Raw genomic sequence first — 60,000 nt, 5'->3', positions numbered from 1 at the left:
TAGAGCACAGATCATGAAGATGACTCTGGATTGATCAGTTGGCTGGTAGAGTGGCTGGACAAGTGAGATGCGAGACAGAGTGAGAGTAAGGGTTAGGGTGGTGGCTGCATGTTGAGTTGCAAATTGGGATGAAAAGCATAAGCCCAAACCATCCCAGATCATGGTTTCAAAGGCGACTAGGCGTCCAAGCGAGAGCTGGGTGTGCCAGGACACCTAGGTGGCACCTAGGCGACAAGGCGCCACTGTTCCCCAAGGCGAGCTGGGTACGCCTGGACGTCTGGTGACGCCTTTGAAATGGGGTCCCAGATGCAGCCCATGTTCTTAGCTGCCCAGCAATTCCATTCTGTTTCTGGCCATCCACCCTCTAGTCATCCGATTAACCGTGATTAGTCGATGAATAACCAGGCGACAAGAAAACTAATCGGGCTAATCGAGTCGTGGCCCCTAGGCGAGTTCAGGATATCAATTAGGACGACTATTGGCGATTAATCGGATGACTTCGAGACCTGACGCAGCCAACCGCCTAACCCCAGATCCGCTCGAGCGGTCCTAGCTGGGGAACCACAGGGCGCAGCGCAGAGGGCGGTCGATAAATCCGCACGAGGGGAGAGGAGGAGGCAGGTGTACGGGGCTGAGACTGACCTTCGAGGGCGTGGTCCTCCGCGCCGATGGCGGCGTCGCCGCAGACGTCGCAGACGACGCGGCCGCGGATCTCCCCTGTCCAAGCCTCAGCCGCCGCGAGCAGGATGCCAAGGGCGATGCCGAGGCGCAGGAGGAGCGGCCACCGGCGAGGGTCCGCCGCGGCCATGGTTGGTAAAGGGGTAGGTATATGAAATGAAACAAGCTGTGCTGTGGACTCTCTCTGCCTGTTGGGGTTCTGGCCTTCTGGGTTCTTTTGCCTTGCCTAGCTTTACCTGGCAAGAATGTCTGCTTGGTTGTTGGCAAAGGCTTGCCTCGCCTCACCTGGCTGACCCGGCTCGCTTCTGCGGGCGAGCCAATTTGAAGCCGAATCTTGTCAGCACGGTCCACGAAACGCTCAGACAAGATTACCAAACGCAATGCCTTTTTTGGTATCCTCGTCCAGCAAGGCACAATAGTGCGCAACAAGGGTTGTTTTAGGACCTTGCTTTGCTTAGCAAGCTAGCTTGTTTGGGCAAAGCTTTTCCTTGCCGAACCATGCAAGCCGATTCTGCTCTCCCGCGTTGGCGGCGAGCGGCCGGTGTGTGCACGGAAAAAAGATGCCGTGTTGACGGGTGTGCACGGAAAAAAGAACCAAGCAGCCCATTTGGTGGTTTTGCCTTGCATCGCCACAGGAGCCCATTTAGCTCTCCCACCGGAACAAATTATTAGGATGCATTTGGTTTTCTCACGTACCCACATCGCCTTGTCTAATTCGACAAGGCTAGCCTTTGCTAGGAATGGAGAACAGTTCTGACTCGCCCTTGCTAGCAATAAAAACTTTTTAAGCATAAATCAAGAGAATAGATAAACAAATCAAACAGTGTACTCGGATCCAAACATGTCTACTCTCTCTGTCCCAAAATAAATCGAGAGAATATTTTTTATATATATATTTGATCAAAATTTAGAATGATAGCTCCACATGTTTCATAACCTTATAGTTTTGAAAACAGTGTACATCCAGTTTCGTTCTAATAAAAGATATCTCCTCCATCATTAAATGCTTCTATAAAACCTCAATTGGAGGCGGATTCAACAAAACTAGTTCGAAGCTGTAAATATTGATACACCATTTTGTAAACTTGATCAAAATTAAAGAAGTTACACTTGGGAACAAAATGAGAGTGTGTTTGGTTGAGCTGTGGCCGTGGGAAAAAGCTGTTGTGGGCTGTGAGCTGTGGGAAAGCTGCTGTGGGCTATGAGCTATAGAAAAGCTAAAAGCTGTTTGATTAAACAAGTATAAAATATACCTTCTATCTTTATCTCTCTTGAAACAACTATGGAAGAGCTTTTTATTCCACCAATTTCGAAAAGCAGAAAGCCAAAAGCCAAAAGCAGGGTCAAACCAGCTTTCAAAAATGTACTACAGAAAAACAGCTGCTTCTGAAAAAGCAGCCTCTTTCGTTGAGCTTTTGACTTTTAGGACCAAAAGCCAAAGCCAAAAGCCCAACCAAACGGACCCTGAAACAAGATATCTTTTAAAACAAAACGGTGCCTTCCTGTCTTGTTGTCAGTGTTGGCTCAGCTAGATGAACAAAATTTCAAAATTTACATCCTTTCCATTTCAAAATTTACATCCATTCCATTTCAAAATTTGTATAGCAGCAGTGTGAGCTGTCGGTGTCTTGCCCTTGGCTTATATACATAGATGGATGTACCCCTCGACAAGCACTGTCCACCTTCAGATTCAGTTATGCAGTAGTAACAAGAATTTCTAAATTGTCAGCCAGATGAACCAAATACGTAATGGAATCCATAATGTCCAGGAGCCGATTTAATACCACAAGGCGTGCTAGGGAAAACGGAAACATTATGAAACAAATTATAGCTCAAGTCCATTAGCCCCCAACTAAAAGGATTGAATTGTTTGTGATCACTCTCCTTCAAACTGTCAGCAGTTAGCATGACAGTTTGAAGCTAGACCAGAAAAGGTTTCTACAATCTGCAACTACCCATGGCAACAGAAGCTCATATAATTAGTAAAACTTCCAACGATACAACACAGGGTTAGTAAGACAGGAAAGAGCCCTTGTCATGCACGCTTTATTCCTTCTACCGTTGCCCAAGACCATGAGTATTAGAATGGTCCCTGAATATGGAAGCCCTCAGAAGTCAGAAGATAACAGTAGTTTCAGCAACATTGCAGAAAATTCTGATTGAGATCCCTGGGTGGTGAAACTTTTCATTCTTCTGCCATTGCATCTCTCCCACGAGTTAGGACACCAATCGATTCCCATTCCAATGCACAAACAACATCCTGCGAAAATCCATAACAGTATTAACATAACATATTGACATTACCTATAAATAACAAAAACTGTTACCCCTCAAAAAATAACAAAAACTGTTCACTTGACCAGGTGAAGTCAAGGACTTACAGAGGGGTTCTGAGGATCTATGTCAAAGGAGTTGATAGCACAAGCTTCAGCAAGCAATTCAAAAGGTCTCTCATCTGCTAATCGAAAAAAGGCACGTTAAGTAAAGATGGGTGAACACTAAACACCGACAACCCGAACGCTACATGTACATCTCACTTACCTTGTTCGACAACTGCAAGGATCCCATCCTCTGAACACATCATCACTGGCAATATTCTTGCCGATGCAGACGAGATGATATCAGAAGACTGAGTGTAAGTGTCAAAAAGAACCTCCCACACCTCACTTTCACACGCAGGCTCCGCTGTTCCATTAAGGCCTACACCAGAGAGTGGTATCGGCTGCTGCGGCCACCGCAGATCCCAGGCAAATATGGTCCCTGATGACCCTCCCACCTGCAAACATTCAGAAATGAGCCATGCTGCAGATATGACTCACGTAATCACACCCATAAAACTCATTTCAACTATGTGCTCAACAGGGGTGGACTAAAATTGGAACAGTAAGGGTCTGCGCACTAGCAATAACATGAGCTTTGTGCTCCTCACTGTCACCAATGCAGTGACCTGCATCCATACAATCCAAGCTCCCAGTGGACTATGTTAGCTAGAGTCCTCTAGGCCCAGTATGCCTCACTGCTCAGGCTCACTTATTAGGTATCCACGGGTGCAAGAGCATACACTAGAGGGCATGGACACTAGTACATTAACCAACTCATCTCAATTTAACTAAATATTTAGATGAATTTGGATATTTCATATCATAGGGCAAAATAATTCTATAAAACAGCAAATCAGTTTCAGAAAAAAGAGGTAAGCCAACATAAACCTCTGGTTCTTGATTGCATGAAAAAGCTGCTCTGTTAAACATTTTACATTTGAAAAATGTAGAAAGTGAAACTGCTTCGACAAATATAACCTAATGCCTTCAAGGTGTATATAGATCATAGTTCTGTATTTTCCATTTTAATACTTTGGATTATACACAAGGTAAGCTTCTTCTTAACATGGAGATCATTACAAAGGTATTAATTACCATTAGCTCTGAGGCTGAAGTCAGAAAATACCACCACTGGCCGAACCGCCGAAGTCAGAAAATAACACAACTGAAACTGACAAACAAGGTGCTGTTGATTCTTTTCCATTTGTCTAAACTTCACTTGCAAGATTTCTCTAGTGCATTGATCTAGGTTACCTCTTATTGAAAAATCAAGACCTGTTTGGGATATATATGAATTTTCAAAGGAATTTTGGGGAAAAAAGATTGAACGCTGCTTGATATAGTTGACACTTGACATCTTATTTCCCGAATGAATTCCATATTTCAAATGGAAGCTTATTGGTGTACATTAATTTGCTCAACCATCAACAACCTAAATCAGTTCATCACTTAGTTACATGGTACTTGGGACGATTTGTTATCCTGGAGGTTAGATCCTCAATCTATTCAGATGAAACATAACACTTAACTAAAATAATTTATTTATTCAAAGTAAACTTGCATTTGATACCACATATTGATCTTACCACACAGATATGCTTTCTTGACGGATGAATGTCAATAGAATGCACCATTCCAGTAACTATGCCACGACCCCTGTATTTGCAAGTTCACCCATTGTCAGCAAGATAGCAGCGCTTGGCATAACAGATACAATGAAAAACACATGACACCAAGAATGTTTGGAGTTCGCTATTTTCTATTTTATCTCATCTGTTAGCAGCATAGTTGACAGCTTACTTTAAAGAGGGCAGTTACAGGAGGCCACCAGAGCTGGGATTTTCAATTGATATACGAAAACTACTTCGATCTTGTAGAATACATGGTTCAGCCACCAGTTGAAAACAAATTTAAATCTATAAATTTCACCTCAATGGCTCAATGTAAACTTTCTGTGTATGTACCATAAATCTGTAATACATGACACGAGTTTTGGAGAATAAGCATGTTTTTGGTACACCAGATTTTCTTTTAACCATAATTCACAGATGTCATCAAGATCTTACAAATGTACTCACATAAAAGTGTAGTGGGCGAGATTGGAATGAAACCAAGCAGCAACTACAACTATTGCACAACTACAATAAACTTAAATGGCAGTCCCATTTATCAGTTCAGAACAAAGACAGAAACAGACATGCATCAAACCATCCAGAAAGTATCTTCAATATTAACAGGTATGCACCAAACCGTACTGAAAGCATCTTTGGTAATGCACAGCCTAAACCAAAATTGATAGAGATGCACAATAAACCGAACTCTGCACCAGAGCTTATGCATAGCTAGGAACATTTATTACAAATGGTGAACATTGAGTTGGGCTTTCATAGTGGAAGATATGGATGTGAAAATATTTTGAAAGGTACTGACATAACATAACTAAAATGTTTGTGAAACATGTTAATCAAAGTAATGTGTGGATGTGCCGATATTTTGAAAGGTGCTGACATAACTAAAATGTTCGTGAAACATGTTCATCAAAGCAATGTGTGGATGTACCAATATTTTGAAAGGTGCTGACATAATGTACCAATCCACAAGAAACCATAAAAGTAATCTATTACAACTACCAGAAATCCATCGTTAACAGGAACATAAACCAGAAAGGCAATCCTAAAGATCCAGGCTTTCCTACACTCACCAGATGCCGTTACACTGCGCCACGACGGCGTCCCCTTTCCTCCTATCCCACCATTGCACACCACATCCGGCGCCCCCCGTGGCGAACTCCACCGGCGACGCCCACCTGGCGGCTTCATACCCTGACATTCCTTTCCCGTCCCACAACCTCCTCGCCACCACTCTCCCGTCCGCTGCACCGCCGACCAAATGCACTCTTCCGTCCTCCCCCGCCGTGACCCACTCCTCCCCACCGCAGTCGAGGCCCCGGACAGGGCCCACATGGAAACCCGCGCCGCCGGGGACGGACACTGCGGCGTCCGAGTCGAACGAGGAGGGGAGGAAGTGGAGCGAGCCCGAGGAGGTGGCAGCGGCGAGCGCAGCAGGGGAGCAGCGGAGTGCCGTGGCGCGGGACGGGAGCGGGAGGGAGGCGAGCGGGGAGCCAGGGTCGGAGAGGGGGAGAAGGTGGATGCTGGAGGCGGCGGGGCCGGAGGTGGGGTCGTGGACGGCAGCGGCGAGGAGGCGACCGGAAGGGGAGGTGGAGGAGGAAGGGAGCCAGCGGACGAGATCGACGGAGGAGGCGAGCGGGTGGCGGCGGAACGAGGGGGAATCCGCCATTGCTGGGGTTTGGAGGTTTTAGGGTTCGTGGGGGCGAAATGGACGGAACCCCGAACTGCAATCAGTAATTAAGATATTGCCAGGGATTAAGCAATTAAAAAATATACTCAGATGTTATATGTGATTTTGATTTTAAATAAAATAAAATTGCAACTTTATAATGCAGCTCATGTTTGAATGCATGTAGGCTCCGGTGCAGTGATTTTTTGGATTTTGGCAATTGATGAACATAAACTGTATGCATTTGACTTAGTCAAAAAGAGAAGATAAATTTCGATATTTCACTCTCAACATGCGCATCTCTCTACATTCGACATTCAGTTCATATATTTTTGAAAATTTAACTATAGGCACGTGATCTGAGGAATTTCTATTTTTTTCTCTTATTTTCTATTTTTAATATATTCTCATATATACTCAGATCACAATAAAAGACCAAAATAGCCCTGCACGTAACCTAAGAAATCAAGCGGATTGTAGCGGACACTCGCCTCGTGAGTCGCAAGTAAACCTGGTAATGGGCCAAAACCCCCAACATTACCCACACCAAACCATTTGATTAATGCACGTGCATCCAAACCGTCTCCACTCCGTTTCTCCTTTCTCCTTTCTCCTAAACCAAAACATTGGTTAAACCAAACGAACCCAATCTACGGCATGCGCGCGGATGAAGTTGTTCTTCCCACGCGTTGTTCTGCCAGGGACTCGAAGTGCAGGCTGTAGGAGTTGTTCGTCACAGCCGTAGGCATAGGCAACGGTGACTCGGCGAGGTCCTAGGCATGAAGAACGTCTTAGCGCAACCGCTAGGGGAAACCAGCCCATAACATCAAGCCACGCGGTACACGGCACGGATCGACGTGCACCGCAAGACTATATGAAGAATCCTTGACGATGAAGGATCATCTGATCGGATATGTTAAGATGTCGTATTTCTCGTAAATACCCACTCCGTTCCAAAATAAGTGATGTTTTGAGTTTGTCCCAAGTCAAACTTTTTAAAATTTAACCAAATTTACAAAAAAAACTACTAATACTTACGATACCTAATAAATATTGTTAGATTTATTATGAAATATATTTATATATTCTACCTATTTGGTATCATAAATATTGATATTATTTTCTATAAATTTGGTCAAACTTAAAATGGTTTGACTTATAACAAACCCAAAATATCACTTATTTTGGGACAGAGGAAGTAGATATTATGTAATCATCAGGATTAGATTCAACCGACCTGTAACTCTACCCCCATGCAATATAAGACGGGTAGAGACCCCTCTATTTCATCTCATCATAATATACAATCCACCAAAGACACATAACATAGGGTATTACGTTGACTTGGGATGGTCTGAATCTATCTAAATCGCTGTCTCCGCGCCTATGTTACCATTTAGTTCGTCTCTCGTGCACCTCTATTAATTCATCTACTATCGTGAGTATATCCCTCTGTAGACTGTCAACCATATTTCGTCGATAGTGACTACCAGGTAAAGAGTGTACGTGCTGATCCCATAACAAACCAGATGGCGCATCTCAAAACCAACGTCATCCATGGCACCTGGCTTCCGGCGGCAGCATCCTTCGGCATCGGGATCTAATTTTGCATGTACTGCATTCCGACGATCAAGCGGCGGCCGGCGATAAATCAACATAAGCTGTGTTTCCATCGAAGATGCTAATCGGCCCTGCAAGCTAACTGGAGTAATTGAAGAAGATATACGAGCATGTATACATCTGGATCTACGGAGCCGTGGGATGCGAGCTAGTAATAATGCAAGACTCCCTCGTACTCATGCACTTTCATCCAAAGCTAAGATCTCGATTGTGCTGCTGTCATCGACATCAACTCATCGGTGTCATGCGCCGATAAGCCCGTCGTCATCCCGCGCTGAACTCTTCGTCTCCGAAGGAGGCAAAGCTGCTATGCACTACTACTTCTCCCGATTAGCAACAGCAAACATGGCCACGTCTGATCTACATCACCACGCAAGCCAGCAACGAAAAATAGGGTGTACTCGATCTACATGGCAGGCTAACTAGATTGAAGCAATGCATGTATGTCAGGGGTATATGTAGGATGGACTGCCATATGGGGCTGGACTGTCGGACAGAAGCGAAGACAAGACCCAGCCAGTACAAAGGGCCAGGATGGCAAGAGGAAGTGCATCGAATATTCAGAATACAACTCATTCTTCTTCTCCTAGCTACTGTTCCTCTTCCCCAACCTCCTCTTCCTCTGCACCGGCCCCTTGCACCTCTTCCTCTCCAATTCCCCCTGCTTGCTACTCCCCTGAACTCCATTCTTTACTGTATCGGTTACCTGAGATCGTATTAGTCCACCCCGTGAATGCATTGTACTGGTGGGTTGTTAACAAATTGGTACTCAGAGCCAAATCCTGCAGCACCACGAAATCTACCACCACTACTCCATGGGTTCTCTCGACTACCAGTTGGAGTCTAAGTTCGGCGGCCTCCGACAGTCCTTCAATGAGCCAGCCTCCACCGCCATCGCTACCCACGCCGTCGCCGACGACGGTTTAGCTGTCCACCCCATACCACGACGACTCCATCGCCTCCGACCAGATCCACGTCGATGGCGGCCTCACCTCCAACGTCCCCGTCGCATTACTCGACGTCGTCCACGAGCCCGCTCCCGTGCTTGACTCTGCCTCCACCGACGAGCACAACCTCGGCCCCACGGCGGTCCAAGCCATGCTCGACGCCGCGGAGAGTCCTCACCGCCTAGCCGCCGCGCTCGACGACATCGTCGACCTCGACCGCCTCAGCCTCCTTCCAGATGTGCTCCTCCGCGACATCGTCTCTCGCCTCCCCATCAAGGATGCCGCGCGCACGGCGGTGCTTTCCCGCCGCTGGAGGCCTCTCTGCGCCTCCCCATCCGTGTCGCTAGTGCAGATGGAGGCGCAGCCCTTCTTCCTCATCGCATGCACCAAGCAGGAGCGACGCCCCATCATCCGCGGCGAGGGGATGGGTGCCAGCGGCCGCGTCTTCGTCGGCGTGAACATACAGCGGCTCTACGATGACTTCGCGCCCGACGACCCCGGCCTTCTCCACTGCGTCTGCCTCGGCCCCATCGTGTGTGTGCTCCGTGCCACCCCACTCGGTGGCTATGATGGCTCCCTCGACGATGACCCGGAGTCCGGCGTCACCCACTTCGATGCGCCGCTCGACCGAGCCGTCGGTCGTGATGGCCAGACACCCCCCGCAGCTGCCACGCTCTGCCCCATGCTGTGGGGGCTGCAGGTGGTGGGCTGCTGGCTTGGGTGATGGCTGCGAGGTCAGCGCAGGCCACATGTTCGACGATTTGCTCGGCCGGCGATAGCAGCTTCGCCGATGTCCCCATCGACGCACTCTGGGAGGAGGAGATGCTCCACTGGAGCACGACCGGCGGCCTCAGCAACGTCCTCGGCGGCCTCCCGCCAGCCATGGCCGCGAAAGGGTCCCACGGGATGACTTGGTCGACACACGTTGCTGAAGCTACTCCAACGTCATCAACGACATCTACACTTTCAGGTGCCTTAACCCCAAGCCCTGCCAGGTTGAGTTCGATATCTCTGGAGCATGCCAGCTCGGGTGCACGCCAGGTGTTCGAGGAATTGTCACTGCATGCAGACATCTTCTGCAACATCTGCATTGGCTTCGAGCTATCGAGTCGTATGTCACTGGGAGTCAATCAACACCAACCATGCCCACCAACACATGTGCAAGTTGAGTTTGGGTGTGGCAGTGCTGATGTACGCCCACTTCCCTGGCCATCTTTCACCTTGGGCAACTGCTGTTCCATGAGTCAGGCTATTTGTTGGAAACCACCATGGCCTCTTCCATCTCGACAAGGCGTCCGTATTGGAATTGGAGCAATGCTTTGTCTCTTCCCAGTAGTGGCTTGGCTTCCTCATTGGCTGTGTTTCCATTTTCTCTGGAAGCCACCATGGCAGCTCCCTGCATTAGTGATCCCAACGTATTCTGTACAGCTGAAGCGTGGTGGGCTCATACAGTTTGATTCTCATCTCTATTTCATGTGTTTGGCATCAGTTGTTGGGGAGTACTTGCAGAGATGAGACCTATCAGCTCTATGGTGCTCCTTCTGTCAATCTTCGGACATTCAGCAAACATGCTGGCTTTGGATGACCCTGTTACTTTGGTTGGCATATTAAATTGGTGCAGGTTCCCTAGATGTTTCCTACTGTTGAGCTCTATTTGGCCAGTTAAAAAGAAGCGCCAATTGCTTGGTTCGGGTGTGGTTCTGAATCTGGAGGGGTACAGTAACATGCATATGCTTACTTTCGAGCTTCGTTCTATACCCATGCAACTAATCAAGTATGCTTCTGTACACTTTCTTCCTTCTGCTCCTAATTCCATATTGGTAAGTCTGAAGTGTGGTAATCATCTCAAGCTAGAAGTATTGGTTTCAGTGTACAAATTCAATAGCAACATTATGTTATTGCATCAGTTCACCACAACTGTACAAGCACCACCAATTGGCGCCATGTGGCTGCTACTTGCAATTAATTCTCTTGCTCATGAGGAGTTCCGGTTCGGTTTTGAGATAGAAAAGATGATGGGAACTACTGTTATGGTGTTACTGCATATTTTCACTATGGAGGCATCGGGTAACCACTTGATTAGTTTCCCAGAGATTCTAATTTGGGCTTAGGAACGTTGGATCTCCATTTTCCTTGCTCAAGTTGACTTGTTCAGATTAGTGCCATGGGATCCTGGTGGTTTGCAGCTCTTGCTATCAGTGAGTATGGCTGGTTGTGCACTGATTCAACAAGAAGTACAGCGGAAGTGTGGTGGCAATTGTCGGTGTTTCTTGCTTGAAGTGACCGGACAGAACTTTCGAGTTGCAACACCATGTATCAAGTGCAAGGTCTTCTGCAGGGAATTTATATTGCTTGATATGGGCTTCTTGACTGCCAACAAGGAAGTGCAGTGCAATGTTGATTGCTTCAGCTCGACATATTCAGAAGAAGAGTTTCTGTAGTTTCTTTGGGATCCCGGTGGTTCCGAACTTCTCCATCGGCTTGGGGGCAAGCCAAATTTTAAGAAGGGGGGAATGTCAGGGGTATGTGTAGGATGGACTGCCATGTGGGGCCGGGCTGTCAGACAGAAGCGAAGGCAAAGCCAAACCAGTACAAAGGGCTAGGATGGCAAGAGAAAGGACATCGAATATTCAGAATACAACTCATTCTCTCTTCTCCTAGCTACTGTTCCTCTTTCCCAACCTCCTCTTCCTCTCCGATTCCCCCTGCTTGCTACTCCCGTGAACTCCATTCCTTACTGTATCGGTTACCTGAGATGGTATTAGTCCACCCCGTGAATGCGTTGTACCGGTGGGTTGTTAACAATGTATATACACGTATGTCATCCATGGAGCGATTCTACAGCAGCTGATCGGTCGGCGTCTCCGCTCGACCTCGCACAAGCTAAGTCAATTCTTTAATCTTCGATCTAGTATCCTTTATCTACATATGCACATGTTAACTTCGGCAGGAATCTGACTGCGTGTTTGTCGTCGTTTCGCTGTCGTCTCACGTTGGCGGCACGGATCTTGTTGGCTGCACGCGGCGGCCGGCAAGGACTTGATGTCCCACGATGACGTTCTCCAGCAACGCGACCCGACGTCACAAGGCGACCCCAGTGCTCGACGCCCCGGTACCATGATGGCCCAAGTCATCTCGGGACTTCTGCCAAAAATCGCCACCACCCTGCAAGATCGGCTAAAAGGCGAGAATAGACCCTGCGACTTCAACTGAATCGACACACGCCTGACGCCGGAGCACCACGACAACGATGTGCATCGGCGGCAACACAAGCAAGCAAGGAGTTTCGTGTAGCGACATGCAAGCCAAACCAGGTTTCCTGCATGTATACCAACGGTAACAACGAGGACGATCAAGAACTACTCGGCAGCTACTCGGATCGAAGAACCTACCGGGGAGCAGTTCCGACCGAACGGCTGCGTCACATCGCAACAATGACCGCTGCGACCAACGGCGCAACGATGACTGCGTCGCCACGACGACAGTCAAAAAGCTCAAGAGCCAGACAATTTCGTCAACGCTGACCAGATAACGTCATACGCTGCCGACCAGACTAAAAATAAGTACCTTTTCTATATCTAAGTTTTCATCATATTTCTCCAATTATTATTTCTCCGATTATTCTCGATGTTTAATATCTTTAAGATATTTCGATCGTTCTCCATGCGTAATGTCTTTAAGACACTCCATTTTTTCTCCATGTATACCATCTCAAAGATGACATACGACTTCGCCTTACAACTCGCCCAACCACCACGTTTTCGCTTGTGTTTTCCAGAGACGGCCCTGTCCCCGACTTTTTCCTACACGTGCACGAGCTCCAGCACTCTGCGTTATGGGTGATCAGCAGCGGCTTCTCGGTGACGCTTATTTTCCTACACGTGCACGGCCTCTAGCACTCTACGTTATGGACTACAGGCTAGTCGGGGCTAGGGGCTCAATGACGAACTAATTGCTCGTGCACCGTTTATATTAAATATAAACACTTTATACAACAACAGACATAATGTTTTATCAAGTGCTGATTTTCTTCGGAGTTCATATATTTCATTTTTACATCATGTACTGTCCATTGTCCATATTTTTATTACAGGGGCCCTGTTCGGTTGCCGAGCTTATTTTTTACGCTCGGGAACTGGATCAGTCGAGAAGGACAAGAGGATCATTGTCCGGGAGGTTGCACCACCTGGCACTCGGACTTCACCGCCGATCAATTGGTCGGACCGTTGGGCACAAGGACTCCGTCGCCGACCAGTTGATTGAACTGTTCGGCGCTCGCTTTCTGCTCGGCGCTCACTTCGCCGCCAACCAGTTGGTCAGATTGCTCCTCGTTGCTTGGGCTTCATTGTCAGCAACGATGGGGCTCGGCAGCTGAGCTGGGACTCCTTGGTTTTCGGATTCTTCGTGTAAGATTAACCAGCTAAGTTGGAGATTAATCGGTATTTGGATTTCTCGTGCAAGAGTCACCAGCTAAGCTAGGGACTCCCTTGAGAATGTGCTATCAAGTTGCTCCATACTGTTCGGATCAGGGTACTAATCCTGGGCAATACGTCGAGGGCCTTAGATAAGTACATTATAGAGGGCTACGGTAGAAGTCAAGTACTAAGCACTGTTTCGTCGATATTTTTGGAATTATCAAAAGTATTTTTTCTCTTTGATCCTGACACAAGATTTATTCTTATTCTTTTAGTAGTCTTGGGGACTACGTGTGTACACGTCATCTGGCGATGACTGTACTATTTTTTTTGTATATCGGTTTTGTCTTAGCTAAGCTGGGGACTGGTTTCAAGCTAAGCTCCGAACTGGTTTGTGTAACACCCCGGTGTTACGATCTTATTTAGCGCCGCGATTTAGGCCTAAGTAAAATTTTCGTAACGAGTTTCTCGGAATTTTTAATTTAAACCGTATTCGACGCGATACGCGAATCCTGTGTGACTTAGTTTCGCGGACTCAAGGAAACGCTCAAGTTAAATCACGCCGTGCGTAGAAATAACTAGAAATGTTGAACGACAATTCTGTCCGACCGATAGCAAACGGTTCATTCTATTAGATTAAGCATGGAAAGCAACTTTTATAAATAAAGCAAAATTCATTAATAAATAGAATGATGTACATATACATATATATATATATACACACGTTACTACAATAATTCTAAATCAAAGAATGTGTAGCAGTGGTGCTAGTGCAGCTGTAAACGTCCGTCCTCTCTGTATTACTGTGCTAGTTGACCCGCTCCTCTGCTTGCTTTTCTTTTCTTCACTGCAACCCTGTCTGCCCCTGTCTCTGTCTTGTCTGACTGCCTCTGCTCCTCGTGTTCGCCACCCAGTGCAGCAACCAGGAGCGAGCCCCACAATTCCTGTCCACTGCCCTGCATAGGTGACGTTTCCATTTTTTTAGAGCACCAGCAGCCAGCGCACACCGTCCTTGCCTCTGCCATGCCCACGTCCTGCTGCTCCCTCTCCCGCACTTGTTCTTCTTGTGCACGCCAAGGTTGAGTTGCAGCGCCGCTGCGCAACGAAGTCGTCGTGCCGCGTCTTCTGCCCATCTCGCGCGAGCGCATCCCACGGAGCCGCAACGCCTCACCGGTACCCGCTGGTCGTAGCCCCATGCCACCAGCGGCTACCTCGGCCGCTTCAACTCCTCGGACTCCGCCGTAGCCAGGAACGGGTCTGCGTCCACCGCCATCGCGCCGAGCACCACGACCGCCTCCCTTCGCGCCTGCTGTGCCATTACCGGTGTCCCAACTCCGCTCGCCCTCCCCGCAGCGCCCTCTGGGTCCACGCCGTCCGATGCCGTCCCTTCCTCGCTCGAGCGCACGTGACCCGGTCGAGCCGCAACCGCCGCGCCCTGCCACGCTGGACCGCTCCACCACCGCAACGTCGCGGCTCCTTCCGTCTTCCCGTGAGTCGGCGCTCCCTTCTCTTCCTCCTCGCGCGCGCTCCTCGGTCGTGCATCGCCAGCTGATTCGCGGCGCCTCCTCCGCAGACGCCGCGTCACGCAGTGCAAGGACGCCGTGCGCCACCTCTGGTGTAGCGAGGCCGCTGCCATGCCGCGGTTCCTGCTCGGGGAACCACCGCCGCCGTTGTCTTCGGACTATCCGTGTGCGTGGCGGGTGCCCCGCCGGTCCCGCCCGGCCGTGCTGCTCCCGTCCTCGGGTGCGGTCGGGGCCACTGATGCCCGCACGCCGCCCTGCGAAATCTCTGCCGCCGGCGAGCTACTCATTTGGCCGGCGCTCTGTTTTCCCTATCGATGCTCTGCTCTGGAGCCTCCCTCCTGTGCCGGCCTGTGTTTCGCTGGTGGATCAGTAGCCCACTGCGCTGGATCGGACTTCCGATTTACTAGGCCGCGTGCGTCACCCGCCCATCCGGGCTGCTCGGCGCCTGCCTGGGCCGCCAGTCCGGCAAGCTGGGCCGCTGGCCACGCGCCGCCTGGGCCTCGGGCCTGCTCGCACGACTGGCCTGCTTCCGTGCGTCCGCTGGGCCGCTCGCGCCAGCGCACACGCCATGGGCCGAACCGCTGCTGGGACGGCCACCGCGCCTGGGCCGCGTGTGCGCGGACCACTGTCTTGGGCCGCTAGGCCAAGTAGGTGATTGCTGGCCTCTTTATTTTTCTTAAGCAATTTCTAAATTTGCTTATAAGGCAAAACTGTAAAATCAATATAAATCTGTGTAGTGATCCAAAATTTATGAAACCAGTTTTGTTAGTCTTCTAAAATCATACTCTACCTGTTAGTATATTTTGTTCACATAGTTTGGTAATATTTTTGGGAGCTATATAATTAATCTAAGATACTTAATATTGTAAAATATAATCTTGTAGGAATTCTCGTGATAAATTGGTAATAGTATTGGATCTTAAATCTTTACAGTAGGGTCCTAGCAATATTAGGTACTCATTGTAAATTTTGTAGCTCCGAAATAATTAGTTTGCTAGGTAGCTAATGATGCTTTATTTCGAATAAGGATTAATCGATGGAATAAAATAAAAAAACAACTTGGGTTTATATAACTAAAATAATTGTTGGGAAATAATGTTTTATCCGACAACGTGTATATGTAGCCTAAGTACGGTCGTTGTTAGAACTAGCCGTTAACTCGAGTGGCGTACGTCGTATTTTACGAGTCATGATTGTAGTTGATTAATTACATCTTTGCATTGCATCGCATGCATATCATATAGGTACGATGATAGATCAACCGATCGATTGAAGGATGATTGGGAATTCAAAGATGGTGTAATGATATTCTCTCCAGGAGATGATACAATGGGCTTTCTATTCGGATGATGGTGGATGACCTGAAGATGCAGATACTAACTTTTTAATATATCTTACCCAGGCAAGCCCCGGTGCATAACCCCTACTTTTCTGTAGTTTAAATTATATATGTGCATTAAGTTTTAAGGAGTTGAATGAAACCCACTTGCATATATATCTTTATCCTATGAGTCTTACTAGTATGATAGGATCGTGTAGAATGCTATGCTACAGGACTTCGGTAGAAGTCAAGTGATTGCCTGTCACTCGCTAGAGATAGGAAATATATTACTGTATTATTATCACTTGGAAAACATAAATGGTGGAAAGGAAAGTGGTGACCGGGCAGGGATGTGGTTTGGGTATTGGTGGGTGTAAAAAGTTGTGTCACCGTGGATGCGGGTCATAGCTTGGTTACACCGTTGTTCCCTGTCTGGTCGATTAAGGACCGTTCGTTGCATAAGGCTCTAGGCAGGTCACAGACTTATTATCCTAAGCACATACTTGTGTATGGGTGCTTGGAAGACTTGTTGCTCTCTTGTCGTGGATCTGGCTCTTTCCGGACCGACTGTTAGGGTTTTATTTTGGTGGAGGAGGTCCTTGCACCGCACTGAGTTTGGGACTCAAGGGCGGGGGCTTAGAGTCCCAGTTTCGACGGGGACCTAGACACTCAGGATAAGAGAGTGATGGGTTGGTCCTGCTCGTGCCTAGGGTACAAGTGGGACATGTGTTTTCGGGGTACCCAGCTGGGGGCATTGATTCGCGAATCACTGGGCGATCCGATACGGCTTGTCTGCGATTTAGCATCGTAGTAAGAACTGAAAGATGAAAGATAGAATGGAAGAGGAACTCTGATTGCTTACCACCTGTTTGAAAGTAGCATAGGTGCTTACATAGAATGGTTAGTTAATGAACCAATGTGGCTATTAATAAAAATCGAATATGAGGACGCACGCTTAGTAATGCTTCCTGCAAATGCAATAAACCCACAAGCCAGATAGTCTTCCCTATCCTTGGAGTCTTTTCTTTTCTCCTGTCGGGTAAGTCTTGCTGAGTACAATTGAATACTCAGAGTTTTATTCCCCCTGTTACAGATGACAGGTGGATGCTAGAGCTGACCTTTGTGAGTGGATACCTCCTGGTGGGCTCAACAAGGATTCCTTTACGCTACGATCGTAGTGTTATTTATAACTCTCACCAAATGTTTTTATAAATGAAAGTTTTATAATCTGTTGTCATAGTTTACATATCAATACTTTATCATGTCATAATTAGATATTTATTTCCGATGTAACTCTGTTCACGTATTTATATTCCACTATTCAATTAAATTATTCGTAACTCTAATAATATGATCGTATTCCATTGTTATAATAATAACTATTATACTCTGATGTTGTATTAAAAGTGATGTATGAAATGGTTAAGAATGATGTAAGCTTTATTCTCTCATTTATGATCCTGATGGCAAAAATGTGGATTTTCGGGTTCTCCCCTAGGGTGTGCCCGACGGAACCGAGTAATTTAGTGTTCTCCTTTGGGTGCTTATTGTCTAATGGAAGACAAGCACTCCTGAGAGGCATTAGATTAGACGGTTCTGTCACAGGTGGTATTAGAGCGTAAATGAGGAAATAAAGCTTCTAAAACTTTTTCTAAACTAAAATTTGACAACTTATTCTTGCAAAAAGTTAGGACGTTTGTATGTGAAGTTATATAAGTAGCCCTATTATTATGGTTATGTATCCAGGATAGATGGCACTCTGCTGACTTAGATAGACTTAATCAATTTTTCTGTAGGTACACTGACTCGAGCATAGTCCGATAGTATCGACTAGCTACAGGAAGAGAACGATGTGCCAAAAATCTAAGGACGGTTGCTCTATATGTTGGCAACAGTGAAAGGACGTATAGGACATACATTCATGCATATCCTGTTTATGCATTGTAGTGCTGTATTGCTTATATGCCATCCATAGGTGTCACGCGTGTCGTATTGTGCACGATTGACTCGTTCATGTTCCAGAGTTAGGTCTGTACTGTGGCTTCATGCTCCACGTTCGCCCGTGGTTCATGTCGGTCATGACCCATGTCTCCCCATATCCCTTTTCTACGCTCTTGTCGGACCCTTGCCCTATAGTCGTACTAGTCAGTAATGGCATCGCACGTCGCTCGCCTTGAACGCGTGGAATTTGGTCGATTCATCGTAGTGATCTTGCGCGGGAACCTTGGTGAACCACGCCAGGACCACTGAGCGCTCCACCTTTATAAGCAGAGCCTGACTTAGCCATTGGTACCACCCCTCGGTGCACTTTAGCTCGTTTGGCTTTTCCTTTGAGCCAGCTTTTCGCTCAGCTTTCCTTGCAACCACCGCTAGAGATGGCAGGAGCCTGGGTTAGTACCTATTGCCTGAACGTTGAGGGTTTTCCTAGAATCTTGCATGCCGCCCTGCAAAAGCTCGGAGTCAGAGATCGCCCCGAGTATGAGGGCCGTGAGTATGAGGAGAATGGCACCGAGCGGTGTGAGGTTACTGTCTACATCGGGAAGAGTGAGGAGTTCCCCGACCTCACTGAAGCCTAGAGTGCGACCGCAACCGGGTTTTATTTTGTCGACACCTACTAGGTTGTGGCCCGCAAAGCCTTGCGGTACCTCTGCTAGATCTATGAGGAGCCCATTGCCCGTACCCCCATGCGGTTCTTTCCTCCTTTGGACAAGAATCGGCGGGCATGGAGGGCTCGCATGGAGGCTTTGCAAGGGCAGGATACGTAAGAGGACAGTCCCACTATGGTGCACTTGACCACGTACCTGCTCACTCTGGATGAGCAGTACGACCGTCAAGCCTTGGAACTAGGGGCATGCCTTCGGTGCGCCGAGGAAGCCGGGATCTTCAATCGGATGCTCCAGGTGCAGCTCGCCGAAGCGCATGCCAGCGCTGTAGCTGCTGAGAGCCAAGAGGCTACCATGGAGGAAGCTCTGAAGGAGGCTGAAGATTGGCATGTCCATCAGCTACAGGTGGCCTATCTTGTCACCAGGGCTGAGCGGAGGACGTTGGCTGCTGAAAGGTAGGATGTCCCGATCTTGGAAGGGATCCCTATCCACCCGCCTGAAAAGAAGGAGAACCGGTGATGCAGCACCACTAGCACCTCCCCCATCGGAAGTATTAGAAGTAGAGCCCTTGATTCCTCTCACTCAGCCATTGCCACGAGAAGATGTAGATTAGTTGCCTTGGGATGCTATAACCGTAGTAGTAGTGTTTTTCGTTGCTGTCCTCCGGTATTGTGTTCGTCCGTAGTTGTTGAGATCATCCGCCAGTAGGGAAGGTGAATGATGTGTCGTGCATGGGAGCTTGAATGTCTATACGTTGTACCCGTATAAGATCGTTGGAACATGCATTTTGTTATTTTGCTGTGTTTATTATGTTTATTTATTTTAAGTCTCGTTAGACGTGCTTAAGGTTTTCAAGGGCGATGTTAAGTGTTTTACAAGAGAGGTTGCCATTCAGATATCAGCAAACCAGTCGTGATTGGAGAACATTGGACACTGTATCGACTAACTGTGGATGTCCCAACAGAACATTTGAATCCCTTTAAAACAAATCCACCGTTGGATTTGAATTTGTTGTCCCTTGTTGTGAAGGGAACCTTTGTTGTTTGAATTTTTCCTTGCAATACTCCCCTTATTCGGTGGTCTATGACCCCACCGCCTTCGTGGCGTGTAAGCTGGTAGTAGTTGCCTGGTTAAAAGCTTATGGTGCCACGACGAAACTGAGGACTCCCTATGGAACAACTGCCACATGTGACGCTACTCGGCAGGCGCTGGTATCGAGGTTTTTGACCAAGTACCTTTACCAAGTTACACCGCCGTACCGTTTTGTTTTAAAATTTTTCTCCTTAGAAATATTTAGATGTTCAAACGGGAAATCCACAACGGGTTGATGCAGAAGTGTTCTCTCATGGTAAACAAGAGGTAGTTTTGGAGGAAGAAGGTATGACATGGTCTCAGTCTACACGAAAGACGGATGTGGTCGAGTAAAGGGAAGAAAAAGAAGAGTAGTAAAGGAAAGTTAGCAGTGGATAGTCGGGAGTAATTGTAAAGACTGAGTGGATGTCATGTCCTAAGCCCTGTTTTTAGTTGACCGCGCTACGCATGCAGGCTCATTTCGCTACGTGCCCTACAAACGCTGTTTGTATCGGGTCCTTAGCTCTCCGTTTTCGCGTGGTCGCGGCATCGTGCTGCACTCACCGTCCTTGTGCACTGTGCACTTTTCCTTTTCCTGGCGTCCGGTCGGCTCCCTACCCTGCACCGTCGTTCCCCGTACTGGACCCCCCCCATTTCCCCTTCCCTTTCTTTCTTCTTTTGGTGGCACGACCGCCCGCACGCCTATCTCATCGAGCGGACCCCCTCTCCTCCCTTTATTTCCCCCTCCACAGCTCGCGCAGGAAGCGCACCATATCCCCGACCTTATCTCCACAGCATGCACCGTCTGTGTATTCCATCCCCGCCGCACCCACTTCCTGTGTGTTGCTTCCCATCTCCGTTCACCTATATAAGATACCCTTGGTCCTTGCTCTTCTTCTTCATCCCCATTCCTCTCGCTTTCACAATAGAGCTATGAAATCCAGTCGACGTTGTGAAGCTAGGTTCGTCTATCCGAGGTGATGGTGTGATCTGAGAAGAAGAAAGGATCCGGTTCGTCGAGGAAGTTCAAGTTCTCTTGGTTAGTTTGGTCTTAGGGTTCGTGATGTTTTACTTCTCAGTCGACTGTTTCTGGATCTGTTGGACCTACACCATGTTTTGGATACTCATTATCCTGTTGTTTCTCCATTGCCCTCATCTATCTCGACTTCTGGAGTAGGTCTCGGTTGTATCGGTTGCTCTTAACCATGTATCCCTAGATCCCCGTGTGGTTTAGTTCAAAGTCGTGTAATCTTTCGTGTAATCCCTTATCTTCGAACGTAATCGCATGTTTCCCCTTTTTTGATTCTAGCTTCGAATCTCGGGACGAGATTCTTTTTAAGGGGGGTTGGTTGTAACACCCCAGTGTTACGATCTTATTTAGCGCCGCGATTTAGGCCTAAGTAAAATTTTCGTAACGAGTTTCTCGGAATTTTTTAATTTAAAACGTATTCGACGCGATACGCGAATCCTGTGTGACTTAGTTTCGCGGACTTAAGTAAATGCTCAAGTTAAATCACGCTGTGGGTAGAAATAACTAGGAATGTTGAACGACAATTCTGCCTGACCGATAGCAAATGGTTCATTCTATTAGATTAAGCATGAAAAGCAACTTTTATAAATAAAACAAAATCCATTAATAAATAGAATGATGTACATATACATATATATATATATATATACACGTTACTACAATAATTCTAAATCAAAGAATTGTAGCAGCGGCGCTACTGTAGCTGTAAACGTCCGTCCGCTCTGCATTACTGTGCTAGTTGACCTGCTCCCCTGCTTGTTTTTCTTTTCTTCGCTACAACCCTGTCTGCTCCTGTCTCTGTCTTGTCTGACTGCCTCTGCTCCTCGTATTCACCACCCAGTGCAGCAACCAGGAGCGAGCCCCACATTTCCTATCCACTATCCTGCATAGGTGACGTTTCTATTTTTTAGAGCACCGGCAGCCAGCGCACACCGCCCTTGCCTCTGCCATGCCCACATCCTGCTGCTCCCTCTCCCACACTTGTTCTTCTTGTGCACGCCAAGGTTGAGTTGCAGCGCCGCTACGCAACGAAGTCGTCGTGCCACGTCTTCTGCCCATCTCGCGCGAGCGCATCACACGGAGCCGCAGCGCCTCACCGGTACCCGCTAGCCGTAGCCCCACACCACCAACGGCTACCTCGGCCGCATCAACTCCTCAGACTCCGCCGTAGCCAGGAACGGGTCTGCGTCCACAGTCATCGCGTCGAGCACCACGACCGCCTCCCTTCAAGCCTACTGTGCCATTGCCGGCGTCCCAACTCCGCTCGCCCTCCCCGCAGCGCCCTCTGGGTCCACGCCGTCCAGTGCCGTCCCTTCCTCGCACGAGCGCACGTGACTTGGCCAAGCCGCAACAGCCGCGCCCTGCCACGCTGGACCGCTCCACCACCGCAACGCCGCGGCTCCTTCCATCTTCCCACGGGCGCTCCCTTCTCTTCCTCCTCGCGCGCGCTCCTCGGCCGCGCATCGCCAGCTGATTCATCGTGCCTCCTCCGCAGACACCGCGTCACGCAGAGCGGGACGTCGTGCGCCACCTCCGGTGCAGTGAGGCTACTGCCATGTCGTGGTTCCTGCTCGGGGAACCACCGCTGCCGTTGTCTTCGGACTGTTCGTGTGCGTGGCGGGTGCCCCGTCGGTCCCGCCCAGCCGTGCTGCTCCCGTCCTCGGGTGCGGCCGGGGCCGCTGATGCCCGCGCGCCGCCCTGCGAAATCATTGCCGCCGTTGAGCTGCTCATTTGGCCGGCGCTCTGTTTTCCCTACTGATGCTCTGCTCTAGAGACTCCCTCCTATGTCGGCCTATGTTTCGCTCGTGGATCAGTAGCCCACCGTGCTGGACCGGACTTCCGATTTATTGGGCCACGCGCGTCACCCGCCCGTCCAGGTGTCTTGGTGCCCGCCTGGGCCGCCAGTCCGGCTAGCTAGGCCGCTGGCCGCACGTCGCCTGGGCCTCGGGCCTGCTCGCACGACTGGCCTGCTTCCGTGCGTCCGCTGGGCCACTCGCGCCAGCACGCGCCGTGGGCCGAACCGCTGCTGGGACGGCCACCGCGCTTGGGCCGCGTGTGTGCGGACCACTGTCTTGGGCCGCTGGGCCGAGTAGGTGATTGCTGGCCTCTTTATTTTTCTTAAGCAATTTCTAAATTTGCTTATAAGGCAAAACTTTAAAATCAATATAAATTTGTGTAGTGATCCAAAATTTATGAAACCAGTTTTGTTAGTCTCCTAAAATCATGCTCTACCTATTAGTATATTTTGTTCACATAGTTTGGTAATATTTTTGGGAGCTATATAATTAATCTAAGATACTTAATATTGTAAAATATAAACTTGTAGGAATTCCCGTGATAAATTGGAAATAGTATTGGATCTTAAATCTTTACAGTAGGGTCCTAGCAATATTAGATACTCACTGTAAATTTTGTAGCTCTGAAATAATTACTTTGCTAGGTAGCTAATGATGCTTTATTTTGAATAAGGATTAATCGATGGAATAAAATAAAGAAACAACTTAGGTTTATATAACTAAAATAATTGTTGGGAAATAATGTCTTATCCGACAACGTGTATATGTAGCCTAAGTACGGTCGTCGTTAGAACTAGCTGTTAACTCGAGTGGCGTACGTCGTATTTTATGAGTCACGATTGCAGTTGATTAATTACATCTTTGCATTGCATCGCATGCATATCATACAGGTACGATGATGGATCAACCGATCGATTGAAGGATGATTGGGAATCCGAAGATGGTGTAATGGTATTCTATATAGGAGATGATACAATGAGCTTTCTATTCGGATGATGGTGGATGACCTAAAGATGCATATACTAACTTTTTAATATATCTTACCCAGGCAAGCCCCGGTGCATAACCCCTACTTTTCTGCAGTTTAAATTATATATGCGCATTAAGTTTTAAGGAGTTGAATGAAACCCACTTGTATATATATATATCTTTATCTTATGAGTCTTACTAGTATGACAGGATCGTGTAGAATGCTATGCTACAGGACTCCGGTAGAAGTCGAGTGATTGCCTGTCACTCGTGAGAGATAGAAAATATATTATTGTATTATTATCACTTAGAAAACATAAATGGTGGAAAGGAAAGTGGTGACCGGACAGGGATGTGGTTTGGGTATTGGTGGGTGTAAAAAGTTGTGTCGCCGCGGATGCGGGTCATAGCTTGGTTACACCGTTGTTCCCTGTCTGGTCGATTAAGGACCGTTCGTTGCATAAGACTCTAGGCAGGTCACAGACTTATTATTCCGAGCACATACTTGTGTATGGGCGCTTGAAAGACTTGTTGCTCTCTTGTCGTGGATCCGGCTCTTTTCCGGACCGACTGTTAAGGTTTTATTTTGGTGGAGGAGGTCTTTGCACCGCACTAAGTCCGGACTCAGGGGTGGGGGCTTGGAGTCCCAGTTTGGACGGAGACCTGGACACCCTGGACAGGAGAGTGATGGGTTGGTCCTGCTCGTGCCTAGGGTACAAGTGGGACGTGTGTTTTTGGGGTACCCAGCTGGGGGCATTGATTTACGAATCGCTGGGCGATCCGGTACGGCTTGTCTGCGGTTTAGCATTATAGTAAGAACTGAAAGATGAAAGATGGAATGGAAAGAGGAACTCTAATTGCTTATCACCTGCTTGAAAGTAGCACAGGTGGTTACATAGAATGGTTAGTTAATGAACCAATGCGGCTATTAATAAAAATCGAATATGAGGATGCACGCTTAGTAATGCTTTCTGCAAATGCAATAAACCCACAAGCCAGATAGCCTTGCATATCCTTGGAGTCTTTTCTTTTCTCTTGTCGGGTAAGTCTTGCTGAGTACAATTGAGTACTCAGGGTTCTATTCCCCCTGTTGCAGGTGACAGGTGGATGCTAGAGCTGACCTTTATGTGTGGATACCTCCAGGTGGGCTCAGCGAGGATTTCTTTACGCTGCGATCGTAGTGTTATTTATAACTCTCACCAAGTGTTTTTATAAATGAAAGTTTTATAATCTGTTATCATAGTTTACATATCAATACTTTATCATGTCATAATTAGATATTTATTTCCGCTGTAACTCTGTTCACATGTTTATATTCCGCTGTTCAATTAAATTATTAGTAACTCTAATAATATGATCATATTCCACTGTTATAATAATAACTATTATACTCTGATGTTGTATTAAAAGTGGTGTAAGAAATGGTTAAGAATGATGTAAGCTTTATTCTCTTATTTGTGATCCTGATGGCAAAAATGTAGATTTTCGGGTTCTCCCCTGGGGTGTGCCCGACGGAACCGAGTAATTTAGTGTTCTCCTTTAGGTGCTTAGCGTTTAATGGAAGACAAGCACTCCTGGGAGACATTAGATTATACGATTCTGCCACAGTTTGGCATCTAGAATTCACTATTTTTGACCCTAGCACCACGTGAATATTTCACCTACTATCAGGCTCGGGGACTACGTGGGCAAACTTCACCTTACGGTGAATGTGATTATTTCTAGAACCTAGTGCTTTCCTAAACGACTAAGTCGTGGATGATAATCATCCAAGCTCTTCATTCGGCTCTAAGAGTCTCTTTTTCCTAAGGCATGGGTGATCACCATCCAACTTCGCAGTGACTTAAGTCAGGGATGCTAAGCATCTAATTTCGCACACAAGGGACTAAGTTCTTCCGCACTGACTAAGCCAGGGATGCTAAGCATCCAAATTTGCCGCATGAAACCTAAGTGGGCACACTTCACCTAAGGTGAAGAGTTTTTAAATTTTAAACTTGAGCTCCTTACATCCTTCTTCTGGTAAACCTCAGCTTTGAGTAAGTCCGAGGTCAGCTGACCAGTTAAACTAGTCGGACGCTCGATTTAACGGCTCGACTTCCAGTTAAACTGGTCGGACGCCTGCTCTCGATGATCGGCTACAAGTTGAACTGCTCGGATAAGTTCAAGACGGCGTTGCTCAGCGGATACAAGGCGCTCAGGGTCTACCTATGGGTGTATAACTCCGGATACCCACAGGGCTGTACATGGACCGTGCTGCTAGGGGAAGCCCAACCCACAAGATCAAGCCGCGTGGTGCACGACACAGGTCGCGCGTGCACCGCAAGACTATATGAAGAATCCTTGACGACGAAGGATGATCTGATCGGATATGCTAAGATGTCGCATTCCTTATAAATAGATATCATGTAACCGATCAGGATTAGATTCAACCGACTTGTAACTCTACTTCCGTGCTATATAAGGCAGGTAGGGACCCCCCTTGATTTCATCTCATTATAATATACAATCCATCAAAGACATATGACGTAGGGTATTACGTCGACTTGACGATCTAAACCTGTCTAAATCGTTGTCTCTGTGCCCGTGTCACTATTTTAGATCGAAGGTATTCCCCGGCTTTATTGAAAGCTTATCGAACACCAAAGATGGGTTCCAGTTTTACAGCCGAGCACACAGAGTTTCTTCTAGATCTCTTAAGAACACAGCGCCCGGAACCAAACTCGACTAAAGAAGCTAGATAAAAGGTGATTACATCCATCTTAGCAAAGACCACTAGCTAAAACTCAGCTAACACTGCTTCTACACTGCGCGTGCCGTCAGCAAGCTGATAACTTCATCATCCGCCTTGTTCTTCAGCTTCGGTTTGAGCAGTGGGCGCCAGGATTTGACCAAAGTCAGCGTCTCGAAGATGAGCGTGGTCGGCGAGGTCATCACCTTGTTATTGAACACCACATCGTTCCTTGTCTTTCAAATGATCCACATAGCACCTGCGCAGGTATTAAAAAGATATTAATACCATATCTCGTGCATCTGTGTCACTATCTAGTTCGTATCTCGCGTACCTCTACCGATTCATCTGCTATCGTGGGCATACCCCTCGGTAAACTGTCGACCACAGTGACGCACCAGATAAAAGATGTGTGTGCTGATTCTAAGACCAACGTCATCCGTGGCGACCTGGCTTCCGGCGGCAGCATCCTTCGGTTGGCTGAACCACGCTGTACGAGATGAGTTTATCAGTTGTTTGGTTGGTTGTACAAACCGTCTATGCTTACCTTTGCACGAGTCCATGGTAGAGTTACCACCCAACATCTTCAACGATTTCTGTTCTCTTTTTCATCTAAGCAAGCAAGTTCTTGAACGATTTCTGTTCTCTTCTTCGCCTAAGCAAGCAAGTAGCTCAAGCTCTCGTGCATACCAAGTTGCCAACTAATGCCGGGAAGAAACAAATTAAATTTGCGAGCAGCGAACGGCCTAGAGATCCAGCTACTTCATGACGGGTCGCTCGCCCCCAAAAGAGTAGCCACCAGGAGTCCGCCTCCACCGCTGCCGCGGGCCACTCTCACTGAAATCCGGCTAGTCCGCCTCCGCCGCTGCCGTCGGCCGCTCTCACTGAAATCCGATGCAGCTACTAGCGCACAGCTCGACGCCCTCGGTGGCGCCACGAGGAGGAGGTAGAATAATCTGCCATGGGCGAGGGCCTTCACAAGGAGGAGGAGGAGACGGAGTAGGCTGCTGCGTAGGAGGCTGAGTAGTCGGAGTCAACGTGCGTGCGTCCGCCATGGCCAACGCGCGTGTGGAGGAGGAAAGGACTCGACTCATAAGCGATAGTTACGAGCGGTCACCGAAAACTTCACGCGTCGCACCGCTCGAGCCTGGCCGAGGAGAAACGGATCGCGTTTTCGTTTCTGGAGAGCCAGGCTTCAACAATGTTTTTGCGTGCCACGGGCCAGGCCCAACGCCACACCCAGGCAACCAAACAATCTAAAGCTGCACCCCACGGGCCAGGCTTGGCCAAGTAACTAAAAGCGTGTTTCGCTGATACGATCGTATATGATCGTGGATTATTACTGCTGACTGGTTTGGTGTGAGAGAAAAATACTGTTCTGGCTAGAAATTTACGATTGTTTACGACCAAACGAACAGACTGTTTGGTTGCTTTCTTTCACTGTTCACTATGCTATAACCAACAATTGTACTCATGTTATTATAAAAAAAACAATTGTACTCCCAAATGTCTGGCTACAAACTCTAAAAAGTCTGGCCATAACATGCCACCAAGGAGGTCAACCGTTTGTCCACTGATAAACATGTACAACGAGATTGGTCACAGCAACAATTCTAGCATCCCCTGCATTTTCGGAAAGCAACACATGCAGTACTGAGGTATTATCAGAGAAGAAATGAATTGTTGGACGATTCTCCAGACCCAAATTTTGGTACTATTTGGTTCAGACTCGTAGAATGCCGTGAGAGCTCTCCAGCACATTTTTTTCTCTACATAATAAAGACCCAAACATTTAACGTGTTTAGTTTAATAGACAAGGGGCCGATTATATCTAAAACAACTATCACCGACTACCTAGCACAATCAGACTAACACAAGTACACAACTACCATCAGCAGTACAGTACAAAAGAAGTTACCAGTATACGAGTTTATGAAAAATATCTTATCTTACAATGAACATGGCTAACTTGAAAAAAAGGTCATGTATTAAATAATATATAATACAGAGATGCATCCTTGTCAAGTTACATGTAACAAAGTACGATCAGAAATACACATGGATAGAAAAGCACAAAGTCAAGCAATAATTAGCAAACACACAAGTTAGCTTCAAATTAGCAACGCAATCAACATTTTGTAACCATTGCACACACAAATAACACGTATGAATCCTTCTAACAAGGTACTCCTCTGTTCCAAACTGTAAATCATTCTAACTTTTTTTTAGAAACATAGCTTTTGTAACGCACCTAACGTATTAAGTGGCACATTACGTCACCAAAATTTTATACCACCTTCCTTCTAAGTAAGCAAAGGAAGAACCAAAAGAAAAGGCACTCAAATATACAAGTATATAAAAACACATGAAATCAAATTAATGATGGGGGTGTTTCTACGCAGGAAGACGATGGGCAAGCAAAGATGACAAATCAAAAGGGCCTTACTGTGGTCTTTTGTCCAATGATTCCAAAGTAGTTGCCAACTGTTTTACCAATGTCTCAAATGCTTCACAATGTCAAATTGTCAATAAAAACCGCAGATGAGTCAGCACACCATCACCAGTAGTAGAACAAATAAACAGCAACAAATACACACACAAAAATGAAGATAACTGAAGTGGAAATAAATCAAAATAGAGCACATGGACCAAGGTGAAAAAGAAAACTGAGTCAATAAGCATAGGATGAGTGGATGGGTCAACAGAAATACTATTACCTTTACCTCACAACTTACATAATTATGGGCACAAATTTCAATGGCTCAATTACAATAGTCGATGGCAAGTATTTTTTACAAAATATTAAGCAAATAATTTCGGAGAAGTGACACTACACTACACACTGATAAAAACAGAGAAAAGGGACACATTATAGGAAAAATATATCACTGTAGACAAAAAGGGATGCAAACAGATGCTTGATTTCCCTTCATCTCATCTCATGCATTTTTTTTTTAACTTTTTCTTTCATCATTTCTACAGAACATCTGTTCCCATAAGATACAGAATCTAGCTAGCTACTTTCATTTATACAAGAAATTACAGTTTTCAGTTCAAGCATTCGCCTCAAAATTGGCTTGACAAAGTTAACAACACGAGAGGCAGGGGAAAAAATAGCCCCACAGCTTATCAAAAGCCAATCTCATGGGCGATGATGCAACCAAAGAAAAAAAAAGAGTATTTCCCTTGCCCTCCACACAAATCAATGAACAGCCCATATTCTTCTTTAGTCGAGGATAGTACAAACAATATCTCGGGAAGAGTCAGATATCCTAGCAGCCTCGGCAATCCTGAGAGCCATGACGGATTTGTATGCAGCCAGCTCTGCGTTTGTCATGAGAGACTGGGCTCTGTTGCGCAGTTGAATAGCTGTTTCTACAGCCTGCTTTGCCGCACGTTCAGCTTGGGCAACTCTCTGCAAAGCTGCCTCCTCTTCAGCATTGTCTGTCAACCATAATGCACAAACAAATGAAATAAGATTATTCTACCTCAGTAGAACCATAGTGATGTGATAAATACTAGACTGGCCACCACTTCAGCAATCTAAAGTCGGTAGACGTATCATATTTAGGGCACATATCTTATTGCTTAAATTTTACTGACAAGTGCATAACAAGTTGGCCCGAGAAGGAAGTCCATGACAAGGTCTTAATGCTATGGATTTCAAATGTCAAACAAAGGAGAAAAAAGTTGTTTACTTTGTAGTCCGAACAAGTTCCACATTATCAGATTTAAATGTATTGCTCAGTAGGGTTTGTTATGCAGTAGTAATTACCTAGCAATAAAGCTTCAGGCTTTCCACGACCGGCTTGGCTTTTTTGTCTCTTGAAAGATCTCTTTCGCTTCATGGCAGACTTTTGTGATAGATGTCCTCGTCTTATGGGTGCGCCCTAAGATTGAAACAGTGTATCGATTAGATAATACAATGAATGAAAGCTTGACAAAAAGAAAAACAACAGGACATAGCTGTAAAATGAATTAAGCTTTGGTAATAGGTACTCCCTCCGTCCCTGAATAAATAGATTCCTAGAGTTGTCTTCAGTCAAACTTTTTAAACTTTGACCGAATTTCTTGAAAAAAAACAGAGTTATGGTATCAAATTAGTATAATTAGATTTACCATAGAATATATTTTCATAAGGTGCTCATTCTATGACATAGATGTTGTTACTCTTTTCTATAAAGTTAGTCAAACTTAAAAAAGTTTGACTAGCACGGATTCTAGGAATTGATTTATTTGGGGATAGAGGGAGTAAGAGTAATTGGTATCAGTAGATTGTATAATCAAGGCTAGACAGAAGAAAAGGGAAACGATATAACAAAGCAGTGATGAGCTTGGAAATGGGTGTGACAAACCCCAAAATTACCTGAAACACCCTTAGCAATGGTGCACCTCTCTTGGACCTCTTACTTGTCCAATATTCATATGTAGCATGCACGTTATCATCCTTTCCTAAAGCAGGATATCTGGAAAGAAGCTCACTCAAATCATTTTTTCCTTGGGGATTGTTGTAGGCATCCTTTTCAAATATGCTTATTATCCTCTCAAAGTTTTCGTAAGTGATATGATTCCTTTGAGAGCTGTTTGGATCGGAATCTGCATGATTCAACTGAATGAGCCACTGTTCATCCTCTGAGTCCATGTCATAAAAAGAATCCCTTGAGATAGCTCGTCCAACTTCATCATCCACCATCCTGATATAGTCTGGCACAGGGCGTGAGAAAGGATCTGTAACAATCCCTTCCATGTCATCAGAAACGTTATGTACCCCAGGAATTGGGATTGTCTTCCCCAGGGAATTACGCTCACGGCCCACAACATGCAACTCTTTGAATAACAGCCAGTCCCATTTATCAGTGAACTCAAGCTTCCATGCATCATCAACTGCCCACATGTAGGCTTGAGTATGACGATTAACAACATATGACCTCATATCTGAAGGTTTAAGCGAGTACCTAGTAACACCTTGTGTCTTCACAACTATACACCACTTATTGGTATCTGATAGTTCTAGCATAACTTCAGCACCCTCTTCCCTCCAGCACCTATCAGCTTGAAGATTTAGAAGGTTTGCTTTGCTGTGAACAGAATCTATGTTCTGTCTCACCTCAGCCAAGGCCAGCTTTTCATTCATTCTCTCGACAGGGCTCTTCAAAGAAGATCTCTTTCTCCTAGTTGATCCCATGGGAGTCGAAACATCACTTTCATCCATGTTTTCAAGCAAATCAAGAGAAATTTCTAATGTTGCTTTAGGTTGGACAGGCTCCACAGGAGGTTCTTGCCTACTTGATCGCAGCTTTAATTCTGTTTGCGTGGCAGCCATGCTGTGCTTCATCCCAATTCCATTGTCAGGTAACCTAGCTATAAGACGCCGCCGATTTCGAGGATGTCTCATAGTTCTCCTCCGCCTTTGATGCTTCTTTAGCCTCAGACCATGTGCCACTAGTCCAGCAACTTGTTCAAGGGGCATGTAGTTCGGAACCACTCTGCAAGGTTCATTGCTGCCCACGTCAGTAGTGGCAAAACCACTGCTTTGAGCACCAGAATCCAAATACAAAGGAGTGTGAGGATAGATTTCTTCAGATCCCCCATCCAGCAGCCTGCTGTGCCGAATCATAGCTGGCAGATACATCGAATCAAGAGCTACGGCATATTGCAAGCTCCAAAAGTATGAAGGAAGTGCTGAGAAATCGACTGACAGCAATGGTTCAGATTTCTTGGAACCATGAAGCGCACACCACCCACAATGCGCAAGAGGCCTATGTAACAATGCAGACTGCAGGAAGAAGCACAAATGTTACACCAATTATACCAGAAACTAAAATAGGGCAGATGAAGGCTGTAGAAAGCTTACAGCACTCCGGCGCTGGAGCTTGACAAAGTGCACCCCGTGGGATGCAAACGCAGCAGCTACACCAGCAGACAAGATGAAAGTAGCAAGGTTCCGGAACTTTCCCCGCTGCCTACTGCGGCGCATCCACCACAGCATGGGTAGAAGAAGGCCAAGGAGCCGGTGAGAGCTCCCAGGGCAAGACGTATCAACAAGGATGATCAGCGTCTGAGCCCCAGAGTGAGTGGCGACACCATCTACCAGGGCCGAGAAATGGACATCCAAAAAGCCAGTTCTTGACGCAAACTCCCGGGAGGAGGAGCATGGAATCGCGGCGGCGAGGTCACAGGGGGCCTCTGGCTCTTGCGGGAGAAGGAGAGGGCTGACCTTCGATCGCTTGCCCTTCCTCCTGGTATATACTATCCCAAACCTCCTGCTGCCGTCCTCGTCCTCAGCGACGACCTCAGCGGCGGAGTTGCTCCGGCGGCGGCGTTTCCTGCTGTACACGATCCCGAAGGACTTCGTCAGAGGTGGCAATACCGGTTTGGGGCAGTCCTCCTTTTGGTGCTGCTGGCCGTGGCTGTGCCCGTGGTTGATGTCGACGTGGAAGGCTGCGGGCTCCTTGGCGTCCCAGCGGATCCGGTCGGCGGCGAGGCGCTTGCCGGAGCGGAGGACCCGGGTGGCGGGGTCGGCCTGGTCCTGGGATTGCGGAGGCTTGGGCGCCTTGGGCATGAAGACGCGAGTGGAGCGGCGGGCCCCGGCGGCCGGCATGGGCTTCACCTCCCCCGCCTCGTCGTCCTCCTCGCCTCCGTCGTCTACCCTCGCGTCCGTCTCGTCGGGCCCGGGGCTCCTCCCGGGGAGGCGGCCGCGGCGGGGATCCGATTGCGATCAGATGGGGGCGAGTACGGGAAGCTTCGGGGGCGGCTAGGGTAGGGTTACAGCGGGGCGATGGCGACGTGCGCGTGCGATTGTGATGAGACTGGGCCGGTCGTGGGCTGTCTGGGCTGTTTCTTTCGAGTTCTGGATCCCCAGAGGCCAAGCTTTACATTTGCCCGAGTACGGGTCAGGCAGGCGAGCCGCCGCCCGCCGGTTCGGTTCGGGTGTTTTTATCGACTCCACCTCCACTCCGAAAAAAAATAATATATCGACTCCACCGGGTTTTAAATTACTGTTCCTTTTTTTTTGAAAAATTATTAACATACTGTTTGTATATCAGTTTTTTAATAGGAGCACGTATTAACCTCCTGCTCTTAAGCTCTATTTGGTTGGGCTATAACTTTTGAAAAAGCTGTGGTAAGCTATGAGCTTTAAAAAAGCTGCTTTGGCTAGTGGGCTTTTAAAGAACCTCACGGCCGCTTGGTTGCACCTTTTGGAAAAACAGCGGTTAGTGGGTCTCACCTGTTAGCCGATCCCACCTGTCAGCCACAATGTATTTTTTCTGCGTGTTTCTTCTTCTTCCTCGGTTTATCGATCTGCACGGAGAGCAGAAGGTCGGCGAGAGGCAGTGCTCTGATGAACCCACATCTCCAGCAAGGGGTGGAGCTGCTCGCACGCTCGCGTGCGACGCCGCCGGCGCGAGGCCACGGTGGAGCACAACCGCCGGTAGGAAGGTCTGCGAGGGGCCACAGCCGCGCCTGCTCGAGGGGCCGGAGAGGGAGGGGCCGTGGGGGTCGCTGAAGCCGAGCGCGAGAGAGGGAGGAGTGCCGCCACCAGCCAGAGACGCTAGAAGGGACAAGAAAGAGGTGTGGTCTCACGAACGGGGAGAGGTCGGAGACGGGAAAGAAGAAAATAAATTGAACCGGTACCTTCGTAAGTAGTGGCAGGTGGGTGATTTCTTTGCCCAAAAGCAGATGAAAGCAAGAGAGGAGGTGTTGTGGGTTTTGTACTAGAGCAAAATTAGCTTTGTACCTCAATTTGTTTAGGACCTGGTGACCAGCGAGATTGCTATGTCTAATAAGTAATGAATCATGCATTTTTTTTAAATGGCTTTTGGTTTAAAGCAGTTGTGTCTTTTCACACCTTTCGTTGACTTTTGGGAAAACAATAGCATGTTAAAAAGTCCAACTAAAGACCTTAAAATAGGATCCACGTCTATTTCTTCCCATCCATCTCAGTCTTTTCATTTTCGAGCGTATGTGCTGTCTGCCGCACGCGCTGGCTGCAGACCCACGACAAGGAGCTAGATATTGGTGGCCACACAAAGAAGGCCGGAAGCGGGGGAGGGGTGCTCACGCACAAAAAAAAATCGCTCGCACGTGAACTATGAAACTATCGCAGAAGCCGTCCCACGGAGGAGGGCACGCGGGGCTCAACAACAAGGGAGATGCCCCTAATGCAACATCATCGAGGAGCATCCGTCCTTGAAGCAACGGTGCCTGAGCAAACTCAATTCACTTATTTAGGGGTGTTTGGCACGGCTCCTCCCGAGGGACTTCTGGCTCCTCCAAAACAGCTTCGACTCCTCTGTTTTTTACTTAAAAACGGTTCTTCCAGAAAAACGTTTGGCATGGCTCCTCCGAAGGAGCCAAAGCCGAAGCTGGGAAGGAGCCCTGCCAAACAGACCCTCAGTTTATGGGATACTAGTAGTTCCTCTTTGTTTGATTGTTTCCTATCCAATCCCTAAATCGAGTAATTGGCTGCTAGTTACTAAATTTGACTCATGTCTACATCATCCAATTGATTGGTGGTTCAGTTAGACAGTGATGTGTTGGAAATTAAGGAGGAGGAATAAGACAGGAATACAGACTGAGAGTTTAGAATTGCAACCTGGGTGATTTTGGTTTTGTTGCTCAGATATTGGTTACATGTGGTACTGTATGATGGCATGTTATATAGATCTGGTCATGCAGTATGTGTGGTATTAATTTGTTGTGTGTGATATTAATATCTGTTTCTATGGACTGTGGGTTGAAATGCTGTCAAATTTTTCTAAAAATGATTGAGTTTTGCATTGATTGAATTGTATAATTCTATATCGGAATTCCCAAATTGATGGTATGAAAATAGGGATAAAAACACAAATATCAAAATAAAACATGGATAAAAAACGCATGCGTAAAGTTGTCCTTTTATCCAAAAATTAACACCGTTCGGGGAACTTTAGAGTAGGGGTAAAGTCTCGCTTTATTTGAAAATCACAGGGATAAAATCACAAAGTATTTTTTAAAAAGGACAAAATCATCATTTCACTTCAAAACAGATATAGGAACGCCTAAGCCCCTTCGTATTTTAGTGTTTCATTGCTTATATCCGTGCCTTATTTATTTGAACTATCTTGATTGCACTATTTATTGGATGATTACATTGCGAGTTTTCTAACTTGATTAGACTATTTATTTATTGGATGTTTACATGTGCACATGCACATCATCGCTCCGATACCCTCAAGGCTCAACGAAGGCGACCGTGGCATGAACAGCGTCAGCCGCGGCGTCCTTGGGCTTGTTTAGATATTTATGCATTCACTTCAATCTACTTGATATAGATTGAAGTGTAATTTAGTTTAAGTTTCACTCCAATTTATACTAACATACATGAATTAAAGTGGACTGAGGGTATCCAAAATTTTAGTGGTGCGAGATAGGCTCAGCTCAGCGCGAGGCCGTGAGCCCAGCAGGTCATGGGCTCAGCACGTCTGGTCGAAAACAAAAACAATGACATTTTTTAGGCAAGAAAACAATGCAACGTTAACTGAGCAATTAACGTCGAGTGGAACACTACAAGAGGTATATATTTTGTTACCCTATAAATTTATGTAACTATACAAAAGTGAGGTTGAACCAAAACTATGTCTATATGACGAAAATCGTATCATAGATAAATTATATTTTTGGAAATCTTTTGGTGGTTACATATAAAATCATATATACAGAAATCATATTTCTGAAAATCGTAATTAATGTACTCATATATGATCGATGCAGCCGAAGACGAAGATCCTCCAACGCCTCAACTCTCAAGAACAGCAGTGGCCCAGACCATAACAAGTGTTTTTTGGCATATATAACCAAAAAAAAGAAATGTCAGCCCAACTAATACGGAGTAACACCAGCTTTAACGCTTCAAGCTCTTGGCTCTGGTTCAGCTCAGCAAACAGCTATTGTTTGCTAAGGAAATGACAATTAAATTCCGGATGATGATGCTGACAACTTGTTGCAGATACTGCATTTTTGTCAATCTCCCAACCTCCCTGATGGGAATTGTCTTGCACATGGAATGGGACTGTGATCTCTGGCCAGTTCACGAATAAACCTGGCAGAATTTTCGAAGCACAGATGCTTTGGTACACTGACTAGCCTAACGAACAGTGATTAGAGATCTGGACCTCGAATGAATCAATAAAAAATCAAATTGATAGTTTAGGGAGCTTAATGACATTAGTGAATAAGTTTAGGGACCACTGATGTGTTGTTTCCAAATTTAAAATGCTGGTGCTGGCCAATAAATATTTGATAGGTAAATCGAGACTACCGCTTCACCAGAGCTAGGGTGTGTTTGGTAGGGATTCTCCAAAAAATAGTTCTCCCAAAAAACACATCTGAGTCTCCATACGGAACAGATTTTTTCGAGAGACAGTAGAAACACTGCAAAACGATTCTGGAATTTTAGTCATCATCAGAAACATTCATCGGATTTTCTTAGAAGTTAGAACACAAGCTAGAAAAACCAGTTTCGCTTGAGAAATAGAATTAGTTTCTCTCTAGGAACGTTTATTAGAGTAGCCCAATCCCTGCCAAACACACCCCTAATGTCAGATTAACACGATTTTGAAACGTAATTAGTGTTGCAAAAGAAGAAGAATAGTAGAGAACAAATAAAACAGGGAAAACTACTATATTGTTAGGGCATTTCACCGGAAAGTTATGTTATTCAAATTTGATTTGGATCTGAAACATTCCAGCCAAATTAACACTCCCACTCCAAACGGGACTTCACTATTTTACAATTCTGCACCACATCAAATGGAGATTAGATGGCGAATATCCATTTTGCAGCCCTATCTTGTATATGCTCAACACAGCGGAACATGGCAACCCTCCAAGACTTAAGAGAAGCAGTGGCCCAGACCATAACCAGAATCCAAATGTCAGCCCAGCTAATACAGAGTAATACCAGATTAGGGCTTCAATCTCATGGGCATGGCTGTGTCCAATAAGTGCTGCTGTAGAGTTTGAACCATTTGAACATGCTATGTCCAGTGGGAAACCACATAGCCCAAAGTTGTTGCTGTAAATTGACGGGTCCACAAGCGTTTGGAGTTGAGAACCTGTTGGCATCTCACCTGACAGATGGTTGTTGGAAAGGTTTAGCAAATTAAGGGACAGCAATTCAGAGATGCTTGAAGGAATAGAGCCAGAGAGTTCATTCAAAGATAGGTCAAGGGTCTCCAAAATCACCAAGTTACCAATGTCTTTAGGAATACCGCCAGATAGATGATTTCTTGACAGGTTTAGGAACCTGAGACCCACAAACTTTGTAAACTCAGGAGGAATGTCACCAGAGAGATAGTTACTTGACAAATCAATACCTGTCATAAGTGCAATGGCTCCTTCAAAAGTATGATATTGCCTCTTCCAGTTTATGTTGATCCGCTCAGTGTATATATATATAAGACAAGATGATGTAGAATTTGGTAGCTGATTTGCAGAGGTATGTTGAATTCCAATTTTGGTTGCATCATGGATGTTAGATTGGAGAGATTTCTAGGGATGGAACCTATAAAACTGTTGCCTGATAGATCAAGCAGCTGGAGGAAAGAGAGCTGTGATAGCTGCCAAGGAATACTCCCATGGAGCATGTTTGACCGTAATATGAGCACCCTTAGCAAGGGATTGCTAAATCCTATCCATGAAGGAATTGTATCAGAAAGCTTGTTCTCACCAAGATCCAGAATCAGCAGCCTTCTGCATCGCTTAAGGAAATTTGGGAATCCTCCATTGAGACCGTTATTCGCTAGGTGCACTGATTCTAGTGATAAATTGAAGTTATTTGACATTTGGACATTCCCAGAGAAGGCATTGCTTGACAAATCAATGAACAGTAAATCCTGCATGTTCCACAAGCAGCGGGGGAGTTTGCCATATAACTTGTTGTTTGATAGGTCCAAGATTTGAAGACACGACTGTTGACAAAGCACTATAGGAAATACTCCAGTGAAGCTATTGTTTGCTAAGCTGATGGCAAGCAACTTCCTGGTATTGAGGTATGGTATTACACCAGATAACTTATTGTTGCTAATGTCGAGGAATCGGAGACTCTGGAGGGCTGAGAGGGCTTGGGGCACCTCACCCTCTAGCTGATTGGTGTCAAGATCAAGGGACTCCAGTGCCGTCAAATTGACGATTTCTAGCTGTATTTTCCCAATGAGGTTGTTGCAGAAGATTCCCAGAAGCACAAGACTTGTTAGGTTTCCTACTGAATGCGGAATCGGTCCAGTGAGGGAATTCCATGACAACATGAGACACTGCAAACTTGCTACTCTTCCAATCTCCACTGTGATTTTACCATATAAGTTGTTGCGGTGGAGAAACAAGGTCTGTAGTTTGGATGCGTTGCTGATCTCTGGAGGGATGCTTCCAGCGAGGGAATTGCTCTGTGCATAGAACGATGTGATCTCTGGCCAATTCATGAACAGATCCGGAGGAATGACCCCAGTGAGCTTGTTTCTTGACACATCGAACACTCGCATGTCACGCATGTTGGAAAGCGACCGTGGTATCGAACCGAACAATCCATTGGCGGACAGGTTGAGGTACCTCATCCTTTGCCTCATCAATGGTAGGGTGTCCGGTATCTCCCTGGACAAGCTGTTCTGCGACATGTCAAGGTACGTCAGGCTGGAGATGTTTGCTGGGATGCTGCCACTGATGTTGTTGTTGCGGAGGTCAAGCTTGGTGAGCGCCAGGAATGCAGCCAAGTCTAAGGCACTGAGCGTGCCATGGAGGCCAGCGCCGGGAAGGCTCAGCTCGGCGACACGGCCTGTAGCGTCACACATGATGCCACGCCAGGAGCACGTCGGCTTGGTAGCCAGCCATGAGAGCAAAGGGGATGATGGCTCTTCCCTGCCATTGGCCGGCAACAACGTAGATTTCCACCGGAGAAGTGAGCCTCCTCGGTACCATGGGATGTGGATGTGCAGAGCAACAGAAGAAAGAAGACTTGCAGGAACCTTGATTGATTCCTTATTTGGAGCGCCATTGCTAGATGCTGAAGGTTCTCATGCTCTTGTCCACACGAGCAATAAATGGATCTGCTCTGAGTGGATGAACCAAGACACCACCCGGACCAAGTCGACAAGTCCTAGTGGCAGAGTCAAGGCACGTGGGAGCCTTTAGTCCGGTGTTCACACAACAGCCTTCACAAGGCCCGTTTCATACTGTAGCGGCTCTGGCTCCACCCTCAATCCCCATCAACCCAAAATGAAGAGCGGCTATGGCTCCATCCTCAATCCCCATCAACCCAAAATGAAGAGCCGGTGAAGGCATTTGTTTTCTTCACCGACTCCTGCTACAATATTCACACCTCTTAAGCACAAGAATATGAACAGTGGTGAAGCCAAAGCTAGTACTCCCTCTATTCTTTTTTACATGTCATATTAGCTTCGTCCTAAGTCAAACATATCTTTGGCCATTCATTTTAAAAATTTCTTATACTTTCATAACATATGAATTATATACTATGAAATTATTTCTCATAGTGAATCTAAAAACGCAAATCGCATGTCATGAACCTATCTAATCTAAATTTTTTGAAATCAATGGTCAATGATACAAATGTTTTTTTTTGAAACAAAAGGCATGAGCTCTGCCGCTCAATTAAGCCGAAAGAATATTATGTACAAGAAGGTTAGCCGGACGAGATACCAGAAAGGCACCTGAAGGGCTAACCGCCCCACGCGACGCAGTTGAGCACAAACACGACACACTGCCATGGGTCATCGTTGCCGAGCATGGAAGCCAAGCTGCCAGCAGCTCCGACTTCCCATGGCAGGCCACCCACTAGTCACCCCCCGACGGGTCTGAAGCTAATGGCTGCCACCGGTCATCGTTGCCAAGCTCAATCACCGAAGAGCAGCTCCGACTTCCAAACGCAAACCATCGCCCCGCATCGAAACCGCGACAATAATCCAAATGTGACGCCTTCAGGAAGGGAGTGACGCCAATGGCGTCACCGTCGCACGTCCAAAGTGGACTGAGTTTTCACCATTGGAAGACATGCTAGTGGGGAAATACGACGCCCCCAACAGGGAAGCAGCGCCCAACGGTGTCGCCGTCGCCAAGGCTTTCGCCCAATAACCCTCTAGCACACTCGTCGGGTCGCGAAGCCAGACCCGTGCCAGCCTTCACCGCCATCGCCGTTGTCCCGGCGCCCCACGGAAGCCCCTTAAGAGGGGCATCGACGCGCCGGTTGCACGTAGCAGCCGCACAGCTGCATCGGCCGCCACCCCCTCCGACCGGGCCACGCAGAGCCGGACCTGACTCTGCCGCTCGCGTCACACCACCGCACGCCGAGGCCGCATTTGACCAACGTCGTCGGCTCTGGCACCTGCCGATGTCGCTGCCGTCATCACCGCCAGCGTGCCCCACCATGTCAGGCTCTGCCCCATGTCCTGGGGCAGCCGAATCCGGACGCAAGGCCCCGAATCCGGCGCCCCCTGCCGACGCCGACGCCTCCGTCTTGACCATAGCTGCAGACACCGTTCACCTTGGCCGCCAAACCGGCCGCCGCGGGCAGGCTGGCCGGCAGAGGTCGCTGCTCCGGACAGGCTGGCCGGCAGAGGTCGCTACTCCGGGCATAGCCAACCCCTGAGTAGCAGCAGCCAAGGCCATGAGGGGAGGGACGGCAGAGAAGAAAGCACCGCCCCCAACGCATGCATGGGCCCCGGCCCCGGCCACCGCCGCCGACGCCGCAACCGCCGTCGGCCGCCAAGACAGATCCGGCAGCCTGGGGTCCGGATCTGTCCGACTGGGCCCCGGACCGGCGGCCTCAGCCAGCGCCGCCGCCGCCATCAAGAGAGGAGAAGAAGACGCCCTCGCCGCCATCCCTTGGCCTGCACGGACACCAGCCGGCGCTGCAGCAGCCGCGGCAGCCACCTCGTCAACCTCCACGCCGGTCGCGCGGGGCCGGACCGCCGGCCTGCTGCAGGTGCGCCGCCAACACGAGGAGGGAGAGCCCCGCCGCCACCATCACAGCCGGCCGGGCGGCCATGCCGGCAGCCAGCTCCGGCGGCGGCACGGCGGGCGAGGAGGAGAGGGGTGTGAGGGAGGCGGCGCGGCGGGGGCCGCCCGAGTCGCCCCGTGTGGGGGAGCGACGCGGGCGTTTGTGGGGGGTCTGATACAAATGTTTGACTTAGGACAAAGCTAATATGACATGTAAAAAAAACGGACGGAGTATAAGCCATCCCAAACAGGCTCAAAATCTTGTTAGGTGGAACCACATTGCCTCTATGATAAGGTTTAAGACATGTCTAGTCCCAGTTTGATTTAACATTTCGACACCGATGGCAGCAAACCTTTCAGACATTCTGTTTTGACACAAGACACCAAAAAGTATACAGGGAACAAGCAATTTTCTCTATATAGGTAACATGCAACTGTTTTGTGATTCTAACGAAGCTCATGTAGATGAAAACATTTTATACGACCTTAATCTCCTTGAGCCAAGCTGTGTGTAGTGGGCAAGGATCTGGCTTTCCTGCTGCAAGCGCCTTCTCGGTGAGGGAGTAAAACCAACCATTCCTCCACTTGAACTGCTCCATTCAAATTAGCATATTTTAATTTAGCAGGGAATAAAACAATGTTCGGGCTTAACTTCTCAATAGATCCTCATTGGTAGGACTTGCCTCTTTCACAGCTGTAGGGAAGTGTGCCACAGCCCTGGAGTAAGCACAAAGCCGCTCCTCTATGCCTTCGTCGAATGTGAGCCCTCTCTCTGCAGCCGCAGCCGATGTTAATTCAGCTATCAGGCTCGCAACCTACCAAGATAACAGTGCAATTCAGTCTCTTGAAAAATGATCCTTGCTTCTCAGTGATAATTGGACAAAAGATAGCCAATGATTTGGACTGGTTGTAAAACATTCATGACAGAACAAACCTCAGATCGGTAATCTTTTTCCACCACACCAACAGTAGCCCCTGGATGCCGAGCACCAACAAGCATGAAAGCTGAAATCCATATCAACTTTTCTAGCATCTGCTTCTGAAAGGCTTCCTTTTCAAGCACCTGATGGGGTAGGTTGCAGCACAAATACACAATTACTACAAATGATCATAATTCAATACTTGAACATGCAAAAAAAAAGTAAGTGCAAGGACCGTTACATGAGAACATCAATAGACGTTCTAAAAAAAAAGAGAACATCAATAGACAAACATGAAAACAGTACTTTACTAATTACTAATATTTTGATTCCTATTGCAAGAAGATAATTTTGGTGATGAACCATAACTCCCTGAGCTCACTGACTTTGATGATTTTCATCATTATGGTTATTATAATGTTATTTTAATCTGGATTAGGCACAAGGAATAATAGATTGATATGGAGGATATGATGTTACACATATATAGGCAAGGATGACATAAGGTTTACAGAAGTAGAACCAATCAATGGTGACACTTGCCTCATCAAGATCAATTTATCTATCCTAGCCATATGCGCGCTAGGCCCAACAGGGGCGCACAGGCCCAGCAAGAGGAACCAGACGACAGTCCTAGAGGCTGCCGTACCCCTTTGTCTAACAGTTATGACAAGTAAATGCACAACTTTCATGATTTAAGTAATGTATTACTTGCACCTGCTATGTAATACAGTGTGCAGAAATAAGGAGGTTCCTGCAAATGTATAGGCACAGACCATGATTTTTCAAAACTTTATCTTTCGTACCCATTTTTTAGAATAAACATATTCATTTCCCTACTACTCACATCTTATAGTAGGGAGAAACCATTTTGATGCGTTGAACAAATTTTGACAGGATGAAAATAAATAATGCATAGGGAAGGGATCATGATTTATTCTAAGTTTTGTCTGACACAATTCAACGTAAGGGTCCAAACTTTTGCAAGGGCTGCCCAAACAATTCTTTTGAGTAGATATCTATCTTGTTTGCACCTTACAACAAAAAGTAATATAAAATTTGAAAATGGCCAACACAACATGGGAAATTTATGGATGAACGGAATACAGAACTTCTGAAGCAAATGCTCATAACCTCACCTTGCAGGTAAGTCCGCCGTTTTGCAGGCGGGCAGCCACTGCAGGAGCCCAGCTGCCAAATGCAGCAGTCAACCCCTCTGGGTTGGTATCAGTAATCCCATCGACTGGTGGCTCTCCAAGCTTTGATATAGCGAAGTAGGCCAAGACCTGGTTTGCGTCCACTAGACCCTTGCTCTCGAACCATGGATCCAGCATTCCATTCTGGAAGAACACCAAATCTGCTGCAATATTAGCTCACAAGTCCGAACATGCAACAACACTACACAAAAATGGTACACAATGCTGTAGTTAGCATGCATAAGATAGAACCATGGCAGATCACTTTTTGATAAAGTGACTGGAAGTGAAGCCATACTATTGATGGCAGATATTATTTACCAAACTTACATATTTCAGGAAACGAGCTTCTGTGTAATGACATCCTGAAGCTCTTCTGGAATGTTTACTATCCAAAATATTGTACTTGTGAGTGGATGCACATAGGATCTAACTGTTAGAATTTAGAAACAAAACAAATGTTACATAACTTCCCTTGAGTTTGCCAATCCATCAATGATCACTAGCTCAACTGCTAAACCTTCCATTTGTAAAATGGATCCAACCTCTTTTTTGTTACTAGATGAGGACTAGCTCAACTGCTAAACCATGACATCACACACCTGTTGTGCAGATTGTACATACAAAAAAAAATGAACTGAGTAACCAGAACAGCTTGGCTAATCCAGCTCGATTTGTTCAGTATTTCAGGCACGGTTTGCCTAAAATGCAAGCCCGATGCAAAAACACGCATAGACAGACCTGATCGCACACAAGCAGCGGCACAGAACGAACGCGGACTCCAACGAGCAAATGCTAGCGCCCACCCAAAGCACATCGGGCGGGAGAGCACAGGCAGACGAGGTGGGAGGAGTTGGAGAGCACGTACCGCGCCAGCGCGACTTGGGGGTGGCCTCGAGCACGCCGTCAAGGTCGTCGTTGCGCGTGCACACCAGTATCGGTCCGGGCGCGTCGTCGGGCACCTTCTCGCCGCGGCCCACGAGGACGTCCCCTCCTGGCGGGCCCATGGACAGCAGCGCCTGGCCTACGCGGCCGCCGCCCACCACCACGGCCGGTTGCACCGCCGTCGTCGCCATCGCCGCGGAAACCTTCGCGATCCTGCGAGCCGCCGCGGAACTAGAAGAGGAAGAGGCGGAGAGCAGGAGACAGCGGAGGGGAGGCGACGGCAGCAGCGGGGTGACGGAGACGGCGGCTTTGAGGGCCATCTCGATGGGAGTGCGAGGGGGAAGTGACGGCGTTTGGTTTTGGAGGTGGGGTGCCGTTAGCGCGGTAAACGGGAACCACCCGATTCGGGATGGGGATGCGCTTATCTTGTCGGTTTGTGGTCGACGTATGATGGGCCGTGCCGTGCTAGGCCTGTGACCTCGAATGGGCTTTCTCACGTACTACTGCCGTGGTCTGTTTTTGCTTACCTCTCTGTACTACTTGTCATTCTCTCATTTTCCTTCTCAAACTTTAAAAACGGATAGATTTAAAAAAAACGGATATCATTTTACTCATCTCATCTATGTATATCTACATAAGTAAACCTCACTAACTTTGAAGCTATGCATGTAATCTATCCATGTGTCATATTCCAATCTAGTTGCATCTTGTCTTTTTGTTGTGAGATGTTTTCAAAAACATGTTTCGAAGTAATTAGAATGCTTTGGGATTTATTTATTTTTATATTTTTCATTTTCTAGAGATAAATCTAATTTTTAGAAGCTTTTAGAGATACATTCATGGGTTCTAAATATTTTTATTTGGGGTTTGTATGTCGCAATCTATAATATTTTTCTTTGTCCTATCCCATCTATCTTTAAAGACTTTTTTCTTAGAATTTCTAGAAATTTAGAGATATTTTTTCATTGTTCAAAAATATTCTAGGATTTTTTTAAAAAAACTAAAAACAAAGATGAAAACAGTTCTAACTAGGGTACGGATGTAATTTAAATGGTTATGAAAGATGAGGGGTTAAGATGTCCAGTTTAGGATTTTGAGGAGGAAATCAAATCACACTGCAGTTGAGAGGTAAAAGTGATGTTCTTCTTTTTTATCACGGATACTTTTTTGTCTACATATTGCCTTTTAATTATCTTTGCGTCCCACATTGCTATTATCTTCTTGTCTTCTGTTTTTTTCTTTCTCTATCGCTCGATTCCTTAAATCTTTTCTTTCGTCAAAGATCATGCCATCTTTGTAGAAAAAAATGCATGTCAATTCATGTACTTTAGAAATGCCTCTTTGAGATGGGTGTCTTGGCCTCTCTCACACATAATTTCTACGTACACCACTTATGCCCAAAAAATTAACATTTATGTCTGAAAATTCAATGCTGGAGCGTGATGTTACAATGTATGGAGCTACTGCTCTTAAATCCTGATAGCGACCAGAAGCGTGTAAGGTTTGTTGTTATGAAGGTAGTAGCAATGCAAGCGACTCCTGGTGGCCTCGTGGGTGTTTCAATCTTTTGTTAGCTGGAATAGCCACTACCTCTGCAGTCTAGGAAATCACAAATATCTGTGACGACATAGAGCTTTGGAGCATTTGTGGAGGTTAGGGCTATTAGCCACGCTGGTGCTTTTGGGGCTGCTCTCATTATCCATACAAAAAATCCATTTACTAGATGGCATAGACAATGACAAGGACAAAGACGTAGTAGAAATGGCCTCTGCAATGGAAATAATGGCGTTATAGCTTTGGTAGTGTCAGTTTCCTCCATCAATAGGGTGACGAGGAAAGGGGTTGATGATGACTAACAATCCAAGTAGTATTAAACAAAAGTCCACTGATTTAATTTGAGGAACAAAGTGTATTCATCCACTGCCACCTTATTGTTTAAGCATATCCACCAGGTTCAAATCTTCATATCCATATTTTGAAATAAACATAAAAATAGATGCATCCCTTTTTTGTTACATATACCATAGACTACCACCATTATCTAAGGGGCCACCATAGGCTACCATTACTATTATCTAAGGACTCATTTGGATCTTAATATGTAATGATCCTAGCTACCAAGAGCTCCAAGCCTCCGATCGCTTCAGCTACTTTTGACTATGTTGCGGCTGCAGCTATAGGTTTAAAACTGCAACATTGTAGCACAATATTAGTGTTGCTACAACTAGATGAAATGATCGGGCTAAATTTCAAAGGGCTAAAGATTAGCCCTTTCCTTTTATCCCTTAGGGATCTAAACAGGAGGACTAAAAGGGGCTAAACTTTAACCCTCCATTAGTCCATTAGTCCCTTCAAGGTGGGCTAAAGGAGGCTAAAAGGTGTTGTGGAGGACCCAAAGATCATCTTTTAGCCACCTTTTAGCCCCTCTATCCAAATAGAGTTTAGCCCATGGGATCCAAATAGGCTCCGGGTCGCTGCCTAACCAGGCAACTATATGCTTGGGCGCCGAACCAAACTATACCCTAAAAAAGTTAAATGACATAAATGTAAGGAATGGTATTTTCTAATCAAATTCATGAAATGATCCAGTGGAAGATAATTCAACCAAATAAACACTTGATACGTCACTAAGATATTTCGCGTGCCATCAGTTTAGTCTCGTGGTTCGATTGCAAGTCTTTTTTTTTTTGAAAGATTCCATTGCAAGTCTTGCTTGATACTGTACGAGATAAGGTTCAGGCTTGAGGGTGGCAGCTCAGTTCAGTCACTTGCACAACGGATGATTCCCAAAATCCCATCCATAAAAGAATAACTGGTCACGCTCCCTCCCTGAATCGCCCGCATGCCCGGCCATGGCACTCCGGACGAAAACCCATGCAAAGAATCTTACACGCCTCCTTCCTTATGCTCCTCCTCTGCACATCAGGTGCCATCGACGAGAAGGAAGCTGAATCGCTTCTCCGATGGAAGTCCACCCTGCTGCCGGCCAACAACGGCGAGAAGCCATCACCGTCGACCCCTCTGCCCACGTGGTCGCCTACCCTGCCGACGTGCTCCTGGTCGGGCATCAAGTGCGACGCCGCAGGCCGTGTCGCCGGGCTCATCCTCCCCAGCGCCGGCCTCCACGGCACGCTTGATGCGCTCGACCTCATGGGAGGATTCCCTCTAGTCCTCAAGAGATGCACGAGTCTAATGATTCTAGATCTTGGTGAGAACAAGTTTTCTGGAACAATTCCTTCATGGATAGGATCTAGCCATCCATCGCTAAGGATCCTTCGATTACGATCAAACATGTTCCTTGGGAGCATTCCATGGCAGCTACGTATCACTGCTCTCTTCCCTACAACTGCTGGATCTGGCAGGCAATAGTTTGGTAGGTTCTATACCAAGAGGTTTCGCCAATCTGACATCCATGCAGCAGCCAAGAACAGAGTTCAACATACCGTTGGAAGTGACCTGCCAAATTTTGCATGAGTCTGTCATTTATTCGTACTTCGAACGAATCAACGTAAACTGGAAGAGGCAATACCATACTTTCGCTGGAACCATTGCGCTTATGACAGGTATCGATCTGTCAAGCAACTCTCTCTCTGGTGAAGTTCCTTCAGGGCTGACAAAACTTGAAGGTCTACGGTTCCTAAACCTGTCAAGAAATAGTTTCTCTGGCTGTATCCTGGAAGACATTGGCGGTTTCAAGAATTTGGAGTCTCTTGATTTATCTTGGAATGAACTCTCCGGCTCCATCCCTCCAAGCATCTCGCAACTGATGTCTCTTGAGTCGCTCAATCTGTCCAACAACCATCTATCAGGTGAGATACCAGCTGGTTATCAACTCCAAACACTCGCCGATCCCTCGATTTATAGCAACAACTTTGGGCTCTGTGGTTTCCCACTGAACATAGTATGTTCAAATGGTTCAAATTCTGCAACGAAGTTCAGTAGGTATTACTCCATATTAGCTGGGCTGGCATTTGGACTTTGGTTATGGTTCGGAGCACTGTTTTTCTTTAAACCTTTGAGTGTTGCAATCTTCAGCCGTGTCGATCAAATCTGATAAGGGCACACAAACAACCTTCAGCGTTAGTTTGTATGATTAGTAATGTACAGCTCTTCCAGCTCTATATTTTTTTCTGTTATTATTATTGTTATCTTGTTACAGCTCTTATTGTTTAAATAGAACTTTAATCCTGTTCACCGCTGATTCTCTGAAAGAATATAACTCATTTACTACTTGGTTGAATTAAGTTACAGGATGAAACCAGATGTCTACTGATTTTACAACCACTCCGTCAAAACAAGAAGAAGCTGGAAACGATAACGCAACAGCAAACAATCATGTTCCAGGTTGTCATATTTACATCAATAATTCGCTAAAATTAACAAACTTCTCAGTGAACAGTTGATTATTAATAAATTAAGATCAACACTAACAAAATTACTTGCTACTTAGGGATCAAAAGGTACTCAGGTAGCACGGTACCAAATTAACTGAGTCACATGTCACACGGGAGACAATACCAAGATCTCCTGGACGAATTACAGGCGCCATGGTGTTTTTAGCACACCATGGTAAAAGAACCATATAGACCTACCCCAGTATAACAGTTTCCACAAACTCAACACTATCACTATTACTCTATTAGATTTGCCTCTACCAGGACAGTAAATTTTGTGGTCCAATAACATCAGCATGAATACAAACACCCACCACCAAAAATATACAGATTCATGGTATGAAGAATAAGACCTGTGACCAGACTGCATATAAAACTCAATAATTTGGTCTTCCATCAATGAGTCTCCAAAGTCAGCGGAATTTCAACTTTCCATGTTGCAGCACTGATCTTGCCTGGCACTCAATCCTCTCTGCCCCTGCCAATCCAGTGCAAGCATCTGATGCCCCCAAGGTTACTGCAAAGTACAGATAGATAGTGCACAGGAAGGCAAGCACAAGAAGTGTTGTCAGGAGGAACCGGTGCCGCTGAACCAGTGCAGACCAACTGTCATCACGAGATGACTGAGGCTTTTTTGCAGATGATACGAAGAATATGTTTTGGGACCTCCTGTGAGGAGATGATAATGAATCAAGAACCATGGTGGTAATGTACTGGTTTGTTTGAATCCTGTCCAAAAGAGACAAGAATAATGAGCTAAGTATTTTCAAGTTCTACACTCACAAGAAAGATTGCTTAAGTGAATAAACCATCAGTAGCTCAAATCAATCACGAACATGTTAATATGCTGTGAGACTTTGGTGACTCAACTATAACTCAACAGACAGTAAACAGAGCAAACAAATAAACTAAGTTTCACATCTGGCTATACAGCTCCATTTTAATGGAAATATGATATGCACATATCTAGAACCCGAATCATGCCACATAGTAGATAATCATTTACAATTTTACTAAACAAGCACTGTCTTCTTCAATAATATGGGTAGTTCTATATCCATTTTTGAAAGGGGAAACATGTCACTCTCTGATTCAAATATATTTCAGTGTATGTTGCATAGTTCATATTTCACAATTCACAATTTTCTCCCCATTCTTAAATTCAAATCAGAATAATATATTAAGAGAAAAAAAAATCTAAGGAGCTATAGAACACAGAGATAAAAACATCTGGCTAAGAAAGTTTCAGTACATTTCTTTAGGGAAGGAGAGGATCTATTTTGTGATGAACAGAACAGAAAGGGTTAAGAATGATTCAAGTTACTCCAACTCATCGATGTTTGAGTAAACAGAAAACAAAACAGAACTGGAATTTCAAATAATGATTGCTGTTTGAAATGCCTGATTTCGCTGGACTTTCCAGTCCATGAAAAACACAGAAAAAGAAAATCTTTCCACTGTCAAAACTGCCAGCAGAACCTTAATGGATAATCATCATTTCTGGAAAAGAATTATAACCTACTGTATCACATCAGTCATAAAAAAAATCAAAGTTAAAGAGAGTCTGAACATTAATGGACAAGCAACATTTCTGGAATCATCATCACCTATTGTGCCACGTGACAATCCAAGGCTCCTAGGCATAATAAGTTAATAACATCAAAACATACCAGGATCTATTACTAGAATTCTGTACACATTGAAATTCTAGTACACCATTGGGTGCAACATCAGTTCATCACAAAAGGCAGCACTAAAAGCATGTGCAAGCATACAGTTTCCTGGCACAAGCAGCATGGTTTAATTGTCACATAGGAGAAAGCTAGTTCATTAAGTAAAGAAACTACAAGAGACAGTGCATGTTCCCCACCTCTCTGAATTCCAATAAATCAGAAAACATACGTGATACCAAAATAATAAATCAGGAGCCCAATATCACTTTTTTACAAGTGAGGGCCAAAAGTCCATTGTATATAAGGTAAGTGGGCAGTGAGCACTAAACTAAAGCTGACATGTTTATCCATGACAGCATGAAAGGCCAAAAATATATATTAAAAAAATTACCACAGCTACTATCCTGAAAGAAATTAGAGGATTCAAATGCGCTACTATCTATATCCTTGCCCGGAGCTTTTGAATTGTGGGGATAAAAAAAGCCAACTAAAGTTCAGGTAGCACAGTCTTTGTTGAGAGTGGGATTGCTGAAGTGGAAGTGCAGAACGACACTGTGCAATGCATAGCGAAAACGACTCCTTAATGCGGCACTATCGTGGTCCTTATCGCAATGGAATCCTAGATTTTTTTCCTGCGTGTTGAAGGCTGAAACAAAAACATCCAAATCAGTTCTTTTCCCCCTAATGGATCATAGATCCAGGCCAGAAGCAGAACAAATCGGCAACTAGTTTCGCCAATCTAACATCCATGCAGCAGCCAAGAACAGAGTTCAACATACCGTTGGAAGTGACCTGCCAAATTTTGCATGAGTCTGTCATTTATTCGTACTTCGAACGAATCAACGTAAACTGGAAGAGGCAATACCATACTTTCGCTGGAACCATTGCGCTTATGACAGGTATCGATCTGTCAAGCAACTCTCTCTCTGGTGAAGTTCCTTCAGGGCTGACAAAACTTGAAGGTCTACGGTTCCTAAACCTGTCAAGAAATCGTTTCTCTGGCTGTATCCGGAAGACATTGGCGGTTTCAAGAATTTGGAGTCTCTTGATTTATCTTGGAATGAACTCTCCGGCTCCATCCCTCCAAGCATCTCGCAGCTGATGTCTCTTGATTCGCTCAATCTGTCCAACAACCATCTATCAGGTGAGATACCAGCTGGTTATCAACTCCAAACACTCGCCGATCCCTCGATTTATAGCAACAACTTTGGGCTCTGTGGTTTCCCACTGAACATAGTATGTTCAAATGGTTCAAATTCTGCAACGAAGTTCAGTAGGTATTACTCCATATTAGCTGGGCTGGCATTTGGACTTTGGTTATGGTTCGGAGCACTGTTTTTCTTTAAACCTTTGAGTGTGCAATCTTCAGCCGTGTCGATCAAATCTGATAAGGGCACACAAACAACCTTCAGCGTTAGTTTGTATGATTAGTAATGTACAGCTCTTCCAGCTCTATTTTTTTCTGTTATTATTATTGTTATCTTGTTACAGCTCTTATTGTTTAAATAGAACTTTAATCCTGTTCACCGCTGATTCTCTGAAAGAATATAACTCATTTACTACTTGGTTGAATTAAGTTACAGGATGAAACCATGTCTACTGATTTTACAACCACTCCGTCAAAACAAGAAGAACTGGAAACGATAACGCAACAGCAAACAATCATGTTCCAGGTTGTCATATTTACATCAATAATTCGCTAAAATTAACAAACTTCTCAGTGAACAGTTTAATAAATTAAGATCAACACTAACAAAATTATTTGCTACTTAGGGATCAAAGGGTACTCAGGTAGCACGGTACCAAATTAACTGAGTCACATGTCACACGGGAGACAACGGCGTGTTCGGCTGAACATGTCTGTTTCAGCTTATTCTCTCACAGAACACTATTAAATCATCCAAAATAAGTCGAACTACAGTGGACAAGGGTACCAGCCGAACACCCCACCAAGATCTCCTGGACGAATTACAGGCGCCATGGTGTTTTTAGCACACCATGGTAAAAGAACCATGTAGACCTACCCCAGTATAACAGTTTCCACAAACTCAACACTATCACTATTACTCTATTAGATTTGCCTCTACCAGTACAGTAAATTTTGTGGTCCAATAACATCAGCATGAATACAAACCACCCACCACCAAAAATATACAGATTCATTCATGGTATGAAGAATAAGACCTGTGACCAGACTGCATATAAAACTCAATAATTTGGTCTTCCATCAATGAGTCTCCAAAGTCAGCGGAATTTCAACTTTCCATGTTGCAGCACTGATCTTGCCTGGCACTCAATCCTCTCTGCCCCTGCCAATCCAGTGCAAGCATCTGATGCCCCCAAGGTTACTGCAAAGTACAGATAGATAGTGCACAGGAAGGCAAGCACAAGAAGTGTTGTCAGGAGGAACCGGTGCCGCTCAACCAGTGCAGACCAACTGTCATCACGAGATGACTGAGGCTTTTTTGCAGATGACACGAAGAATGTGTTTTGGGACCTCCTGTGAGGAGATGATAATGAATCAAGAACCATGGTGGTAATGTACTGGTTTGTTTGAATCCTGTCCAAAAGAGACAAGAATAATGAACTAAGTATTTTCAAGCTCTACACTCACAAGAAAGATTGCTTAAGTGAATAAACCATCAGTAGCTCAAATCAATCACGAACATGTTAATATGCTGTGAGACTTTGGTGACTCGACTAGAACTCAACAGACAGTAAACAGAGCAAACAAATAAACTAAGTTTCACATCTGGCTATACAGCTCCATTTTAATGGAAATATGATATGCACATATCTTGAACCCGAATCATGCCACATAGTAGATAATCATTTACAATTTTACTAAACAAGCACTGTCTTCTTCGATAATATGGGTAGTTCTATATCCATTTTTGAAAGGGGAAACATGTCACTCACTGATTCAAATATATTTCAGTGTATGTTGCATAGTTCATATTTCACAATTCACAATTCACAATTTTCTCCCCATTCTTAAATTCAAATCAGAATAATATATTAAGAGGAGAAAAAAAATCTAAGGAGCTATAGAACACAGAGATAAAAACATCTGGCTAAGAAAGTTTCAGTACATTTCTTTAGGGAAGGAGAGGATCTATTTTGTGATGGACAGAACAGAAAGGGATAAAAATGATTCAAGTTACTCCAACTCATCGATGTTTGAGTAAACAGAAAACACAACAGAACTGGAATTTCAAATAATGATTGCTGTTTGAAATGCCTGATTTCGCTGGATTTTCCAGTCCATGAAAAAACAGAAAAAGAAAATCTTTCCACTGTCAAAACTGCCAGCAGAACCTTAATGGATAATCATCATTTCTGGAAAAGAATTATAACCTACTGTATCACATCAGTCATAAAAAAAAAATCAAAGTTAAAGAGAGTCTGAACATTAATGGACAAGCAACATTTCTGGAATCATCATCACCTATTGTGCCACGTGACAATCCAAGGCTCCTAGGCATAATAAGTTAATAACATCAAAACAAACCAGGATCTATTACTAGAACTCTGTACTCATTGAAATTCTAGTAAACCACTGGGCGCAACATCAGTTCATCACAAAAGGCAGCACTAAAAGCATGTGCAAGCATACAGTTTCCTGGCACAAGGAGCATGGTTTAATTGTCACAAAGGAGAAAGCTAGTTCATTAAGTAAAGAAACTACAAGAGACAGTGCATGTTCCCCACCTCTCTGAATTCCAATAAATCGGAAAACATACGTGATACCAAAATAATAAATCAGGAGCCCAATATCACTTTTTTACAAGTGAGGGCCAAAAGTCCATTGTATATAAGGTAATTGGGCAGTGAGCACTAAACTAAAGCTCACATGTTTATCCATGACAGCATGAAAGGCCAAAAATATATATTAAAAAAATTACCACAGCTACTATCCTGAAAGAAATTAGAGGATTCAAATGCGCTACTATCTATATCCTTGCCCGGAACTTTTGAATTATGGGGATAAAAAAAGTCAACTAAAGTTCAGGTAGCACAGTCTTTGTTGAGAGTGGGATTGCTGAAGTGGAAGTGCAGAACGACACTGTGCAATGCATAGCGAAAACGACTCCTTAATGCGGCACTATCGTGGTCCCTATCGCAATGGAATCCCAGATTTTTTTTTTCTGCGTGTTGAAGGCTGAAACAAAAACATCCAAATCAGTTCTTTTCCCCCTAATGGATCAAAGATCCAGGCCAGAAGCAGAACAAATCGGCAACTATACTGAGAGCACATAGTACTATTACGCACCATCTATTCCGATTCACATTGACCCAAATTGATAATTCTGATTTAGTTTGAAGAAAACATTTAACCACGGAAGCATTAATAACGACTGAGGTACATTGGCGGAACGCACCGGGGTCCGGGGCAAATCCTAGAAAGAAATCGTTAAAATAAAAACCGACTGACTGGAAATGTAAGCGGAGGTTTGGATTCCAGCGCTCTCACATCAAAGAAGGGAGAGAATCCCGCAGGCCGAAACGAAACGAACAAGCAAGGCCATCCTATCCCTATCCGAACCGGCGAAGATGACTGGAAGGGGAACATACAACCCCGTTCGGATCTCCACTCCATGCCAGAGGCGTCCAGCGTAGGGAGGGGGTGCGGACGCCTGCCGACGGGGAAGGAATGGAGGAAAGAGACGCGGTTGCGGCTGAAGGAAAGAAGATGCATACCTGGATCTGGATCGGGGCGTGGCCGGCCGGCGCCGAGGGCGGTGGGGGGACGGAGCGGACGCGGCGGCCCTTGGAAAGGGAGAGAGGCCGAGGCGGGGCCCCGGTGAACCGTCCGAATATTGACGACGGCCGAGGAGGGGGGAAGTCCGGTAAAACTACCTCTCAAACAGGATTAGGATTAAAGATGGATGGGCGTGTCCACTCGCGTGTGTATATCCTTTTATTATTATCATCAGATTGTTTAATATTCTTTCCAATGTTTTAATCAGATACTGTACGCGTGGATCTTTTTACAAATATATAAACAGAATTTAATGCCTTATCTCGGTCGTTCATTGGTTGGTAGAGGAAAAAAAACTATTATTAGAATACATTTTTAGAGGAAATGTACAATTATCATATGATAGCATACTGATGTTTGTAGAATTATTAGGCAAGTCTTAATGGGTTTCATGAGCATTAAATCAACTGGCACAGTGTTAATAAAGAGAGATATAATAAAAATTGTATGGGATGAAAGAAGTTTTATGAAGACGAAACTTGTTTATATATACTGTTTCTAACAAGTAGAAGTCTTGAGATAAAACTCGCCTATTAGAGCAAACATTTACACCTTGTGCTCGTTACTTGATAATGTCATACTCAGACATTATTTGGCATATAAAAAGTGGTTCCTTTATTGCATATTGTGAGAAATAAACTGCTTACAAACTGGTGCTAGAATTATTACAGGGAATCATAGGTAGGGCTATGCAAATGCACACCGCCATTGCCGCTGGTGCACTCCACTCAGATATGCCTGGCGCCACACAACTGAAGACAACTTTGTTTTTGTTTAGGCCGGATTAGGGGAAGGTCAGTACTGTACGGGAGCCTGGCCGAACAAAAACCTAGCCATAATAACCTTTTGGCTGTTCTGGTGTTCTCTTGTCAACATGACAACAAAAACTTCCGGTTCCTAAAGAGTGCAGTTTTCTTTGTTTTTTAGTCAACTAATCTTAAGATGCACCAAATATGTAAATGTTAATATTTATAATACCAAACAAATATAATTACATTAACCATGGAATATATTTTATAGTAGACATATTTTGAGATATAGATTTTGAGATTGTTTTTTATAAACTCTGTTAAACTTAATAGTTTGATTATTCTAAATCTAAAATTGTTTTTTTTCGGAACAAAGGACATACATAAATCCTGACGTGTAACAGGTATGCCACCAGCAAAACTTATTTCAAGAGAAACCATTATCAACATGCATGCACAGTGCGGAGCTCGGCCATGAACGCAGAGGGGGGCAATATGATGTAAAATGCAAGAAGAGAGGGGCATATTAATATTTCGTTAACAACTAAAGCAGAAAGCTAAGACCTTCATTAAGAATTGATGGTGGGGGCCATGGTCCACTATGCCCTCGCGAAGCTCCACCTGTGTGCAAGCATTATCGAAATGCAACACACACGGTATCCTGCATGACGAGAACCACAAGTCGAATGAAAAATTATCCCCCTTTTCAGATTAATTGCAACACCAAAATTTGGAAAAAGAAACTAGGGTAAATATTTTTTATGGTAGAACCATGCGCTATTTCCCGCTCAACCATCTTTTAGTGTCCGTCCCTTTGTTTCAAGTTTCCTAACGTTGAACGAAGAAACTCTTGGCAGCGAAGAAACGCCATTCATGCCAATTATGACTTAAAAAAAAGATATATTTCCTTTTTTTATATTTCTTCAAGAGCTGTAGTTGACGGCTATTCCATACCTCTGTGCGCCCTTGATTCTTTATAAAAACGAAAATTTGATGATTCTAGAAAGAATGTACTATTCTCTGTTTAATCATAATAAGTTGTTCTAGCTTTTAGTTATATAGGTTTTGTTATACACCAACAGATATAGGGTATATCTAACTAGTAACTACTTTAATTTGGAACGAAGGTACAGTCGTGGAAAAAGACAGATTCACCAAAACGTAGCAGATCTGCTCCAGACATGACACAACAATAATGACCAGAGCTTCCCTCTTACGTCAAGCATGTCAGAAAAGCTAGGAAATACAACAGCAAAACATGAGCTATTGTTAGCCTTTTTCATTCAGAAAATTCAGTGAAAGCTTTTAGCCTATTATTTGGTTAATGTAGTAAATTCCGCTGCTTTTTAGCTTTATAGGCCTCTCTGAAGGTTTGGAAACATGTGATACAATACAATTTTCCCCTATAGATTGAGCCATTTTATGGATCAGCCACCTGTAAGCAAAAATGCCCTTACATAGCTTTATTTCATATTTACATTTACATGCATCACTGTTGGAAAAGCTTCGCTTCTCAGTTGCCTATGTAAGCCATGTGGGGCGACTACAAGAATTTCAAATATGAGTTGCAGAAGCCTTCAGCTTATTATGCCAGTACATCACCACCATTATCTAGACCTTGTAAGGGCAGCTGCTGCTGTTGCCGCAATCTCATTTCGAAGTCCTCCAAATATTCTCTACTGTTGATCTCTGTCAACCTGTAAAAGCACAAGGCATAACAGAAGGCATCAGTTAAATACGAGCTTAACGGGTTGATTGTGAATTGTGAATTGTGATTCGACATGGCAGGCAGAGCACCAATCTGAAATCTATATACATTAGCAAACACACATTTCCAGTACCTGCTAATCGTACGATCCTTGGCAAATCCTAGCTCATTGTCCACACATAGGTCAGGATCGTCACTTTTCTGTGAGCGCGAAGATCTTGGTGAAACCTTCTGTGCTTCAGCAACAGTCACGATATTCTCAAACAGATCTATCGGTCCAGCCTCAGCTGTACATAACAACCTTGCTTTGTTCTCGTACATAACCTAAAAAAACATTCATTATTTGAAGATAAGTACATGTAGTACAATATGCAAAATCTATTGGTGGAGAGGGGAAATGCATTTTTGTTGTTTATATTCAAGTATAATTTTGAAGTATGACGGACTACTGCATGTAATGAGATCTAATCTATGATAAAACCTCCTTATACCAACACTGAATGTTAGTTTTGAGGTGTCTTCAGTTGAAATATAGAAAAACAAAACATTGTCTGCTCATATTGAGGCCGAGACAAACTTAAACATAATAAAATGAGACATAACAAGGACCATACATCAATCAGTGTGACGAAACGATAAGCTGATGTTCTGTTACTAGACCCAAACTTTGGAACACCATCAAGTGCCAGGGTGTGAAATTTTTCTGCACAGCAACGTTTGGTTATCAGTTAGGTTATGTCAAGAGTAAATTTCGTAATCCAAATACTAGAAATTACATTGCAGAAATATACTTACTAAAGAGTCCAAAATAATCTGCTGCGCCTAAAGGTTTATCACAAAGATCTTCAAAAGGAAAATACGCACAACCATTTGCTCCAAGGGGAACCTGCAAAGTCATGTTTAAGTAATATATAAAAAATAATGTGTTTTAGTGGGTTGCTTTTGAATGCTTCTACCATACGTCCATACCAGTAATTTCCGTCCCATAATTACTTCAACAGTTTGTGGGCTGGGTTCCTCATCTCCAATTAAAGACTGGAGCCTCTGTTTCAGAAGCGTACCGTAATGTTTTCCGACGAAATAGAAACCTTGCTCAGCCTGCTCAGATATCAGTTCAAAGATATCAGATAACTAGATAAGGGAAGGGGGGAAGAAACCAAGGACTACTAGTAGCTTGCAGAAGTTGGTAACATACAGAACCCATTTGGCGATAGTCCACCGCAGATCCAATGGGGTGCACGATGCACCTTTCCTGCAATGGTCCACAAAAGTAAACACCACCATACTAGCATATTAAACTTCGATTGACAATGCAGAGAAATTGATAAATGTGAAACCACTCATACTTTCAAGGTGTCAATAAATGGCAAGAAAAGGTCCCGTTGTAAGCCACCTTCATAAAGCTTATCTGGAGCGCGGTTAGAAGTCGAAACAAGAATCTGAGCACAAGACATGCAAATAAATCCATGTCAAAAGTTGGTGTATTGTATAGATAACCTGAGTAATTAGTCCCCATAAGAAAAGGGAAGAAAATAGTAGCCACATACAACGCCTTTGCTGAACAATTGTCTAAACAGCCGGTTCAGAATCATAGCATCAGCAACATCAGTTACCTGTGCAGTATAGTTGGGCTTGTTACAAACATATATATTGGGACATTGTTGGAATATATAACCTCAGAAAAGTGTACCATAAACTCATCAAGACATAATATGATGGCCTCATCTGAAATCTCAGCTGCTACAACATCAAGGGGATCTGAAACACCTTTATGCATCTGCATATAGACAAGTGTCATGACAATGATTATCATATCTTCCTGAAGCTTGGAGCAGGGCACTTATGAAGGCAGTTTGCACATAAACAAATTACCTGAAGATGACTATGTACGTTCAACATGAAATCATGAAAGTGAATACTTTTTTTCTCCAGTTAGATGGCCTGCCAAGACACAATAATATCAGTTATCTAAAGTGAAGAATGCGTGCAAGTACCAACTTTTTGTCTGAATATTATTGTAAAAAGCCATGAGATTTGTATGAAAACTCTGTCGTTTCCAGATTATTGGGAACAAAACTATCTTGCTGAATGTATAAAATGACAAGAAAGATATGCCAGCATTTCATTCTTTCCATCTAGTTTATCCATCAACAAGAGAAATATGACAGGATATCTGTTGGCCACGGGCACTACAGATTCCATCTAAAAAATGAGAGAACTGCAAAGGCATCAGGCACAAATTTTGTCTATTTGCTTATCTTTCATCTAAGTCATTTATCCTGGGAGTCCATAAATTGGAATAGCCCCTGCATCGCGTAAATTTCGTGATATGTTCTACAGAATGTGCTGGGAGATAATCAGGGAAGATTTATAAACTTCACAATCAATCCCAAAATCAGAAAGCCT

General features: G+C 45.2%; 5 protein-coding genes and 2 pseudogenes across 5 annotated transcripts; 2 read left to right on the top strand and 5 right to left on the bottom strand.

The window, feature by feature from the left end:
- Positions 1-2,519: 2,519 nt before the first annotated feature.
- On the bottom strand, positions 2,520-6,343 carry LOC136530399 (nuclear pore complex protein NUP43-like). Its single transcript, XM_066523142.1, has 5 exons — positions 5,701-6,343; positions 4,586-4,655; positions 3,220-3,454; positions 3,060-3,133; positions 2,520-2,938 (listed from the first exon to the last, which is right to left on the bottom strand). Exons 1-5 carry the CDS (start codon positions 6,294-6,296, stop codon positions 2,864-2,866), a joined length of 1,050 nt encoding a protein of 349 aa, XP_066379239.1. The 5' UTR covers positions 6,297-6,343; the 3' UTR covers positions 2,520-2,863.
- Positions 6,344-29,220: 22,877 nt separating this feature from the next.
- On the bottom strand, positions 29,221-33,063 carry LOC136530397 (uncharacterized). The gene is made up of 4 exons (XM_066523141.1): positions 32,174-33,063; positions 30,686-32,095; positions 30,095-30,209; positions 29,221-29,763 (listed from the first exon to the last, which is right to left on the bottom strand). Exons 1-4 carry the CDS (start codon positions 32,918-32,920, stop codon positions 29,546-29,548), a joined length of 2,490 nt encoding a protein of 829 aa, XP_066379238.1. The 5' UTR covers positions 32,921-33,063; the 3' UTR covers positions 29,221-29,545.
- Positions 33,064-37,117: 4,054 nt separating this feature from the next.
- Positions 37,118-41,126, bottom strand: LOC136530404 (receptor-like protein EIX2; annotated as a pseudogene).
- On the top strand, positions 41,019-41,483 carry LOC136530403 (uncharacterized). Its single transcript, XM_066523145.1, has one exon. The coding sequence runs from the start codon at positions 41,019-41,021 to the stop codon at positions 41,481-41,483; it is 465 nt and encodes a 154-aa protein (XP_066379242.1).
- Positions 41,484-41,568: 85 nt separating this feature from the next.
- On the bottom strand, positions 41,569-44,628 carry LOC136530401 (uncharacterized). The gene is made up of 5 exons (XM_066523144.1): positions 44,292-44,628; positions 43,367-43,584; positions 42,242-42,370; positions 41,991-42,122; positions 41,569-41,897 (listed from the first exon to the last, which is right to left on the bottom strand). Exons 1-5 carry the CDS (start codon positions 44,626-44,628, stop codon positions 41,784-41,786), a joined length of 930 nt encoding a protein of 309 aa, XP_066379241.1. The 3' UTR covers positions 41,569-41,783.
- Positions 44,629-46,977: 2,349 nt separating this feature from the next.
- On the top strand, positions 46,978-51,806 carry LOC136530398 (receptor-like protein EIX2; annotated as a pseudogene).
- A 5,451-nt stretch (positions 51,807-57,257) lies between these two features.
- On the bottom strand, positions 57,258-59,878 carry LOC136530400 (uncharacterized). The gene is made up of 10 exons (XM_066523143.1): positions 59,467-59,878; positions 59,285-59,371; positions 59,142-59,207; positions 58,941-59,033; positions 58,790-58,846; positions 58,564-58,692; positions 58,390-58,480; positions 58,209-58,297; positions 57,728-57,918; positions 57,258-57,583 (listed from the first exon to the last, which is right to left on the bottom strand). The coding sequence occupies exons 1-10, from the start codon at positions 59,491-59,493 to the stop codon at positions 57,472-57,474; spliced, it is 942 nt and encodes a 313-aa protein (XP_066379240.1). The 5' UTR covers positions 59,494-59,878; the 3' UTR covers positions 57,258-57,471.
- Positions 59,879-60,000: the final 122 nt, after the last annotated feature.

Source organism: Miscanthus floridulus, unplaced genomic scaffold (genome assembly GCF_019320115.1).
Source record: "Miscanthus floridulus cultivar M001 unplaced genomic scaffold, ASM1932011v1 fs_118_3, whole genome shotgun sequence".
In the NCBI taxonomy this organism is placed as follows: Eukaryota; Viridiplantae; Streptophyta; class Magnoliopsida; order Poales; family Poaceae; genus Miscanthus; species Miscanthus floridulus.
Note: the sequence above shows the minus strand (reverse complement) of the source record. Positions and strands in the feature narration are given on the sequence as shown.

Bases quoted from the DNA above. Each gene is read 5' to 3' on its own strand.
- LOC136530400 (XM_066523143.1), bottom strand. From the start codon at position 59,493: ATGTTGAACGTACATAGTCATCTTCAG. The intron at 58,481-58,563 runs GTATGGACGTAT...ATGACTTTGCAG, and splicing joins TTATGGGACGGAAATTACTG to GTTCCCCTTGGAGCAAATGG. The intron at 57,919-58,208 runs GTATGGTCCTTG...ATGTTTTTTTAG, and splicing joins GTTTCGTCACACTGATTGAT to GTTATGTACGAGAACAAAGC.
- LOC136530403 (XM_066523145.1), top strand. From the start codon at position 41,019: ATGCATGGGCCCCGGCCCCGGCCACCGCCGCCGACGCCGCAACCGCCG.
- LOC136530397 (XM_066523141.1), bottom strand. From the start codon at position 32,920: ATGCCGGCCGCCGGGGCCCGCCGCTCCACTCGCGTCTTCATGCCCAAG. The intron at 32,096-32,173 runs GTAAGCTTTCTA...TTCTTCCTGCAG, and splicing joins AGCTCCAGCGCCGGAGTGCT to TCTGCATTGTTACATAGGCC. The intron at 29,764-30,094 runs GTAATTACTACT...TATGGTTGACAG, and splicing joins GCCTGAAGCTTTATTGCTAG to ACAATGCTGAAGAGGAGGCA.
- LOC136530399 (XM_066523142.1), bottom strand. From the start codon at position 6,296: ATGGCGGATTCCCCCTCGTTCCGCCGCCACCCGCTCGCCTCCTCCGTC. The intron at 4,656-5,700 runs GTGAGTGTAGGA...TTGCAAATACAG, and splicing joins GCGCAGTGTAACGGCATCTG to GGGTCGTGGCATAGTTACTG. The intron at 3,134-3,219 runs GTAAGTGAGATG...TTCGATTAGCAG, and splicing joins CCTTGCAGTTGTCGAACAAG to ATGAGAGACCTTTTGAATTG.
- LOC136530401 (XM_066523144.1), bottom strand. From the start codon at position 44,628: ATGGCCCTCAAAGCCGCCGTCTCCGTCACCCCGCTGCTGCCGTCGCCT. The intron at 42,123-42,241 runs GTTTGTTCTGTC...TTATCTTGGTAG, and splicing joins AAAAAGATTACCGATCTGAG to GTTGCGAGCCTGATAGCTGA. The intron at 41,898-41,990 runs GCAAGTCCTACC...TGAATGGAGCAG, and splicing joins TCCCTACAGCTGTGAAAGAG to TTCAAGTGGAGGAATGGTTG.